General features: G+C 37.7%; 2 protein-coding genes across 2 annotated transcripts in view; both read left to right on the plus strand.

Annotated features, from left to right (window-relative positions):
- Positions 1–9,375: 9,375 nt before the first annotated feature.
- Positions 9,376–12,015, plus strand: LOC111915748 (protein SHI RELATED SEQUENCE 5). Its single transcript, XM_023911398.3, has 2 exons — positions 9,376–10,910; positions 11,385–12,015. The coding sequence occupies exons 1-2, from the start codon at positions 10,061–10,063 to the stop codon at positions 11,765–11,767; spliced, it is 1,233 nt and encodes a 410-aa protein (XP_023767166.1). The 5' UTR covers positions 9,376–10,060; the 3' UTR covers positions 11,768–12,015.
- A 58,237-nt stretch (positions 12,016–70,252) lies between these two features.
- Positions 70,253–72,089, plus strand: part of LOC111915749 (V-type proton ATPase subunit a3) — a 5,098-nt gene continuing 3,261 nt past the window's right edge. Inside the window, exons 1-6 of the mRNA XM_023911399.3 lie at positions 70,253–70,601; positions 71,071–71,115; positions 71,251–71,373; positions 71,452–71,559; positions 71,650–71,757; positions 71,863–72,036. Of these exons, the coding sequence (XP_023767167.1) occupies positions 70,461–70,601; positions 71,071–71,115; positions 71,251–71,373; positions 71,452–71,559; positions 71,650–71,757; positions 71,863–72,036 (699 nt within the window). The 5' untranslated portion in view covers positions 70,253–70,460. The remainder of the gene's footprint in view (positions 70,602–71,070; positions 71,116–71,250; positions 71,374–71,451; positions 71,560–71,649; positions 71,758–71,862; positions 72,037–72,089) is intronic.

Raw genomic sequence — 72,089 nt, forward strand, 5'->3', positions numbered from 1 at the left:
AGGGATGTGCTTCGGGTCGGAACCGACCCGAACCAACCCGAAACCCAAATTAGATGAAAAGTGGGAACCGAAACCCAAACCGATTTTACCAATACGGGACCGGTTCGATTCGGGTAATATGAGTTTCGGTTCGGTTATTAAACTGAAAGGACTGAAATAACCCAAATAAACATTTACACTATGCTTTTGAACCGAATAACCCAAATAAACCAAAATGACCCGAATAACCCAAATAAACCGAAATGGCCCGAATAACCCAAATAAGGAAATTCTATATCTAGTTTAAGAAAAAAATATTAATTTAATATTTTTTTCTTGAACTAGATATAGAATTTCCTTATTTGGGTTATTCAGGCCATTTCGGTTTATTTGGGTTATTCGGTTCCAGTGACTATTCATTTTCCGGGTTGGTCTTTTTGGCCCGATTAAACCTTTATTCGGGTAACCCGGACCGAATAAACCAAAACCCGAATTGGGCAAAAATAGATACCCGAGAACCGACTCAAATAACTTATTCGGTCCTAATTCGGGTCGGGTCAGTCCGGGTTTCGGTTTCGGTTCGGGTATTTGTTCCAAACGCACATCCGTAGCTAGTGTTGACAAAATTTTGGGTTAATATTTCTGAAGATTTAGCGTACAAAAATGCACAAGAGCATGAACATTTATGGCTATGCATTCTTGAAAGATTTCACAAGAAGTTGGGTGAAGATGATAACTACCGTACCATAAACTAACTTGATTTAAAGTTACGAGAAATAGCAAAAGGTCTTTCGAATATGAACGGGTGGTACAACAACCTAAAAAACCAAAGGAGAAGCGATCAAGGAGATGAAGAAATTATTTAAGACGCTTTGCATTTGTTTCGCTCGGAAACGATAAAGATGTGCAACTTTAATGGGCCTTGGAATTTGTTAGCTTCCAGTCTAAGATGGAGAAAATGTGAAACCTACTTCCTTCTATGAGGAGCACAATCAAAAAGAACAAAAACATGCTTCAGAGGATACACAAATTCTTTTAATGCTCGTATAGGACTAGATTTAAATGACGAAGATGAGCTCGAGGTAGAAGAAATCGTCCGACCGATGGGTAGGGACAAAGCAAAAAGGATGGAGATGGGGTATTCTTCCAATGCATCGAATTTCAACAGCGAAGCAGACAAAATACGCAAAATGACAGAGACATTTGATAGATACCATCTGAATTTCACTAAACATTTGACATTCGACGGTGAAAAACATACCCACAAAAAAGAGCGCGAGGAAAGGAACGAAATTGAATATATGAAATTTTTGATGCAAAAAACTGATCATCTTTCGGAACCGACTCTAAAGCTAGTTTTGAAGACAAATGAGACGATCATAAAAAATATTTCCCCTAGATTGTTTCGGTTTTTTTTAATCTTGGTTGTTTTTTATTCTAGGTTGTTTTTAGGTAATTTTTATTTTTAAGTAATGAAATATTTCTATTTTAATTAATTTTTGTGTTATTAATCATTTTAATTAATTCTATTTATTTTTGAATTATAAACATTAAAATTAAATTATTCTTATTTAAAAAAAAAAAGTGAAAGGTGACAATTTCCTGCCTTGGTGAATGAAATGTGGGTATGTGGAAAACTGACGTGGCATTGAAAAAGTGGTTGATGAGGTGTGGGCATGGTTGCAGAAATCGGGATTAATCGTGGATTAATCGTTTGGCGTTCTCCAACCGTCGAGGATTAAGACATTAATCGGAAATTTAGGATTAATCGGTCAACAAAAGTTAGAAAAGTCAAAAAATTCGAAAAAAGAAGTCAAAAAAAGGTAAAAAAAATTATTATTTTTTTAAAAAAATTAATTTTTTTTAAAAAAATTGAAAAAAACCAATTTTCTTTTTTTACTCCAAAATTTTCAAATTTTCAAATATTATACCAAAATGTTCATATTTTCGTATTTCCAAATTTCCAAATATAACTTTTCTTATTTTCTAATTTTGAAGTATTTGTTTTTCTTAAGATATATTAATATTTAATTAATTTTAATATTTTATTAATAATTTATGGTCCCTGATTAATCCTCGATTAATCCCCGCCAAGACCGATTAATCGCTTAACACCAGTCGACCGTCGAAATACCGTCAAACGATTTTTACAACCTTGGGTGTGGGTACACCTTCCGGTCTAACCGTGTTACTAGAAAACACAAATAGACACGAACAACGGGGTCGGTCATGAGGAATTAAATATATTCAAAGAATCAGGTCGAGCTAGAAAAAATGGCACTTATCGTTATTATAAGTTTTTATTTATAAATAAAAATATATAGAATATATAATAAAAAAAATTGGGCCCTATATAGTTGTCCACTTTTCCCCCCTCAACGCTCCCCATGACGAACAAACATGCTTCTAATACTATTTTAAGCTAGGAAAACATGCAAAATAGTCATAAAACAATCTGATTATATATATATATATATATATATATATATATATATATATATATATATATATATATATATATATATATATATATATATATATATGTGTGTGTGTGTGTGTGTGTGTGTTTATGCACGTCGAGTTACACGAATTTAATCAATATATTATACATGTTAAAATATGTAAATTCATGTTTTACACATGTAAGACACGACACTCAAATTCAAAGTTTGTGTCAACATGAATCGATACAAAACACAAATTTCTCAATCTCATATACAAAAAAAAAAAAAAAAACTCTTGACGTGTTAGTCGCGTCATTTATTAAATTTTCTGGTATAGTTGTTTATAGATAAAAATTATTATATACAAATCACTTCCCAAAATCTTATCGTAACTTTCCAAAATTTAAGCAACATTTAAGAGATTACCAATATAACCATATTTATCTTAAATGGTATCTTTAACATATGTACTTCACCCACAAATCACCAAAACGACATTGTTTTGGTGATTTAGAAAATAGGATATTTATTTTGCACATGTCATGCAAAAATGGTGGGGGTCAGGAATTAGAAAGATGATATCTTCAATTCTATAATGAAACTTTCTTTTAGAAATGTCATTTTTGCAGATAATATCTACAAATATTTGCATTTTTAGTGAGTATTTCAACTAATAAATTCCATTTATGCATATGTTTTATGTGGAAATATCATTTCTCAATTAAAATTTTGCTGTAAAAAGCTACACTTTCTTAGATACCATATACGAAAATATCACCCCATAAAATGTCATTTACAAATTTGCTATCAATTTTTTTGCAAGTTTAAATTTGTGTTCTTAGCAAACAATATATATATATATATATATATATATATATATATATATATATATATATATATATATATATATATGTTTCTAAAAGGTCTAACAAATATTTGGATATCATAGTTTAATCTTACGTATACAAAGCTCTAATACATGTCATCGAACAAATTGTAACATCCCGGATTCCCAGGTATTATTTTATCCTTTTATTTTGGGTAAATTGTGAGGAGACTCGGTGGGTTGGAGTCCAAACTCGCCGAGTAGGATCGTGGTTTTGGGCGCGGGTTCGCGTCTGGACTCGGCGAGTCCACGCTGTGTAATAAAACCCTAATTTTCAGGGTTTGAGACCTATTTAAAGGGGATTATAGCCGTCATTTGCGGCCACCAGCCCCTAGAGAGAAATCCTAAAGAGATTTGAGCGTTTTGGGAGAGAGAAGAGGCCATTGTTGACCTTTGAAGCTTTGTTTGGCAAGGGAAAGGAGATCCTAGCTAAGAGAAGGCAAGGGAGGTGGACATCCTTCGATTTTGGAGCTCAGAGCATCATCTTGGAGGTATATTTTGGGTCCCTTTTCTGTTGTTATGATGAACATGGGGGTTTAGGGTTTCTTGACCCCTTTGTTGGTTAGATTTGAAGTCCATTCCGTCCCTATTTGTGATGAGGCTTGAGATGAGATCCATAGAGGTCCAGAGAAGCTTTATTCCTTAAGCTTTATGAGGGTTCATGAGAGTATTGGCCTAGAGTTATGAGATATGGGGCTAAAACATCATTTATGAGAAAATAGTTGTTGTTTGAGCACCAAGGTTTGGACTTTACGTGATTATCATGCCTCAGAAGTGAGTTTGAGTTTATGCATGGCATGGACTCGCCGAGTCTGAAGAACAGACTCGGCGAGTAGCATGAAGTTTGCCCGTAACCACTTATCGAGTGGTCTTGCCAAGTTGAGGGGTCGACTTGGTGAGTCAGGGAGAGTCAGGGGGGGGGCTGAGTCAAGCCGGAACTCGTCGAGTTGTTCTTGATACTCGGCGAGTTGAGTCGTGGTGGCCCCGCGATTCATGCCAGGTGGAACTCGTCGAGTTAGGGAAGTACTCGATGTGTCAAGAGAGGATCCAAGGGAGTCAGTGGACACGTATAGACTCGTCGAGTCACCCTAGTGCACTCGCCGAGTCCGGTCAAAGTTGACCGTTGACCTGGTTGACCTTTAGGGTTGAGTTCAGTTGTATTTATGGGTGTATTACTTTGTGTGATTAGGCGGAGGCTAGATCACATTTATTCCGAGACAGATATTTACCGAGACACCCGAGGTGAGTCTTCTCACTATACTTTACCTAGTGAGGTAATAGAGTTCAGAGACAGAGTGTTATAGAGTTATATGCCAGTGTGATTGCATGTTATTATGTGTTGTGATTTGTTGTGATATGTGATATGCATGATTATAGAGTTACAGAGTTGGGACTTTCGGGTCCCTAGAGTTAGGGCCAGAGGGCCCACAGAGAGTTGGGGCTGGAGGGCCCCACTGAGACACATTGACCAGAGGGTCAACAGAGTTACAGCTTCGAGTGGCTATTATGTGATTAGTGTGGTATTTTGGGGAAACTCACTAAGCTTATGCTTACAGTGTTCAGTGTTATGTGTTTCAGGTACCAGTGATGACCGCGGGAAGGCGCCGGTTTGATTCGTACACACATATGGGATTGGATGTATTTTGATCTTCGGAGACATTGTGATTTGAAAACTTGATGTTATGACATTTTGTGAATGAATGGTTTAATTAAAAATGTATTTTTCAAAAGTGAAAAATTGTTTTAATTTTTACGGTGTTACACAAATTTTTTTTACGGTGTTACACAAAAATTGTAAGTCAAAAATTATCTCACAAGCTACATGAGTTTAGACATAGTACAACATCAAAACATTTAAGAATATAATGACATTTCATGCAAATTATAATGTATGTATTGTATGATCACATTCGAATGTAAAATATATCGGGTCATTCTGATCCATTAGTGCATATGTACTTCTATCTAGTGTTTATACACCACACCGTGGCTACTTATGGCTACCAATCATCATTACTATAGTTGTTGTAACGTCCCAAAAATGCCAATAAATTTTTTTATTAATTGAACCATCGATTCATACAACCATTTTTTCCAAACCAAACAAATTGAAATGTAATTTCAAACATCAAAGTATATCAAAAGTAATCAATGCGAGAAAAGCCATCAGGGGATGCGTTGCAGTCAAATCGGACCCTTACCTTTGCAACTACAAGTACCTAAAAATGTTTAAACCACAAAATAGTAAGCATAAAGCTTACTGAGTTCCCCAAAAAACCACATACCATACATAACATCGGGCCCACCCAAATATCGTTCCCCGCCCATCAGAACAGGCCCCGCCCACATACCGCGTCCTACCCACCTAACGGGCCCCTCCTACAATACCAGGCCCCACCCACATAACGGGACCCACCCACATAACAAGTCCTACCTACATAACAAACCCCACCCATAATACAAATGGTCCCAACCCATCAAACCAACAAGCCCAACCCAACACACAATGTAAGAGTCACAAAGATAGCTCGCATCCCGCACAATATAGTGAGAAGAATCACCTGACTCATGAAGTCAGCCAAACCACCACTCAAAGCCATGCAATCCATGCTACAACATACCTATCAAATCATATCAGGTCCAACCTTAGTCTACACACTAAATCCAACAAATCTTGACCAAAATTCAACCCAGGTCAAGAGGTCAAAGTCAATGGTCCAAAGTCAAGCAACCAAAAGCGCTCCAACAATTCTCCACGTTGTGGCCTCCCATTGGCTACGTTGTGGAAACAAGATGACAAAACAATGGGGCTCTCTCTAGTTGCCACGTCGTGGCGGTAAAGTGCCAAGTTGTGGGAACTGGTTCTACTGCAACTTAACGCATTAAGACACTTCCCCACTACACCAAGGGTTCCAAATCTCATATCTACTTTTTCTTAAGGTCTTTATGGATAAAGTTTCCAACTTTATCCCTTAGGACATCCCCATACATCAAGATCTCAAAACCTAGGTTCTAATGGAAACTTTAAAGTATGATTCAACCATTAAGCACTTAATCATAAAAGTCATTTCCCCAAAGTTTCCAGAAGGGTATTTTACACCTACTAAACCATAAAAATCACAGCGTTATGGACATGCATGTCCAATGCATGTCTCCTCTATTTTTAGGTTAAAACATGGGAAAACGAACTTAAACTTTTGTATGGGACAAAATACTCCAAGATACTCTAGATCTACAACATATGACCTCAAAGACACCTAATGGGTCCACCAAGTTATCAACTTTACGAAATCCACTCCTTCAAACATTCACAATCATGAAGAAAAGGGACAAAAAAATCTATATCTAGAAGCATATCACCAAAAAGTTAGGATCCTGAATACTTACAAAGGTCCAAAGAATGCACAATAAAATGATGATGATGCTTCCTTGTTGGATTAACGCACTTGAACACTTTCTTCTTCTTCTTCAAGCCACCCAAAGTACAAAAATGAGCCAAGAATCACCAAGAGGGATTAGGGTTAGGGTTACTGGGACAAGGAGTGATGGAAGCTGAGAAAGATGATCTAGAATGGGAGGTAAGGTGTTTATATACGAGAGAAACCCTAAAATCTCGGGTTTAGGGCTGCAGTGGCTGCCACACTGTGGCCAACCTTTGCCACGTCGTGGAGCCCACCAAAAACATGCGTTACAAAATAACTTTTCCACGTCTTGGGCTTCGATACGCCACATTGTGGCATGGAGTTTTTACCAAAAACTCCATATTTGATTTTGCTAAACTTTAAGCTACACCAATCTGGAAAACGGGCGTTACAACTCTCCTCCACTTAAACTACATTTCATCCTCGAAATCATTCCTTACAACTTACTCGATTACACCAGCCAACCCTGACTGAACTTCCTTGCAACAAAAGCGGATTGAGAAATCATCTCACACAGACGACCACCTACCAACACTGCTATCGAAGCCCAAACTTAGCAGAATTCACATGCCTTGACAAAGAATGAACCTTAATACGCTGCCCTTAACCAACAAAGAGAAAATCCAATTACTTTGCCGAAATCTAAAAACTCTATACCATGACTGACTTCCAGACATACTGAACCATCCCAACCACATCCATGATGACTCTAATTTGTAACCCGAACCGAACAAATCCCTCCAACCCTAAATTATCATGCTAATAACTAGAAAACATATACCCTGAGCATTCACCGATGCCGATAACCTTGAACCTTAAAACAAAGGTGAATACTACCACAAGTCTCAACCATTTGTTCCAAACCAATATATAACTCACATCCTGATAACCAAAAACTCACATATTCAAGATCCCATGATTCCACGTTGGCCTTCTAATAAACTGGGATGCAAAATCTTTACCTTTTGTTGCGACTGACAATCACACACATGGTCGCAGAACAAGACTCTACCCAATAGTCTAACTAATAAAGGCTACCCCAATGTATCTTCCACATGGATCCAAACCACTAATCACTACTCTTCCCTAATCCAAAATTGCTCTAACGCGCTAACCATACCAGACACTACTGGGTCCCACCCTCATGAGTCATATAAAACTGATTCACGATACATTGTGACATCATTTTATCCACTTGAACATTAAGATCATAGAGCACGTTGCATATAACTGATTCAAAATTGTTATACTTGTAAAATACACGAATACTATATACTGTGACAAATAATAGATGACATAGATCGCCAAAAAACTTGTTGTGGTAATTGAATGTATTCATCGTCATAAACATTTGAAATGAAAGAAAAAAAGTATCAAAAGAAACATATGAAATGAATTCGTCACCATAAACACTTCTAAAAGGTTCCTTGGTCAATCATGTACAAAACAAAATTGTGTAAATGAGAACTTCGTTTTAGTTTACCACATAGATGCTAAGTAGGCAAGTAAAAATGTTCGGAATGGGAATCAGACCACTTTCACAAAAGCCAAAAACCGAATAAGTCGCAAACTGAGAACAAAAAACCACGCCGAATACCACAAACTGGTTCTGGTTCTAGTTCGATTCTAGCAAGAAATATGTTATTTAAGAAGTTCTTTAGCATCGGAATCGACCTAAAACCGAAAAACAGAAAAACTAAACAAGCTATATACTAAGAACCAAAATCCGTACCAAATACCATAAACTGATTTCAGTTCGGTTTTCGGTTATAAATTTATCCCTAATGTCAGATATACGTCAAGTAAGTTGTAAACTAATCGATCATATTTGTAATATTTGAATATTTGTAATAAGTTTGTTGATCTAAGTATGCATCAAAAATTATATAAAGAAACGAATACATAATTACCTTTTTACTCATTTTCCATATTCTATATTTCCATACCATATGGTTCGATATGTCCAACCAAGTTTTATAATATTTAATGGATATGCATTTTAACAATTTTAACTGGCACACAATGTTTCATTTAAATTATTAAATTTGCTCTATAAATGTATTTTTTTTAGTATAATCAATGTAATATGAGACCATCTGGTGTACATATAATAGAGAAATTTGTGGTTGATATGGCCATGAACCACGGCCGGGCATACTATTCTGTTGGTTCGTGGTGACTCGTTGTCGTTGTCATCGTCGATTGTGGTGGGTAGGACGGAAAAGAACAACCCATCGCATGCGATGACTATTCGATCTCTCTCAGCTTTTTTTTTTTTTTTTTTCTCTTTTCGTTCTTCTCTTTTTCAACGTAGAGAGTACTATATGGTTTGTGTGTGGCTGATCTAAAAGCTCTTCCCCCTTATTATCGGGGAGAGTACTCCTGATGCCATGATATGGCAGGTGTGGTAATCAAATTTGGATGATTCCGACAAGTATTTGTATTTGCATTGATTAAAAGGTAAAAATAACATAAATAAAATATTTTTCACTATATTGTTATGTTTCTATTAATTACTATATTTGAAGTATATTTTGAAAAGATTTATTAAAAAGTTGAGATGAATAGTAACTAGTAAGAGAAAAAAAATGGAAAAGAAACGAAAAGAAAAAAAAGCAGAGCGTGTTTTCCGGTGCAAGGACGAATAAGAAAAAGCTGGTGGATGTGCCACGTGGGCAGGATAATGGACGTCAGATCGGAATGTGACGGATGAGATTAAATCGGACTTTTATTTGCAACTGCCAGACAACTGTAGAGTAAATATTGGGAGATCATATAGATTTTCTGAAGTTTTTTAGAGAGAGAAAGAGAGAAAGAGGAGAGAGAGTATGGGTTGTATTAAATTGAGGTAGCAGGAGGAGAGGGGGTTTGCAGTGGCTATGGCGGCGTTGCAGGGGGCGTGATTTTAATGCATCCAAATAACAAAAAGACAGAATTCAAAACAAAGAAGAAAAGAAAAAAAAAAAGAGAATGAACAATCCAAAACCCTTTCTTTTTTCTTCCATAAAAATTGTTTCATTCTAATTTTTTTTCTCTGCGAAAACACAAATCCACTTGCTTGATTTTTAAATTATGATATTGATTATTGGAATGGTTTAGTTTATCCCTGTTTCACTTTCTCTCTCTTTCTCTCTCTCTCTCACACACAAGACACCATTTTCCTTCACACATAAAAAATTTAGATTTTTTAAAACCCTAGATCTTTCAGTAGGTGGCACACTCACAACCCCTAGCGGTTTCCGTGATCAGGGAGATTAAAACCCTTTTTAATTTCTTCATTTTCTGGATATGGATTTGGGTTTGATTTTGGAGAATTTGGGTGTGGAAAGATGTCGGGTTTGTTCTCACTAGGTGGAGGGTTTGGAATTGGTAAAGACGAGGAAGAACAGCAACATGATCATCACAATCAAGAGCAGGAAGATAGTATAATCACACCTAATAGTTTGTATTTGTTCAAGAACGAAGACATCTACAGCAAAGGATTCGAACTATGGCAACAATATTACCAGCTTCACCAGCACCGCCAGCAGAACCACCATCAGCAACCACCGCATTATGATTTGTCTGTCGGTGGTGGTTGTACAGGTAGGAGAAGAAGTAGCACGGCGAGTGGTGGTGTGGATGATCTTTGTCTTAACAGTAACAGCAGCAACAACAACAACAACAATCATCATCATCTTTACGCGTCTTCGTGGAATTTCGTTGATAGATCAAGTGGAAGTGGTGACGAGACGAAAGTGATGAGGCAAACTGGGTATAGCATCGGTGGCGGAGATCATGGTGGTGGTGGCAGTGGCAGTGGTGGTGGTGGGATGAATTGTCAAGATTGTGGCAACCAAGCAAAGAAAGATTGTCAGCACATGCGGTGTAGAACTTGCTGCAAAAGCCGTGGGTTTCAATGTCAAACCCATGTCAAGAGCACCTGGGTTCCCGCAGCCAAACGCCGGGAACGTCAACAACAGCTCTCTTCGTTAACGCAACAACAGCAGCAACAGCAACAGCATCACCATAATTTAGGGAATCAGCAGCTGAGTTTGATGATGAGAGGTGGTGGTATTGATCAGAATCCCAAGAGACTACGTGAAGATCATCAGCTAATGACCACCGGTGGTAGTGGTGGTGGTGGTGGTGGTGTGACTTTAAATTTGCCTTCTACGCATCATCACACCACTTCTTCAGGTAAAGATCGTCTCTTTGGGTTTACCCATTTTTCAAGAAACAAACAAAACCCACAAATTATTCCTTTCTTCCAATTATTGGTTTTGGAGAAGAAAATCTCTTTTTTCTCTTTACCAATATTGATTCATGATTTGATGGGGTTTATTTCATATATATATATATATACACTCACACTCACCCATAGATTAGCTTCATATTTCAAGACTCGTTTAGGCTTTGAAATCAGGGCTACTACGGTGTGTGCGTGTATATACATACATGTATATATATTTATAAGTATATAACCTCGCCTATATCTAGATGAAATCTATGGAGTATGGATACACGTAGTGTTTGTCACTGTGTGCAACTGTGCGTGCTATGACATATTGACATATCACTTTTGCGTGTTGTAGGCGAAGGGTATAGTAGACTCCATTATACCTAACCCAAGAAAAAGGTTATAAATTGTATGCATTTGCTTTTAAAATTTAGGGTTCGAAGTGGGTCATTTCCCGGCGGAAGTGAGTTCTCCGGCGATATTCCGGTGCGTTAGAGTGAGTGCAATGGACGAAGCGGAGGAGCAGCTAGCATATCAAACGGCAGTCAACATCGGAGGACATCTTTTCAAGGGAATTCTCTACGATCATGGTCCGGAAGGTCGATACAACCACCCAGCAGGTGGTGGTGATAGTTCCTCCGCAGGTGGCGCTCAGCATCATCAACAACTTAACCTCATTACTTCCGCCACGATGGGGATTCCCGCCGCCACCTCCGTCAATCCACATGTCACATCTATTGATCCTTCCTCCATATATCCAGCTCCTCTCAACGCTTTCATGGCGGGTACGCAATTCTTCCCACCACCAAGATCTTGAAAACAAAAAGCAAGAAAACAATAAAAAAAATTGCTAATCGTTAGGGGAACTTTTAGAGATGCAATGGCATGCTTTGATCTTGATTATACCACATTGGTTATGTAGCTGCTAGCATTCAACTAGGAGAAATCAGAGAAACATAGTGCATGTATGCAAAATTCATAAATCTGTGTAATCAAGATTATGTCTACAACCACGAACTCCATTGCAACAAATGTTAATTAATTTAATTACCTGTTTCTATGATCGATCGATCGTGTGATGTTATCCTTGCCTTTTCTTATTGTGGTGTAGATAAAAGATTTAATTACCTGTTTCTATACTCGTAATTAATTAAGGTTTTAAGATAACGTTTCAACCTCTAATTAAAATAAAATACTATTGTTTAAAGAATGATTAAAAAAAGGGTATATATATAATATATTGGGTGAACGTTGAATTTTCTCTTTTAGGTTCTCTTAGTACTGAGCTACATTTGGATTTGTGCTCAAGGAATAAGATGTCATTAAGACGTTGAGTATTGGAGAGTGTTATTTTGCTTGAGTAATAATAATTTCATTTCATTTGTTTAACATCATTATTCTAAAATGGGATTACTTTTTGCTTGGTTTTTGAACTCGAGGTGGCTTTTTGCTGCGTTCACCTGTTTACATGCCGGTTTATAATGGCACAAAGCTTTTCATGGTGCCTTCTTTTATCTTCAAAAGTTCATAATTCATGATTTACCCCATGGTTTTTGGGAAATATGCAATCAATCTTGGTGTTTAACATTGCATATTGTTACTTTGTTGTTGATTAATTGTGGCTTTGTATATGTTTAATGGTGTTTAATTATACGTCTATGCATGCAATATAGGTGTACACATTGAGGTGTATATGTCATGTTTGGATAAAAAAAACTAGTAAAATATATATTTCTTTGTAATAATGTCATCCAGATACAAACAAATCCTATTTCTATAATTAGAAAAAGTTGGAAATACAATGTTGTGTCCATGTAGTTTTTTAAAGTACAATAATTTAATAAGAAGTAATATTGAAATTATAATGATGTAACATAATGATATATGATCGTATAATAACACAAATGTACGAAATTATAATGAAAAAAATGTGCATTTGGTGATTTGGCATTTAGGCTTCAATATTATTTGGTAATAAATATAGGCTTGAAAGGGACATTTATAAGTGGAAGTGAGACCAAAAAGGGAAGAATGAAAGCTGTTTCTGCTACAATATTATGGTATTATAAATGCAACTCCAGCCAAGTAAATAAATGCATGTGATGCGATGAGTTGTAACTTTTAACTTGCAATGAGTTAATATGTTCATTTATCTATACATGCATGCCTATGGCTACATAAATAACATATAGCACATATACATACACGTTGCTGTATCTATAAATCTATGTCCAAACTCACGGCTTCTATGGCAGGGGTACTGTCCGTGACATATACCCTAATTTGTGTATGTAATGGAATGGCGCTTTATTGTTTGTACAATATGCATTAAATGTAGGTACCTTTGTAGAGGGAATGTAGGAAGTCAACTCTTACAGCTACGTAATTATGTTCACATAAATGGTAATAATTACCATTTCCACGTTTGAACTTACCGAATCCAAAAAAGCTCATGCATGCCAACTTGTACATCATGCATGAAGACTTGTATGTAATATAGGTAGGGATGATATGGGGTAGAAGGGTAGGGGAGTCCTAGATTTGGAGGGTATGTGTAAGAAAGAGTAGTTGTTGATCAAGGTTACCTGAGTTGATGAAAGTTCTGATTCAAAACAAGTACCTTCTTTGATCAAGACATTACATTCTTTTAGGGTAAACATACTTTCTGACCACCCTTCTCTTACAACACTTTTTTAGCAGTTGTAGTAGGTTTTTTTTAAACATTTTTTTTCTATATATTGCCATTTTGTAGACAAGTTATGGGCACATATCAATCTTAAATATATATCTTACATATGTTTTAGAAATAAAATTTAATTTGAACATGTTATTCTAAGTTGAAAGATTTTGTTGCATACACTTGTTTCTTAATGAGTAAATTACAACTAAAATGTGTTCACATTGTAAAATTAAATTGCAACATGAAGTTGGTGTCAATGTTTTGATGAATGATGACGATAAGCCTAGATTTGCAAAGTTTTAGAAGTGAGGGTAGAAGAATTACACCACAATTTTGAAGTAATTATATATTTTAAGTTAAATTATAACAAGACTATTTTTAGATATTTTCTGTTTAGACTTTTTTTTTTTATCAAAAAAGCCCCTCACAATTTTTTCTTTTTGATTTTTTTCGTTTTGACCTTTTTACCATGTTTAGTGGTAGGCAATCTTTTATGGCAACTAACATTTAAAAAAAAAATACTATTTTTTTTCAATAAAACTCTTATTACATTTGACAAACTTTTTTATTTGGACAACTTTTCCGTTTTAACTCTTAATTTATATGTTATTAGGTGTGAGACCACTGTATTACATGAGTTTAATTAAAAAAAATTAAATATGAAATTTTAACAATTTGAAAAGTTTGAATTTATAAGAAAAATGACAAAAAAATTGAATTATTGGAATTAATAAGGTTTTAATGTATTGAATACATTATATATATAAACCATTTCTAATAAATACCTTACATATATATATATATATATTACCTTACATATTAAATGTGGAATTTTAATTTAATAAAATGAAAAATACAATAAAATTACAAGTGAAAAATAGAAAATCTAAAAATTATAGAAAATGTCATGTATTCAAATGAAAAAGAAGAGGACATGTGACAAAAACCCTTCATTTATTAGAGTAGCTTGTTTTTGTTATTGCTTACAGGGTTCTTGGTGAAAGAAGATGGTGGTTTTATTGTACATATATATTTGTGAATTTGGAAATTGAAGATTTTGTATCAATTAATTTTAATGGTATTGTATCACAAATAGTTTACTATCTATTAATTTGGATGAAATATTGGTTTCATGTCTACTAATTTGGAGAATGAAAGTTGTATATTTGCTAACTAGGTCTTAGACCCATTATTACATGGGTTTATTTTAAAAAAATTAAATATGAAATTTTAATAATTTGAAAAGTTTGAATTTATATAAAAAATTAGAATTTTTTTGAATTATTAAAATTAATGAGACTTTAATGTACTGAATAATACATTACATATATAAATCATTTCTAATAAATAATTTACATATATATTACCTTAAATATTAAATGTGAAATTTTAATTTAATAAAATGAAAAATACAATAAAATAACAAGTGGAAAATAGAAATTTTAAAAATTATAGAAAATGTCATGTGTCCAAATGAAGGAGAAAATGACATGTGACAAAAAATCTTCATTTATTAGAATAGATTAAATGTTGTGTCTACTAATTTGAAAATAAATAACAATATACTATTTAAAGAATCTGTTGACTATGCTATTAATAAAAAAAATTAGTTTTAAAATAATTTAACGAAATTATTATAGATCATCTCACATGAAAACTAAAGTTAGATTTCAAAACATATATTAGTGTTCGTTAGTAAGCCGTCTTTTGTCTTATATTAATATATTTTTTTCATTAAGAATTAGACTTAATAGCTATCCTTCTTCCAGAAATAATCTAATGTTTCCTTTAAATTTTTAATTTTGAAAACAAGAACACCATAAATAGCAACAAATTAACATACTCTTAAATAACAGTCTCCACTGAGACTTGAACCCATGACCTCTTATATGAGAGGATCACTCATTGCCGCTAGATCATCAGCCTAGCGGTAGTAGCAAAATAAAAACACTAGAAGTATGAGCCAAAACAGAAAATATAATACAAATAAAAAAGTTTGTCAACTATAACTATTTTTTTAAAATATATTTTTTTTTTTTTCGAAATAGAAGTTATCAATCACACGTAAACATATTAAAAAGAGCAAGAAGAAAAATTGAAAAAACCATGAGTTTTTTTTTTTTTTTTTTTTTTTTTTTTTTTTTTTTTTTAATGAAATGTTTAACTTTAAAAAATAAAAAATACAAGACCTATTTAATACTAACCGGTATATTTTTTTACATCCGGCTCTATTTTTTTTAAACATCTATTTCTCAAGCATTTTGAAGAGATGAAATCCACTAAATTTTACTATTTGAGATTGAGCAAACAGTAGAAACACTAGTAATATGTAATTGATAGAAAGTGATAAATAATTGACAATTGATAGAAAGTGATAAATAAAAATAAATATTATATTTTAGTACTCAAAGACACTTGAAAATTTATAGAAAGTGATAAATAAAAAAGTCTTACAATAAATACTATTTACAAGTGGGTATTTATGAAATGAATTGACCCTGGTAGTTTGTAAGAGTATCTTCGACTTATTCTTAAATCTTATATTTTCTTTATTCTTTTTTATTTTTGTTGGTGACTTGAATAATATTCCTTCAAAAATGGAGAAAAACTAATCACATTTTGTAAAATGGAGTTGAAGTTTCAAATTATCAGTTTTATTCCCTCTCTGTTTTATTTTATATATTTACAATTTATTTTTATCTATTGGTTATAATTTAAATATAATATTTTATATTTTATATATTAAATTATATTAATTAATTATAAATATAACGTTTAATATTTATGTATCGAATTCATATAAAAAATTAAATACATACTAAAAATTTGAAACACAATAACATATTTTATAAAAACGCTTATAATTGAATAAGATTTATCATATATATACAACTTTTCATATTTAGTTCATACTGATAAAAAAATAATAAATTAATAATTAATTCAAATTCATTATACATATAAACATTTTAGTTTGTTATAATTTTATGATAATATAATTAATAATATTATTGACAATATATGTAAGTTTAAAAAATACTATGACTATACTTTTTGGATTGAAAATAAAATTAAAAATAGAACAAGGTGAAAATCTTTATTTCTTTAGAAAAAAATAAAAATAAATTAGAGGTGGTCTAATATTCAAATCAATAGATTATTAACACCAGTGATCGAATGGAACATTTTAGGGGAACATGGCCGCTTACTTTTAGGACATGCAGGAAGACTTATATATTAAATTATAAATAAATGTAACTTCTTTTTAATTATATATATATATATATATATATATATATATATATATATATATATATATATATATATATATATATATATATATATATATATATATATATATATATATATGACTTTAAAGAAAATAATAATTTATGGTGATGGATAATCATTTACCTTTTAAACCAGCTATCTCATTGTTATACCATTTTTTTTAAACTCAATGCTTAAATATAAATAATTTTAAAGTATAATAGTTTGTATATTCTTTTTATTAAACAATACAAAAAATTTAAAGATACAATTACATTTCTTTCTATTTAGATTTTAGCCCAAATTAATTATGACGTCATTATATCTGATTTTTTTTAATCCATGATAAAAACTGCCATCAAACCTAGATTTAGATTTTACAAGAAGGATCGAAAAGTTAGAATGTCATATTTTGGATATCTTCCTTTCATCCCCTCCCTTTTCTTCCATGTTAAATCCTAAAAATATCAGTCTAAAATTAATTACCTTACAAAATGCAACCATCTTTTAACTCAAATACAGTTAATCTATGAAACAATTGTTTATTTCAAAATTGAAATCTTGTTTTTATCTCTTTCACCCATGTAACACTCATTGATTATGTTTCTCTCCATAAATATTTCATCTCACTTCTCCTTCTCTCTATCCTAAAAATCATCTGGCTCTCACCACCCCTAGACGACTGGACCTCCATCACCACCAGGCGCCAACCACCATCGTACCACTACCCATATACCACCAGTCACCAACCACCATCGCACCGCTACCTATATACCACCAGTCACCATCACTCCCCTTCTTATCTCTTGATCCATTTTCTGACAAAAGATTTTATACCTATACTCTTTTATTAACTTGATTTTTCTGTTTTCCCGCTAAACATGTATTTGGAAGATATTGGGCCATGCAAACATTAAGACCTTTATTAAACTCTTTTTGAGCTTTTGAGTCCCTTTAAGCCATTCATGAGTGTAAAGTTGACAACTTTACGTGATAAGTTCCCCTTTAGGATCAGATATGAGAGTTTGGCTTAAGGTCTCAACCGATTAAGTGCCTATTGGAATGAAAAGGTGGTATGGGGAGTATGTTGGGCGCCCAGCTGATACGCTACGCGTACTGACCCCGGACGGAGTACGCTTAGTGTACGAGCTGAGTATGCCCCGCGTACTCAGTAGATGGACGTTTGAGTTTGGTATTCTCGATTTGAGCCTTGTTGGGCCATTAGACTGCTACGTTTGATCGTATTGGGAAGGTTGTTGTGAGTTCAAGTTGGGAAGGTGCCCCTCAGGATGTCGGGCATGCCAATGACGGTAAGGGATGATTTTGAGGACGAAATCGAATTTAAATGAGGGAGAGTTGTAACGTCCCAATTTTCAAGAATGAATTTTAAGCTTCATATGTATTTTCTCAGGGTAACTCGACGAGTTAGGAGGCGCCAACTCGTCATGTTGAGTTTTCATGGCCGCATATTTTAATACCTACTCGACGAGTTGAAGGCTGAACATGAAAACACTAATTTTCAGGGTCTTGCACCCTATTTAAAGAACTTATGACCCATTGTTAGCCTCCCTCATCGTCCCCTCAGTCCAGCAGAAACCCTAATCGTGCATCATTCCCCATTTTGAGTGTTTGTGAGCTTAAAGAGTGTTCTTTGGTGCTTTTCTTGAAGAAACTTGAAGTTGGTGGTGCAAGGTTGAAGGGAGAAGCTTTAGATCCGGGATTCTTAGTGTTCTTGCAACCATTTAGAGGTAAAAAGTCTTTACCTTGACCTCTTGTTTCTTAGATCTCCTTCTATGGAAGTTTAGTGCCTTTTTAGACCATTTTGGAACCATTTTTGGAGTTGAGTATGATTTGAAGATGTGACTTCAGATTTGGACACCTCAAGGCCTCCGTGGGCCTAAAGATTCAAGCTTTGGCCATCCTCCAAGCCCTAAACCCCTTATTAAGATTCATATGACTGTTTTAACCCCTTTGATGCCATGCATGAACGTAAAGTTAGAAACTTTACATGGTATCTTAACCCTAGGGGACTAGATCTGTAGTTTGGGGTTTTGGATTCGACTAGAAAGGACTGAATGTGAAAAGGATGAAGGAACTTGACGAGTTGCTTAGCCAACTCGCCAAGTTGAGTCGGGTTTTCTCGTTTTCTAGATTCTGAATAATCTCGGTGAGTTAATGGGATAACTCGATGAGTTAGTTAGGGGTTTTCCCGTTTTTTTTGAGTTCTGAAGGAACTCGACAAGTTGCTAGCTGCACTCGACTAGTTGGGTCAAATGACTTTGACCTTGACCAAGTTTGACTTCTGAGGGTATTTTGGTAATTTGGGATTTTAATGGAATTAGTCATATGGTGGTTACAGGCAGTTGAGTTCGGAGTTGTGAGTTGGGATTCAATTTTATTGGTTCAACACTACTTGTGAGGTGAGTTTTCCTCACTGTACTAACAGGGTCGAAGGCACCAAGGCTGGCCCTTTGGATTGTTATCCTGCTTTATTATTAGTATGATTTATTAGATCGGTATCCTGGTAGATAGGATGTTTCTATGTGGTTATGATTAGTTAGATCGGTATCCTGGTAGATAGGATGTTGCTATGCTTAGTGATCTGTAAATGGGTTCGTCTGTCTGTAGACTGTTATGTGATTATCTGATATATGTGCACATGATTGATTGGTGGTTGAGGCATTTCTGTTTTGTGCAAGAGCCAACAGACGGGGGCATTCCAACCTGATGGTTGTGGGCCGATAGTATTTCATCCTGAGGATAATTGGACTCATAGTATGTGGGCATTCCAACATGATGGTTGTTTGCAGAGAGTATTCCATCCCGAGGATGATTGGACTTATAGTATGTGGGCATTCCAACCCGATGGTTATGGGCCAAGAGTATTCCATCCCGATGATGATTGGACTCATTGTATGTTGGCATTCCAACCCGATGGTTGAGGGCCTGCGGCATTCCAACCTGATGGTTGTGGGCCAAGAGTATTCCATCACGAGGATGATTGGACTCATAGTATGTTGACATTCCAACCCGATGGTTGATTGGGCCCATAGTATGTTGTTATTTATATGTGTGCTACTGTTTGTGTGTTGCTACTTTGAGGGAACCCACTAAGCTTTGTGCTTACGATTTCAGTTTAATGTTTTAGGTGCGTCACATGTTTTGGCAAGGCGAAGGCATGACCATACACATCCTCATATTTTGGACTTATGGTTTCTGGGATATTGTGATGATGTCAATCTTTTGAAAACTATGTGTAAACGGTTCCAACTTTTAATTAAATGTTTTGGAAACAACGTTTTTGTAAACACTTCATTAATAAAGGGTCGTTTTGAATAGTTTAAATTTTATTGAATTTTTTATGGATGTTACAAGTTGGTATTAGAGCCATGGTTTGAGTGAATCGGAGGAACACTCGTATGAATCTAGTCTCCAACTAAGAAAAAGATTTTCAAATGGTATTCAAAATGCAAAGGAGGATGCAATGTGTACGATCATTCGGAGCCAGTAAATAGACCCCAAATTACCACATAATTATTTGAGCTTATGATATGTTAGAACATCATGCTAGCGATAGGCTAGGGATCTTCAGGAATTGCATTGTAAAATTGCCTGATTTTGTGGTGCCTTAGTTCATATAGAGTTTCTTGTTTGGATGATATGTGACTCTTTCGTGTGTGGACTAGCTATTGAGTGGATACATTAAGCAACATGCCGCATGGTTTAAAGGATATTAGGCTGAGAGGTTTGGTCCTGATGCACAACTCTCGTATGAGTCCAACCGTTGTGGGATTGAATCTTTTAGCCTTAGATTATTTAAATGGTGGGTTATGTGATTGTATTCATGAAATATTCATCTGGCACCAGTGGATGGTCGTGTGGTGAGTGTGGTATGGATGAGTCGTATGGGGTCAGCTAGCCAGTTGCATTATTGGATGAGGTAGCGGTGGTTTCCCTGGTTTGGACACGGTTCATAGCGGGTCGACATGAAGAAGGATTAGTCACTCTTGAGAGATTGAGGTCATGACGAAGATGCACGCAAGGTACTGGAAGTATGAGATCGGGGATTTCATAGGAGGAGGGTATTTTAGGACCCAAAATGATGGGCAAGCAATGTAATACCGACAAGGTCAGTATGAGATAAAGAGCATTCCAACCATGGACTGAGGACCTGGTAGGGGTATTCCAGTCATGGGTTGTGGGCTTAATGGTCATGATTGTTCATTTAATCTCTTTATAATACTCTCGATATTGACTCGTTGATGGGGATCGGAAGACCCCTTAATCAATTGGTTTGGATAGAGAGCGGTCAAGGGTTGTTGGGAGTATCAGTCATGTATCAGAATGAATCTGTGGAATGTTTGCTGTGTATTTCTGTTTGTTAGAGATCGGATGAAATGCGGAAGTTCTTATTTTGATTATCTTCTTTTGTCGGCTCGGAGGTGGTTAATGGCATGGCAGAGAGTCAAAGGGTATACGAAGGTTTTAGTGTATCGTATGGATTCAGATTGGGATAGGTTCTCTATCAACCTGTTTGAAGACCTTTTTTGCACTATTTATGGTATCTTCATTCAGAAACTTGGGGTGGATTCATGGATGGCCATTTCGGGATAGCTTATAGTGGAAACTTGCGTTGGGAATCACAAGTGTATCCATGTAAGGCATGCATTCTGGAGGTCAGTGAGGTAAGTGGGGGAATCTTTTGGTTTGTGGTGCGAGTTGCGAGTTTCAGGCGAAAGGTGTGATGTCATCGATGGTGAAATCGAGGGTTGTTAGGGTTAGAATGTCCCTGTCTTTCAGGTTTTGGGAACCGGGTTAGATCTTTCTCCTGATTTTCTATGGCGACACACTATATTTGGGTGGGTTGAGGTAGTCCTGCTCTATGCAGTAGGCTAAGATACCCGGTGCGAGCCAACTATAAGTCGTAGGCACGGAGACTCAGGAGGAGTGGTAGGGTTAAGGCAGTAGGCCAAGATAACCGATGCGGGCCGACTGTAAGTCGTAGGCATGGAGGCTCCGGGGGGAGCGGTGGGGTTGAGGCATTAGGTCAACAAACCCTGAGAATTTCAAACTGATGGTTGATTTCGACATGTTGATATTCCCGCCCGAGGTTGATCAGGCCAGTCATGAGTGTTTGTGGTTATGAGCTAGTAGTGATGTGTATATGGGTTCGGGAGTTAAGGGAAGCATTATCGGTCGGCACGAAAAGGTTCATCCCCTAATTGTCTCCCATTATCGAATCTCTTTTGTTCTGTAAAGAGTTGTCGCCAACAGAGTATGATTCGTGGTTCCATTTTCTGGTAGGAACCTCAAGTTTCCAGGCTTGATTAGTCCGTCTAGGGAATAAAGGGAATGGAATTAAGCAATGGTTGGCATGGGAGCCCTGACGGGGAGTCAAACCAAATTCAAGTTTCCAAATTGCAGATCTTCAAGTAAAGTGGGATTGTTCGCTACGTGAAATTATGTATTGGGTTTCTCCGAGGTGGAAATTTTATGCTAGGTTTGATCGTCATGGAAAGGTCGTTGTGAGTTCAATTTGGGAAGGTTCCCCTCAGGATGTCAGGCATGCCAAGGATGGTAAAGGATGATTTCGAGGACAAAATCGAATTTAAGTGGGGGAGAGTTGTAACATCCCAATTTTCAAGAATGAATTTTAAGCTTCATATGTATTTTCCCTGGGCAACTTGACGAGTTGGTAGTCGCCAACTCGTCGTGTTGAGTTTTCATGGCCGCTTTTTTTAATGCCTACTCGACGAGTTAGAAGGCCCCAACTCGACGAGTTGAAGGTTGAACATGAAAACCCCAATTTTCAGGGTTTTGGTATACTACAACATCCTATGGTGCACATACAACCCTAAATACCTTGGATCTATGTTTTCACTAATTATACATGCAAATGGTTTCCAAGGTATTAATCTTACAACTAGCATGCATTTAACATAAACCATATAAGATACTAGTTAGCATAACATACCTTTTGATGGAGCTTAAACTCTTGGTGTATTTGGCCTTAAAGAGCTTAGCCGCAATAGTGTGGAAGCCTCAAATGGAATCACAACACACCATGGACAAAGGATGAACTTGAGAGAGAATTCCATGCACACAAAAGACACCATGAACTCCAAGAAGATAAAAGCGGCGACTTTGGGCAATGAAGTATCTATTTATATGTGGGATTTCTAGGATCATGGATATAACCCAAATCCATACCCATGGGTTTTATGATCCATGGTTCATGTGGCCCAACTCTTTATGTATCCATACATAAACTTGGTCCAACATAGATCATAAGCCCAACACATATAAATATAACTAATTATCATAATTAGTCATTAATTAGTCTCTTTTGACCACTAAATTAATTCCAAATTAATTCTTGATCAATACTAATTAAAACATATGATTTCATATTAATATATTATAACTTATAATATATTAATAAACCATAAAAACCTTCTCTCAAAAGTCCATCCTAACAAATTGTCCTGATGATATGCAAGCCAAATGGACCATACTACTCTTGGGTCGAATACATACCAATAATAGTTATGGGCTTAGACACTTAATCCAACAGTCTCTCACATGGATAGGTCTAAAACTATTATTCAAGTATGACTCCAAGATCCCGACTAGCAATCGTAGCTCTTAAAAGCCACTGTCGAACTCTGAACAAATCAACGACATGTCCATTAGATAAGGGATCATATATTCCTCCATTCTAGATATCATATGGATTGAGTCATGGATTATAATCATTCTCTCTATCCATTTGTTGTTTCCCAATTTCCGATTTATGACGACTGACTAATTGAACAAATCAAATCAGTCCAGGCCCGGCCGAGCACTTATGTCTGTCATCACCAAATCATCGAGGGGCCCACAGATATCGATTTTATCCCTCCAAGGGTAAAAGGAATGGATAAACTTCTACTCATATGCTTGTTCTACTACTTGTTGAATCATACACAAAGGCACGTTTTATAACATCGAGTTACCAAATGCGTTTCCGTGCAATCAATGTATAACCAACTCATAGGCAACAAGTCATATCTCTAGGTTTGAAGAATATAAGATATTATCGTCTCATGATCACTCGTGATAAAATCCATGAAGTGATTCAAATGAGCGTGGGTTGAATCGAATACTCGAATCCCTATTCTAGGAGTGATCATGAATGTTGTAGTAACTTTACTTTGTCCACTACCTTGGACATCTACAAACCCGATTCATGACAGTGTTGCCTTAATACCTACTTCCAATGTATTATCGACTGTGGATGGTTTGAATAACTTAGTCATTCAGAAAGGATAACCTAGTTATTCCGGAAGTCAAAACATGCAAAGTGAAACACAAGAATAATACTAATCCTCTATGGTCCCAAGCACCTTTGAGAGCAAAGAGAACACCTTTTATTTAAACACCATATTGATTACTCATTATTCATTGTATAATGTTTCAAATAATCAACTTTATACTTGAATTACAACAATAGTTGTCCCATGCTCCAAGCATGTAAACTATGTTTCCTAAACACTAGTCATGCCATACACCAAGTATGCACACTATGTTTATCTATGATCTTTACTTTGTGAAATAGATCAATTGAACATGATTCCAATGATGCTCATTTCACAATCCCAAATCTTTATCGTAAATGTAAGAATTCCAAATTCCTACCATTTAACGAAATTTTTTAGATTCTAAACTTATATGCATTGATCCTCTCGTAATGATTACGCACAAAGTCATAAAGAATTGTCAACAGACATTACAGATCATTCCAATGGAGATCAATTCCATGGAAACGAAGTCTCAAATTCAAAGTACATTACTTTGAACATCTTTCTTACATTAAGCTTTCTAATCTTACACAGATTTGAAAGAACAACTTCCACCTATGGAAACCTTTCCAGATTCCCATTTTGACTATCACTTCGAACAAGAGTTACCTCTTTTCAAAATATGTCAATATGGTCCTTCTAAAATTAACACTTATACTTCCAACTGTCCATGAGGAACCAATCTTTAGTAAACCTCAGATTGTCCTCGACAATTGCTTAATCATTTGAGTCATAACCAATTCTAGATCTTTTCTCCTCTCAATGCCTTAGGCATTCGGAAAATTTAGAAAGGATAAATATTACAGCACATGCAATCCATCCTATATCTGAAGCATACGGGTCACGTTTCGTTATGTCTCACATAAAGACGTGATCATAGACCAGTCTTTTGCTACAATATTTTTTATTTTCCATGTTTTCAAATTTTTACTATGAAGAGGGATGTCGTAATCATAATCGAATTTTTAGAACGCAATATATATAGAATTTCCTTATGTTCAACCATTCCAACACAAAATTCTTATATATATATATATATATATATATATATATATATATATATATATATATATGACTAAAGAATATCAAAATCTCAATCTAAGCTTTTAGAATTGAAATGAAGTATACTTTCCTCTCCCTTAATTATAGCAAAACAACTTTTCCCAATTGAAACCATTTTGTTTTCTATAATTAACACTTAAAATAATAATCATGCTCCCACTAACATGATAATTATTAGCATAACACTAATGCTTCCACTAGCTTTGACATGTATCCAGAAATTAGTTGGACTTCCAGAAATCAATACCTTATTAACTCTCTTACCAAAGTTCAGATTTTTGGTACTAGATGTTTTTATAAAACTTTATCAAAAGCATACACCTTTCCTTAGATAGCTCACATGTGTGTCTAAACAATTTTATAGAACTATGAAAAGGGATGTCGTAATCATAGTCTCAATTGTTTAGACCTTTGCCATATCTCACAAGTCTATGTTAGTGTGTCGGTTAACCACACACGCTCCACTAACGAATTTGAGAATGCAAATGTCACAATTTCTATCTACTAAAAATCTACTTAGTGAAAGCGTTTCCTCACCATTATTTTCATGAATCGGAGAGAAACCTTATGACACTTAGATTTTATGGTGTATGAGTTCCTATCCATATGAATTTTTCAAAACCATAATCACAAGACAAGGTTAGTGACAAATCCAAACTCATATGGACTAAACTTGTGCAACCTTAATTTCTTGCCACTTGGCAGCACAAAGGCCTAGCATTGCTTCCAGGTTGTTATCCAAACAATTGAGAACACATAGAACTCACATGCATGGTTAATTTTAATTGGAATGAGCATAGAAATAAGAATATGTCAACACGATGGTTTACAAACCTCAAGTCGTGTGCTAGTGATAAACAAATAGGTTTCACCCTTGATTGGTTTTTGAAACTTTCAAGACCTTTAAGACTCCCACTGTCCTCTTGACATATAAAATTCTCTTATCAAGAACCATCCCTTGACAAAAAAATATTCAAGAATTAGTGCGGATTCTTATCAAGAAAAAACACTTCACACAATTGGTCTTAGTTGGTCTTTGTCTTATCCAAGACATCACAATTTGCCAATTTCAAATGTACAATTATAAGAAACATATCATTCTACATTTGACAAGTGTTTTAAACCTTCTTAAGATTTTTTCAATCAAATTACAATTTTGGAGTATGACTCTAAGACTTGTTATGGAACGAAGTATGATTCATCTTTTTGATTTTAACCATTTCAACAATCCACGATTTCTCTTCTTAGCCAAACAAATGCACTAAGATGTCCTTTAAAGAATCAATTGTGATATGGTTTCATAATCACTAAGATAATCATAAAACAAGATACTCAAGCACTCTCCCATCTTTTCAGACTGGAGAAACTTTTATCTTTCTGCCTTATTTGATTCTTCTTATTCGTTCTGCCCAACATTGATACTTTTCCAATCTTTCAGAATTATACTTAAACTTATAAGTATAATCATATTTATTAAGCTTTAGTAAAAATGATGAATAGTCTCATCATTCTTTGTGGTGAACCTGATCAGTGTACACTCAAGTGTACCCGATCTCCTAGCCCTTCACTTGACTCACATATAGATGTGAACAATGAATTAGTCTTAATTTCCCAAAGATGAAAATTCTCATTCATCATACAATACAAGTCACATGATTCCAAGTTTCTATCCAACTGAAACTTGGGTGATGAGAATCTTTCCTTATTTGGTAAATTATGACACTTCCACAAACGAAAGAATCAAATCCATTTTTCCAATATTGCTATCAATGGAACCATATAAATAATAATTTTTCACAAATGCCATTGTAATGATATTTAAAATAAATAAAATTAAAATTTTCTTTTATTTTAAAACTTGCAGAAAAACTTATCCTTACAGTGCAAATACATATGAAAATTATGTTATTATGCATTCCTAAGCAATCTGTCGTAACTCTTAAGCAATAGCTTAAAATTCTGATCAACGAACCATGCGATCAGAATCAGCATATACTTTAAGATTCCTCTCTTTCTTTGATTCTTAAAACATCAACATGTGATTTAGTCACATCATGTAATAAGAATCTCGGAATAGGAACTTAATAGAGTTAGATAGTGGATTTTACCCGAAGTAGAGTCAAACCTTTTTGACTTTACCATCCTTATGATCTTTCAGGTAAATTGGCAGCTTTGCAACCAATGCTCTTCCTTTGGCAACAGAAACATATGGACTCCTTGGGAATGGTACACAAGTCTATCTCATAATTAGCCTTTCTCTTTACCGTTTGGTCAACCGAGTTGCCTATGGCGGATCCCTTTCTATTGGGAAGAGAAAGCTTTTCTGAATTTCCAATGTTACCATTGTCAATGTCCATGAAAGTTTGGGAAGTCGATCTTCCATTCAAATTTGCTTCACCAGTGCTCAAAATCATTGCTGACTCAGCAGCACCAAGCAAATAGGTAAGATCATTAAGGGTCAAGTCATGGTCTGTCACATAGTAGTCCTAAAAGAACTCACTATGTGACTTAGAAAGTGATTGAACATCCAACTTTCTCAAGACTTTGACGCCCAACTCTCCTTGCTTGTCAATATGTGACTTCATCTCCAAGATGTGACCACACATACATCTTGATTGACAACAGGGCTTGAGTGACCTTGAACTTGTGGGTTAAGGGGAATAATTGGAGGGGGTGGAGGAAGTGAAATTCCAAGAGATTTGGGAAGATCATAGATGTCTAAACTAGACATCTACAATGGGCGATATTCAAGTTAGTTGATTTTTAAGTCCTTAATATAACACCCAATATGAAATATTAAGGCTAGGACCCAACACAATATTTTATAACTTGGAAGAGGGATGCCATAATCCAAACTATAAGATATTTGAAGGTAGGCGAATGACGATTCACCAATTTCCACCATGAAAAATGAAATAATTTAATAAGTTTTAATTGGATTTGAAACTCCTACATCTTTTGAGATTTATTGAACTTTTCAATGGCATGTTTCAATCTCGATTGTGCCCTCTCAAATTTTGTGACTGGGATGCCGAGGATCACAAAACAAGGTGTGAATAACCATGCAAATTGACTTGGTACCCTTAATATTTATCACCTAATCGATGTGCAGGTTACCCACAGGCGCTCCACCGATCTATGATAAACATTAAGTCACCCTTTGCCACTCTTACTAGTCCATGTTAGTGTGTCGGTTACCCACACACGCTCCACCAACGACTTGGTAAGGTACAAAGTGTAATTTCATGGGTTAGCACCAAATTCACATTTTTCTAAGTAACTAAGATTAGGAATTTAATAAGTGTTTAGTTACTTAGTATTTATCATTATACTTTTAATGAAGGGATAATTATAGCCCTGTCAAACTCGTTCGGCTAACGACCCTCCACCAGTCAAGGAAGCGGTGGGTGAGAGTGGACACCCATTAAACTGTCATTTTATATGCAGTAACCTTACACTCCCTTATAGACCGACTTCGTGAATGAGGCCTACTAATGGTAAGACCGACTTTGTTCTTATACCTATATATAAGTATTAACTATTAATATTATAATAGTATAAGGGTTGGATTTTAACTTTTAAAACTCTAAGGGCTAACTTGAAACTAAAGTATTCAGGGGGGGGGGGACTTTACAGATTCCAAAACTTGAGGACAAATTTTGAACAATTCAAAAACTTATGGTTTCCATAACATATGAGTTTTATAGTAGTTTAATGGAAAAACTCTTCATGTTCCATAACTTGTAGACAAGTTATGGAAGACTTTAAAAGCATTTAAAAAATGTGACTTCATTTTTCATAACTTATGGAAATTTTATGAGTTTTAAAATTCATAAATGTGACTTTTCATGTAACTTGAGGACAAGTTACAAAAACACATATTATGAACATCTTCTAGATTAATTTGGATTGAAAACAACTATCACATAATTTTTTCTATTAAATCTAAACTAGCTCATAAACAAAACCAGTTCATATCAACAATTTTCAAGAACTTAGCTAATCACATAAATTAACATAAATCTTGAAACTTTGACAATTATCCTTTATTTGGATGAGAATAAACCTTAACATAGTATCAAAATCAAATTTTATGAACAAAAACACTTTGTGGTAATGATTCTAATCCAAAACAGGCAAAAAAAACTCGAAGATATGCTGTCAGGGGGTCCAACTCGTCGAGTGCATGAACCAACTAGACGAGTTAGATGAATTTGTTCATGGACTCGTCGATTCTGCTGTCCAGACAGCAAAAATTTCGATTTTTCCAGTTTTTTTCTAGCAACTTGCATCAAGTATAATTGAAAACAACCCATGGCTCTGATACCTATGTTGGGTTTTGGTATACTACAACATCCTATGGTGCACATACAACCGTAAATACCTTGGATCTATGTTTTCACTAATTATACATGCAAATGGTTTCCAAGGTATTAATCTTACAACTAGCATGCATTTAACATAAACCATATAAGATACTAGTTAACATAACATACCTTTTGATGGAGCTTGAAGTCTTGGTGTATTTGGCCTTAAAGAGCTTAGCCACAATAGTGTGGAAGCCTCAAATGGAATCACAACACACCATGGACAAAGGATGAACTTGAGAGAGAATTCCATGCACACAAAAGACACCATGAACTCCAAGAAGATACAAGTGGCGATTTTGGGCAATGAAGTATCTATTTATATGTGGGATTTCTAGGGTCATGGATATAACCCAAATCCATACCATGGGTTTTATGATCCATGGTTCATGTGGCCCAACTCTTTATGTATCCATACATAAACTTGGTCCGACATGGATCATAAGCCCAACACATATAAATATAACTAATTATCATAATTAGTCCCCATAGATTTAATTAGTCTCTTTTGACCACTAAATTAATTCTTGATCAATACCAATTAAAACATATGATTTCATATTAATATATTATAACTTATAATATATTAATAAACCATAAATAACCTTCTCTCAAAAGTCCATCCTAACAAATTGTCCTGATGATATGCAACCCAAATGGACCATGCTACTCTCGGGTCGAATACATACTAATAATAGTTATGTGCTTAGACACCTAATCCAACACTTGCACCCTATTTAAAGAACTTGTGACCCATTGTTAGTCTTCCTCGTCGTCCCTTCAGTCCAGAAGAAACCCTAATCGCGCCTTTTTCCCTATTTTGAGTGTTTGTGAGCTTAAAGAGTGTTCTTTGGTGCTTTTCTTGAAGAAGCTTGAAGTTGGTGGTGCAAGGTTGAAGTGAGAAGCTTTAGATCCGGGATTCTTAGTGTTCTTGCAACCGTTTAGAGGTAAAAAGTCTTTACCTTGATCTGTTGTTTCTTAGATCTCCTCCTATGGAAGTGTAGTGCCTTTTTAGCCCATTTTGGAACCATTTTTGGAGTTGAGCATGATTTGAAGTTGTGACTTCAGATCTGGACATCTCAAGGCCTCCTTGGGCCCAAAGATTCAAGCTTTATCAAGCTTTGGCCATCCTCCAAGCCTTAAACCCCTTATTAAGCTTCATATGAGTGTTTTAACCCCTTTGATGCCATGCATGGACGTAAAGTTAGCAACTTTATGTGGTATCTTAACCCTAGGGGACTAGATATGTAGTTTGGGGTTTTGGATTCGACTGGAAAGGACTGAATGTGAAAACGCTGAAGGAACTCGACAAGTTGCTTAGCCAACTCGACGAGTTCAGTCAGGTTTTCCCGCTTTCTGGATTCTGAATAAACTCGACGAGTTAGTTAGGGTTTTTCTGAGTTTTGAAGGAACTCGACGAGTTGCTGGCTGCACTCGATGTTTATTATTAGTTTGATCTGTTAGATCGGTATCTTGGTAGTTAGGATGTTTATTTGTGGTTATGATCGGTTAGATCGGTATTCCTGGTAGATAGGATGTTGCTATGCTTAGTGATCTGTATCGGTTTGTCTGTCTGTAGACTGTTATGTGATTATTTGATATATGTGTACATGATTGATCGGTGGTTGAGGACTTTCTACTTTGTGCGAGAGCCAACAGACCGGGGCATTCCAACCCGATGGTTGTGGGCCGAGAGTATTCCATCCTAAGGATGATTGGACTCATAGTATGTGGGCATTCCAACCCGATGGTTGTGCGCTGAGAGTATTCCATCCCGGGGATGGTTGGTGTAACACCCATTAAAATCAAGCCAATTTAAAACTTTTTAAGTCATTCAAAAACCAGTAGTTATTACAACATGTTCTCAAAATAGTTTCATATTAGAGTTTCCCATAAATCTTAAGTCCAAAACGCGAGGATGTGTACAGTCACGCCTTTGCCTTGCCAAAACATCTAGAGCACCTGAAACAATAAACTGAAACCGTAAGTACAAAGCTTAGTGAGTTCCCCCAAAATACCCATATGCACAATAATACATATATAATCACAAACAACATACTATGGGTCGAATCAACCATCGGGTTGGAATGCCAACATATTATGGGTCCAATCAACCATCGGGTTGGAATGCCAACATAAAATGGGTTCAATCAACCATCGGGTTGGAATACCCCAAGCCCTCAACCATCGGGTTGGAATGACAACATACTATGGGTCCAATCAACCATCGGGTTGGAATACCCCAGACCCTCAACCATCGGGTTGGAATGCCAACATACTATGAGTCCAATAAACCATCGGGTTGGAATACCTCAGGCCCTCAACCATTGGGTTGGAATGCCAACATACTATGGGTCCAGTCATCCTCAGGATGTAATAATCATGGCCCACAACCATCGGGTTGGAATGCCCAGGCCTGTTGGCTCTCGCACAAAGCAAATAATCCTCAACCATCAGTCAAACATGTACACATATAACAGATAATTACACAACAGTCTATAGACAAACAAAACGATCTAACAGATCATAATATCATAATTGTTGGATTTAATATCTAACCCATAACTATAATTGGTATGTACTTGACCCAAGAGTAGCATGGTCCATTTGGGTTGCATGGCACCGGAACAATTTGTAAGGATGGACTTATGTGAAGAGGATATTCATGATTTGTTAATATATTATAAGTTCTAATATATTAATATGAAATCATATTATTTAATTAGTATTGATCAAGAATTAATTTGGAATTAACTTTGTGATCAAAAGAGACTAATTAAATATAAGGGGTTGATTTGGTAAATCATTCATTGTTATGGTGTGGGCCAATGATCCATGACTCCTTATGTTGGGCTAAACCCATGTGACAACCCATGAAGGTTTATACCCATGGAGCATGAGGAATATAGAAGGTCATGCACATTAGGGTTTACATGGTGTAACCCTAGTTTTGCCACACTATATAAGAGACCCTAAGGCTATCAAAACCGGCACCTAAGTGAGCTTAGAAGAGTGCTAACCAAATTTGTGAAGCAAGGAATCCTCTCTCAAGTCCTCCATTGTTGGTGGTGTTGTGTGAAGCATTTGAGGCATCACATTTGGGGTGCTAGGCTCTTAAAGGTCTAAGGAATCAAGCTACAAGAAAAAGGTATGTGTTCTAACTAGATTTTTATTATACAAGTACCCAAGTTTGTATGCAAGATAGGGCAATGCTTTGGAAAATCATTTTGCATGTATAATTAGAGAACACATAGATCCAAAGCATTTAGGGTTCTATGTGCACCTTAAGGTTGTTAGGATGCTCAAAACCATTCAATAATAACATGCTATCTACCAGGATACTGAATCTAACAGATCATACGATACTCGAGCATATAACATATCTGGATAACAACCCAAAAAGGGTCGACCTTGGTGCCTTAGACCCTTGAGTATCGTGAGGAAAACTCACCTGACATTACTGAAGTCCCGCAGGCAAAAACCCTAGCTGCTGGATGACAGATTCCTGAATCGGTAACATCAAACAACACCCAATTAATAATTGGGCTCCAATATATAAACATAAGTCCATGCTTGGGGTAGAAGACTACTTTACCCCCAACCTAGCTTGATTCAAGCCCAAGGCCTGAACTCACACTCCAAAGGCCCAAAAGTCAACCAAGTGATGAAAGCCCAACATATGGCCCAATTTTCCAAATTGGGCCCAAACCCTTCACATGGGCCTTACCTTAAGGCCTAACCATCTATTCCGGTCCAAACACTTGGCATTCCAATGGTCCAATATCTCATAATCATCAAGGACCAATTTTGGCCCATTTATGACCTAATTTTCTAAATTGGGCCCAGGTCCCTCACATGGGCCTTACCCTAAAGCCCATCCAAATATTTTAGTCCATTTACTTGCTATTGGATGACCCATTAATAGCCCAATCACCAAAGCCCAATAAAAAGACCCAACTCAAGGTCGTAGCAAAATTAGGGTTTTTACATAAAATAACGATTAGGGTTAAGTGTTTCTTACTTAATCCATTAAGTTCATCACTCTACTAGGTCAAACATATAACATGGTCAGGATTAAATCATGATTCCAATCCAATGGTCCAAACTAGAGAGTCTCGACAATTCCAAATTAACAAATCCCAAAATTAGGGTTTTCTAAACCCTAATTAGGGTTTCCGACCCAATCGCGTGCCCGTTAATCAAATGGTTAGTTTTTAGGTCAATTTGGGCTTCATTAGGTCAATTAGGGTTAAATAAGTCGGGCACTACCAACTACCACCTTGGGTAGTGGCGGTCAACGGCGGATATCGGCGGCAGTTGACGTTAGGACGCATCAATAGGAGAGATGGGAGAAGGGAACGAACAAGAACCGTGGCGAACAACAACGTCATAAGCAACCCCACACCTCTGATCTTCCCGGCTGACTCACGTCGGCAGTATAACAGCGTGAAAAGTCGACTTTAGGTTTCCATCTTCGTCGGCGATCTTCCGTTTACCCACGACATCCGACAGTAAGTTTGTAGTGGTAGGGCTCGAACTCGATTAGGGGGCGACAGCCAGTGACGAGGGATACAAGGTTGGCGGCGTCGGAGGGAGGGAGGCATAAGGGTGGCGGCTGGTGTATGATATTAGGGTTAGGGTTAGGGATGCATGTGGGCTATGATGTGTATATGGAGGCTAATAAGAGTGACGGGTTCAACCCTTGTCCAGCTTCAAACATTTGCATATATTACACGTTTGGTACCTCTACATAAGAAATCTTTTCAACTTAAGTCCCAAAAATTACCATGCAGCCCCTTCTTGACAAATTATTTTCAACTTAGGTACATAATTTACCCTTTTAGCCTCAGCCATCCAAAATCCTTTCATATTAAGTCTAAATGATACCAAAAACCCCCTGACTACTGAAAATCTTTACAAAATAAGTCCCAAAATTACACGTTAACCCCCGAAAGTCTAAATCATGTTATTTCACTCCCCAAAACCAACACCCCCGATAAACATTATGGATTTTAGGGATACAATTAATTTACCAATTTTATCTATTTATTTATTTAACAAACAGGATGTTACTGTTGGATTAGGTGTCTAAGTTCATAACTATTTATGGGATGTACTTGACCCGGTTGGCATAGTCCATTTGGGTTGCATGACATTGCAACACTTGGATAGACTAAATCAGAGAAAGGACACTTAAGAATTATTAATATATTATAAGTTCTAATATATTAATAATATTATTTAATTAGTATTGATCAAGAATTAATTTAGAATTAATTTGGTGATCAAAAGGAGACTAATTAAATATATGAGGTTGATTGTGTAAATCATCTTTTCTTTTATAGTGGGTTGATGATCCATGGTTTATTGAATTGGGCTAAAACCCATAAGGTGCTCCATGGATAGACCATGGAGGTTATAAACCCATGGATCATGGAATATGGAAAGCCATTTCAATTAGGGTTTACATGTGATAAACCAACTTGTGACACAACTATAAAAGGACCCTATGGCTAGCAAAATCGGCACCAAAAAGAAAGAACAAGAGGGCTAGCCGATTTTGAGTGTTAGTGAACTTTTCTCAAGGTTATTCCAAGAGTTGTGGTGTTGTGTGAAACATTTGAGGCATCACACTTGAGGTGCTAGGCTCACAAGGTTCTCAAGGAATCCAAGCAACAAGAAAGGTATGTTCTCCTACTAGCTTTTATGATTGAATGTTCCCCATATGCTAGTTAGGTTAAGAACCTTGGAAAATCAAATTTGCATGTATCTTACTAAAACATAGATCCAAAGTTTGTACGGTTGCATGTACACCTTAGGAGTGTTAGAATGCTCAAAACCCTTTAGTGGTATCACAACCAAGTTTGTTTTCTTGATACTTGATGCAAATTGTTGAAAAAACTCAAGATTTCTGCATTCTGCTGAGTGAACTCGCCGAGTCCATGGGGGGACTCAACGAGTCCATGTGTAAATTCATCCTACTCGTCGAGTAGGTTCTTGCACTCGACGAGTAGGAGGCCCTGAATGCAGATTTTCAAGTTTTGCTGTTGGAAATGGACTAGAAACATTACCTTAAATTGTTTTGGTCTTATAAAACTTATTTTAGATGGTGTAAAGGTTATGTTAATCCATTTTCAGTAGCTATTATCAAAATTTAAGTCTTATATGTGTTTTTTATGATTCTTGAAATTGTTGATATGAATGTTCATGAACTTATGAGTATGGTAGATCATAGGAATTATTTTATTAGTTTAATTCTTGATCTTGATGTGTTTTAATGGAATCCATAATTTGTCTTCAAGTTATGGATTACCAAAAGTCTTTCTTTTAAATTCCATTAATAAACACATATGTTACATCAAATGAAAAACCTCTCATTTTAATAAACCATTAACTCATAAGTTATGAAAGATGAAAAGTTTTGAAAGTTACAAAACTTGCCCTCAAGTTTTGGAACATGTAAAGTAACTTTAAAAACTTTAGTTCCAACCCCTAGAATTTTAAAAGTAAAAATTCAACCCTTATACTTTATAATATTATATATATATATATATATATATATATATATATATATATATATATATATATATATATATATATATATATATATATACAAGTTGTTTTACCGTTAGTAGGCATCATTCACGTAGTCGATCTATAAGGGTGGTATAAGGTTGTTGCCTATAAAATGGCAGCTTAATGGGTGTCCACTCTCACCCACCGCTTCCTTGACTGGTGGAGGGTCGTTATCCGAACGGGTAGGAAAATGACTTTAATCCTCATTAAAAGTATGATGATTATAAAGTAACTAGATGTTTTTATAAATTCCCAATCTTAGTTACTTTAGGAAAATGTGAATATGGTGCTAACCCATGAAATTACACTTTGCACTTTGCTTAAGTCGTTAGTGGAGCGTGTGTGGTTAACCGTCACACTAACCTGGACTTAACAAGGTAGGAAAAGGGTGGCTTAATGTTTAGCATAGATCGGTGGAGCGTGTGTGGTTAACCAACACATCAGTTAGGTGATAAACATTAAGAGTACCAAGTAATTTGCATGGTTAATTCACACCTTGTTTTGTGATCCTCAGCATCCCAGTCACAAAACATGAAGGGCACCATCGAGATTGAAACATCTCATTGAAAAGTTCAATGAATCTCAAAAGAATCTAGGAGTTTCAAAACTAATTAAAACCTCATAATTTATTTCGTTTTTCATGGTGGAAATTGGTGAATCATCATTCACCTACCTTCAAATATTTTATAGCTTGGATTATGCCATCCCTCTTCTAAGTTATGAAAATATTTTGATTGGTCCTAGCCTTAGTATTACATTTGGGTGTCTTATTAAGGACTATCTTTATATCTAATCTAAACTTGTCCTTCTTTCTTTTCAGTTGTCTTCCAACAATGCTGCTTCTGGCTCAAACCCTATCGGCTCCTTCTCTCTCATGAACCTTTATGGGAGAGTCATCTTCGATGGATCCAACTTTATGGATTGAATCAAGAACATCGGGATGGTCACCTGGTATGAGGACAAGGAATATGTCCTCGACAAGGAGCTTAAGGAACTTGATGAGTCGTCTGCTACTCATGAGGAGATCGCTGAATACTGGACTCATGAGTGATATCCCACCAGAGTGGCATGTATCATGTTGGCCACGAAGATAGTCGAGCTCCAAAAGTCCTATGAGGACTATTACCCTTTTGAGATGCACCGGGACTTGATGGACCGCTACCATCAGAGTGCTCGTCAAGAGCGGTATGAAATCATCTCCTCCATGATAACAACCCGAATGAAGGATGGTGAACCCATCACGGGCCGCATGTAGAAAATGCAAAGATTCGTGGACCATTTGCTGAAATTGAATGTGAACTTCCCCGAGGAGTTGGAAATTGACATCATTTTGCACTCCTTACCTTCATGTTATGATCAATTCCGAATGACATATCACATGAATAAGGAGGAAGTTACACTCAACAAAATTCAAGGGCTTTTTGAATACCTCCGAAAGTGGTCTTAAAAGTAAATCGGTTGTTATTACTCTTACTCCTACCGCCGCCCCTATTATGGCTATCGAGTAAGGTAAAAGGAAGAAGAGGAAGAGCCCTTCGAAGGGTACCAAGGGAAATTCCCTTGATGGCTCCTCTTCAAGTAGAACCAAAAGAGGTTATGTCACTGTTGGGTCTGAAAGGTGTTGCGTCTTGGGCTCGTTCTTTAGTCCATTTTGTCTCCAGATTGGGCCTGTCCATCAGTGAGTTATTTCTAGGGTTTAGTATTTATAGATGCTTGCATGTATCTTAGTACGTAAGATTTAGAAGTCGATTATTTTCAAAGATATTATCTTTATCGTTTGTAACCCTGATAGCCTCTACAGCGGAAGTTCTTTATCGAGCTCTGCTGAGGCTTGAATCTATTGAATCATTCGACATATTTTGATTCATTCTTGTGATTGATATTACTGTTTATCGTTTCTGTGATTAACCTGTTCAAAGATCTAAACGATCAAAGAGTTTCTTAACTCTTCAATTGGTATCAGAGCAGGAGACTGTGTAATTCATACACATCTCTTCTGTAAAAGAAGTGATTAGGGTTTATTCCGCATTTAATGATATTTATTGAGCCGTCACTCCATAATTGACGTATCTCATTATTTATTCATCTTTCCCTAATATTACGTATTACAAAGTCTGATCTTACAACAGGTTATACGATCTAGCATGGACGATTCTTAATCTAATCCCATCAACATCTCAAACAATATAGGATCTACAACCAAGATTCCAATTCTCTACACTCAAGATTACGAGGTTTGGACGCACCAATTTGAAGACTACGTCATTGGATCTGAAGATAATGGGTATCTGATATGGGAAGCTATTATATCTGGCCCATTTGCTCATTCGGGAACATCCAGAATCATTAAAACTCAAAAGGAGTATAATGATTTGTTGAAATATGTGAAAGATGTTGCTCAGGACGAAAAGGAGAAGTTTCAGTTTAACATTAAGGCATTAAGACTAATTCGATTCGCTCTTCAATCTGACACATTTAGATTGGTGAGTTCTTGCAGTACAGCAAAGGAAATATGGGATCGGCTGCGAGAGCTGTATTCCACAGACGAAGATCTGGAGCACTCAATTCAGACCTTACTTCTATCTGAATTTGGAGAGTTCAAGCAGAATCCTGATGAGTCTGTTACACAGACATTTGATCGCTTCAATCATCTTCTCAGCAAGATGATCAAACATGATATTGAAAGGAAGCCCATCGAAGAAAAGGTCACTTTTCTAAACGTTCTAAGATCCGAATGGAGAGCTGTTGTGTCAACGGTTAAAGCACATGAGCAGTTTAAATCGTACTCGCTGGCGAAACTGGTGGGGATTCTGAAATCCCAAGAAAAGACAGTGTTGCAAGAGAAAAGTGTGGTTTCAAATCTGGGGTCTCTGGCGCTTCTATCCAAGGGTAAAAGTGTAGAAGAAGATGAAGAGGATCTAAATTTGGGAGATCATGATCTGACAGCCGAAGACTATGCTATGATGGTGTCAAATCCTAGAAGGTTTATCAAGAAAAAGTTCCCTTCCAACAAAAATCGTAATTGGCAGGGAAGCTATAGTTTTGAAAAGGTGAAAGATGAACCGAAGGTTGAGGAATCGAAAAAGGAAGCGAAAGGTGAAGCTGACACTGGTGTCAGTTGCTTCTATTGTGGTGGGAAGAATCACTACGCAAAAGATTGCGTGCTGAAGAAGATGGCAGAGAAAGATGAGGAGAAAGATGAAGAAGCAAGTCTGATGAAAAGACAGGAAGAGATAAAAAGGAAGAAAGCTGCTACTAATCCCTCTATGAATGCTCTTATTATGCAGGGTTCGGTAGATGATGATGAGTTCGGTGGCGTGCAGGTGTGGTTGACTGACTCAGAAGACGATGAAGTGAGAAAGCCTTCTCATGGAAAGGCTTATGTTGCGAAAGGTGGTGAAACTGATGGAAGATGTCTTATGGTGACCGATGTATCTCAGATGAGGGGATACAACACTGATGGTGGAAATGAAGAGGCCAAGGAACGAGAGGACTTATGCTTTACAACAAAACCTCTCAGTGTGCAGATCAGTGAACTTGATGAACTGATCAAAAAGGTACAATCTGTTTTTGTTTCGTTTAAAATTCCACCAAAATCATATGAAAAGGAATAAAATAACTTGAATTCAAGAATTTCAAATCTAGATAGTTGTTTAACGCAAAAACGGGTCACAAATTCTAATCTAAGTGACCAAATAAGCAGGGTGTCATCCAAGAGTGAGGAGCGAAGGATGTGGATAGAGCAGAAAGAGTTGGAGCTGATTAAGTCTAGGGATGAAAACATTTATTTGCAAAGAGACAATCTCAAATTGTTAAAACAAAGGAATGTTTTATGTTTGATTGCCAAAAGGCTTTATGCTAACATTACTCAACTGCATCTAAATTGTGAAATAGGGCAGAAGATACATCGCATGATTCTACCCTTCCTTGAGTTTAAGGAGGATGAAATTGATACCGAAGCATACAACTGTGAAAGTGTTGTATCTTCAAATGATGTTAATCCTACTTACATGTATGGTCTGGACAAAATAGAATCTTTTATAAAGTCCAAAGACCATAAGGACATGCTTAAAAACCTATTGGATGAAAATGATAAGTTGAAACTCAGGACCGAAACCATACAAAAATTCGACTCATTGAGTACCAATTTGAGTTCAGAAAACAAAATTGATGTTGAAAACGCATCTGAACTTAATGAGGACGATGATATGAGTGAAATTTCTGTAGAGGACGAAGTTGACTGTTCCGAGTTCGTCAGGAGCGAACCCGAAAACCACAAAAACCTGATTTCTGAAAATTTTGTGGAATTCGCTCGTTTGTCCAAAACTAAGTCCCCAATCCTTAAAGAAAAGGCCGTCGTGTTTCAGAAGGTTAGTACAACTCCTAATCAGGTGTATAAGGTCATAGGAGTAACCGAACATCAGACAACCGAACTCACTGCCATAGTGAACGAAGATAATGCAGATGGTTGTGATGAGTTTTTCTGGTCAGCACCGATAGACATCGCAGACGAAACAGTTGGTCTGTCGGAGCGAACATCCTGGAAGGCCAAAGGTAGATATGTGCCCGAACCTCTGAATAAGCCTACTAACTTTGACATACCAAGTACCAGTGGCACAAAAGAGATTCCAGTGGAAGAAGTCACCTCCACAAGCGAAACCTCATCCATGAAGAGCGAACTGGTTGCTAAGGAGCTGAAACAAAAGGCAAATATTCATAGACAAACGAAATAGGTGAAAAATCAAAAGCAGCAGAGAAACTTGAGATACAAGAAAAATCTCTCAGAGCAAAAGCAGTTTTGGCGCTCCCGAAATCCTCACTACACTTACCATGACAAAGATTCTAAGTGAAAAGGAGAAGAAAACAAAAATCAGAAGAACCAGAGAAAAACTTTCGATCCACGCAGAGAACACAACCAAAAGGATACGGTCAGTCCCAAAAGCAACAACATCCGAAAAGCTAGTTTCGGACCACCAACCAACAACACCCAAAAATCCAACTTCGGTTCATCATCAAACGGCTACTAAAGGTCCAGGTTCGGTCTCCCAAATGACCACAACCGAAAGGGTCATTCCGAACCTCATGTCAGGAAAGATTCTCATTCTAATTTCTTTTCCTCTAATTCTTCTCGTTCTCAATCTCCTTCTAAGCCCAATTCTGTTCCTACACAAAATTCAAGATCGTCAAAGGATTTGAAAGGAAAAAGGGTGATTTCCTCAGCTAAGGAAGACCGAAAGCAGGCTAAAGTCCAAACGCCAAAATCTGAATCCAAAACGCCTGCAACCAATTCTAATAAAATCAAAGTGTTTACTATTAAAAGAAAAGATGAAACAACCTTAATAAAACGAACATATCTAGTTGATGTTTCTCTTACTATTCCTATTTCTATGAAAGGCTCACGTGGACCCAAGAAACTTTGGGTTCCTAAATCTGCTTAATTTTTGCAGGTTATTAGTGACGAGCAGTTTGACGAAGAATGGTACATTGACAGTGGCTGCTCACGTCACATGATAAGAAGGAAAGAAGAGCTAAGGGAGTTTCGATCACTTCAAAATGGTGGCAATGTCAAGGTTGGTAACAACTCCTATGGAACAATAAAGGGTTATGGGATGATAACCAATGGAGACTTCACAATAAGGAAGGTGGCGTATGTAGAAGGGTTGCAGCATAATCTCATCAGTGTATCTCAATTGGTGGGAGGTACCGGTCTCAAAGTTTCATTCGACGACGAAGGTTCAAAAATTATAGAGAAGAAATCCAACAAGGTTATTCTCAAATCAGATCAAAAAGGCGAAATGTTTCCTCTGAATCTCAGACCAATCAAAGGAAATCCAGCCATATGTCTTTTTTCCAAAGCTCATTCAGACGAAAGTTGGTTGTGGCACCGAAGGCTTTCACATCTCAACTTCAAAGACATTAACAAGCTTGTCACCGACGGTCATGTTCGGGGTCTTCCATTGCTTAAGTTTGATCGTGAACACTTGTGCGCTGCATGTGAAATGGGGAAACAGACTCGTCAAAGTTACCCATCAATTATAAACACAAAAGTTGTTGAACCACTTGAGTTGCTTCACATTGACTTATGTGGTCCATCATCAATCGAGAGCATTGGCGGTAACAAGTATATTCTTGTTGTCGTTGATGACTTCTCACGTTTTACTTGGGTATTCTTTCTAAAGCACAAATATGAAGCGACTCCAAACTGAAAATCTTAACAAGCAGGTCGAAGTGCAACTGAGGAAAGTCGTTCGAAACATTAGGAGCGACAATGGACTGGAATTCAAAAACAAAGAATTCAAAGACTTCTTGGCAGAAAAAGGGACCAGTCACAACTTCTCAGCCCTTATACACCTCAACAGAATGGAATCGTCGAAAGGCGAAACCGATCCTTGTGTGAGGCGACCCGAACCATGCTAAGTTTTGCTTCTCTTCCTTTATATTTCTGGGCTGATGCTATTGCTGCAGCATGTTCTATGCAGAATAGGTCTTATCTCAACAAGCGTTTCTCTCTCACTCCTTATGAGATCATCAACAACAGGAAGCCGAATATCAAATTCTTCCATGTGTTCGGTTCCAGGTGCTTCATTTTCAACTCTAAAGAGCATCGCATCAAGTTTAATGTTAAAGCTGATGAAGGAATCTTTCTAGGAGATTCTCTAACTTCAAAGGCATTCATGGTTTTAAATAAACGTTCTAGAAGAATTGAAGAAACCTATTATGTGACATTCGATGACAATTACGTCAAGAAACTAAAGACTACCGAAGAAGCAATTGGAGAGCTTTTCTCTTAAACAGGTCAAGTCACAGCCTCAACTGCTAATTTATTTGATCAGTTCGTAGACTTATTTGATGAACCTGAGAAAGCCACTCTCTCGGAAGCCAAGGCAGCAGACAACAAAATCGATCATCTGAAGCAGATTGTTGAAGATGCAACCAAACAAATGGGAGAAGAAGAACCTCAGCACGACACTTCAGTTGAGGGGGAGAATCAATTCTCTTCAAAACAATAGGACTCACAAATTCAGGGGGAGAATCCAAGTCCTGTAGCACCCGAAAGCCCGGCTACACCCGAAAGCCCAAATCAACCTGAAGGTCCAAATGATTCATCATCTGTCGAGGGGGAGAATTCCGATATGTTCTATGATGATGATATTCAATCAGAGTTGGAAGAAATGGTCAATGCTGAATTGGATCCATCCTATGATCCAAACTTTCCTCCACTCACCAAATGGACCTGAGATCATCTTGGATCTCAGATAGTGGGTAATATATCTGAAAAGGTCCTTACTCGATCTCAAGTGAAGGCAAAGCAAACTTCCTTATTCTCCAAAGTAGAATTCTGCATGTTTAATTCTTTCGTGTCCAAAATTGAGCCGAAGACCGTCAATATTGCTCTTGATCATTCTGATTGGGTTCAAGCAATGCAGGATGAAATCAATGAGTTTGAAAGAAATAAGGTCTGGCGTCTCATTCCAACACCGAAAGATGCCTCAGTCGTTGGTCTCAAATGGGTATTCAGAAACAAAATGGATAAGGAGGGTAATGTGATTCGAAATAAAGCTCGTCTTGTGGTAAAAGGATACTGCCAGGAAGAAGGGATTGATTACGAAGAAACATTTGCTCCGGTAGCAAGGCTGGAATCTGTTAGAATATTTCTTGCCTATGCTGCACACAAGAACTTCGAGGTCTACCAAATGGATGTGAAGTGCGCTTTTCTGAATGGGGAACGTGAATAAACGGTTTACGTGGAGCAACCTCCTGGTTTCGTGAATGAAAAACATCCAAATCACTGCTACATTCTAGATAAGGTGGTTTATGGTCTGAAACAAGCACCTAGGGCATGGTATGAAACACTAACTAAGTTCTTAAAGATGTCTAAATTCAAACAAGGTTCGGTTGACCCAACCTTCTTTCGTAAAAAGGAAGGTAACCACCTTATGATAGTTCAGATCTATGTCGATGATATCATCTTTGGCTCAACGAATCCTAGCTTCACAGCTAAATTCAGAAAGTTGATGGAGACAAAATTTGAAATGAGCTCAATGGGTCCGATTAACTATTTCCTTGGTTTAAACATTAGACAGGGACCCGAAGGCATCTTTATCAACCAGGAAGCATATACCAAGACTCTTCTTGCTAAATTCGGCATGATGGGAGATTCAAAGGTCAAAGTCCCTATGGCGTTCGACACCAAGCTAACACCATCCTTGGAAAAACCGGCAGTCGACATAACGCTATACCGCCAAATGATTGGTTCCCTGATGTACCTCACAGCTAGCAGGCCTGATATAATGTTCTCTGTGTGCTATTGTGCTAGGTTTCAAGCGAATCCTCGTGAACCACACATGCTAGCGGTGAAAAACATACTCCGATATCTGAAGCGAACCACCTCTCTCGGTCTCTGGTATCCCTCAAACTCAGGTTTCTTTGTTCAAGCCTACTCAGATGCAGATCTTGGAGGATGTGGTTTAGACAGGAAAAGCACTACAGGAGGCTGTCAATTCCTCGACGGGAAGCTGGTGAGTTGGCAATCTAAGAAACAAACATGTGTTTCTCTGTCAACAGCCGAAGCAGAGTATATTGCAGCCGCTTCTTGCACATCTCAAGTGATTTGGATCCAAAGCCAACTCCGGGATTATGGACTCAATATGAAAAAGATCCCACTATATTGTGACTCTGAAAGTGCAATTAGGATCTGTCATAACCCCGTGCAACATTCCAAAACCAAAGACATTGCATTGAGGTATCACTTCATTAAAGATCACGTGGAAGACGGAAACGTAGAGATTCACTTTGTTCGAACCACTGATCAATTGGCTGACATCTTCACCAAAGCTCTTCCTAAAGCAAATTTTAATAAAATTCTACAAGGACTAGGTATGATGGAATCGGAGTCAGTACCAAAAACTCCTTCTCAAAACTAAAAGTTGGAAGCGAAATGAACCGAACGTTCGGTCTATTTCGGGTTCGGTTCGCATAGGTACCGAAATGAACCGAGCGCTCGGGTTCGGTCCTATTGTACTTGTCTTTGCTTATCTCTAAAAGGTAGTTTCTTTGGTTGTAAACTTTTTGTACACTTATTTCCCAATTATTTCCCAATTATTTTTCTTTTTCAAACAATTTTTTTTAGAACCGAAATGAACCGAGCGTTCGGTCTATTTCGGGTTAGGTTCCAAATTTTTTTTTGTTTGTTTTATTTTTGTTTTTCTCTTTGAATCAAAATTTCATAAACTCCAAAAATATTTTTTTACTTCTGTTCGTTTTTATCATTTGTGGATGATCGATGGGGCAGGTATTGTTCTCACACTTTTTAATAGTTAAGTGTCCCTAGAAGCATGTTGCTGCATATTGTCCAAAGCCTCAATTGATTCTGAATAAAGCCTTACTGACTTGGTATATACAAACCTTATCTTCCCAATCAGGCTATTACATTTATTCTAATCATGAGCTACCTTACTCTCTTCTCATATGAGATAAGAGTTTTCTACTTCGTCCTTATTTTAATAGCAGAGGTACTTTGGTTTCTTTAGACCATCTCCAATATTTTTCTCCATCCTATTCGCTTCATACACGTAACCCTTAAGACTCTCAGAAATTACCACTGAGGTTTATGGTTACACAATTTCTATGTTTATGATCTTAGCTTTGTGCCACTACGTGCTAAGTGAAACCCACAATTCAATACCTACTATGCATTGACGGTGAACAATTAAATTTTCTCTAGTTTTCACTCATGAATTAACGAATTCACCCAAGTGGTTGTACCATGAAATCTCTTATTTTTCTTTTTGTGTGATTCTTATGAAATTGTTAAATACCATAACATTTCTTCCCTTAGAATCCAGTTTTATTTTTTTGAGATTTCACCTAAAAGTATTTTCAACATGTCACTTAAATTCTCTTCACACCTACTTGTTCAACAGACCGCATTGGTCTCACAAGTACTTCAGTCGATTTTTGTCTTATGTCAAGATCAGGAATTATGAACTAAAGCGAAAGCCTCCCAAATTAGCCTTATTAAAAGATGTCTTTCAACACTTCTTAATTAGTGTCTGATCGTAATTCAACGGGAAACCACACAAACACTTTAAAGTCTTTCTTGACTTTGAAGGAAGAGATTCGTGCCCGGGATCCACTGTTTCGTGTCTTTATTGACATCACAATTCCCCACATACGTGTTGCTTTATTTCTTTTTCTTTGACACTCTATGCACGAAAATCTTTTTGATTTTCCATAAATCTGGTTTCATTAATTATAAGCTATTTTTGGCTATGGGATTTAATGTTATAAACGAGATGTGGTTAGTAATGTTACACGTGCTTCTCTTGATCTATGAAGATAGCTCGTACCAAAAGGATAAGTTGCTGACTCAGCCGAAAGTCTAATCGCTTTATCATTTCAAACGGCGCTTGATGGGAAGGCGTGTGAAGTGGAATCGTTTTTGGTATTTCAAACGGCGCTTGATGGGAAGGCGTGTGAAACGGAACAGTCATTCTCTCTCCTGCGTAATCATCAGGGCTCTAAACTGTCACGCGTCAATCACCTAAGGAAACGCTTCATTTTTTTTTGAAGATTTGGGAACAGATTCTTCTCTCTCTTCTAACCACAGTATAAAAGGTAAATTCTACAGTCCTTTACCTCTTTACTGCACCAAATATTCAGAGAGCAAGAAACAATCACTTTCTCCTACTGTTCATCATCTTCCCCAAAACTTCTTTTCAATGGCGGACTCCTCTTCAGTTCATGCTACCTCCCACATTCTGCCCATCCGTCCTCAACAAAGCCTGATAATTGATCTCACCCCACAAGTCTACGATGCTTTCATGTTCCCAATCGTGGAGTGCCTCAAGTACTCTCCACTGGTTCCAACACTAACCAAGGTCGAACTCGTTCCAATGGAGTGTTTGTCACAAATCTTCTCAAGAGCCCACTATGACAAGTCTGTCGATCGAATCTTCTTCGACATTCTTGATAACAAGACCTCCATCTCCAAACAACGATTTTGTTCGCTTTTAGAGTTTGAACCTGATGAGTCTAGGGTTAACCCTGAATCTATTCCCGTGGGACAGCTGTTCTCCATGTTTTACAAATGGGTTACACTGAAATTTTGACCACCGTTACAAAGTTCAAGAAATCATGCTTACCTCCTCAGTGGAATGGCTTCTTCACTGTATTGTTCAAAGGGTTATCGAAATGAAGTGCAGGTTCAGATGGGGCAAGCCGACTGTTTATGACAATTCTCTATGGGTTGTACCACAACATCAATCTCGATTATGGATCGGTTTTATGGCAGCAGCTGATTCAGAGCCTTGCGTCCACTTCTCGTCATTCTGAAATCTCTTATGCCAAATTCTGGACGCTGGTCACAAAGTGGGTAATGGACAAGTATCATGTCCCTAATGTTGCTGATTCTCCACTCTCATTGATAGGAACTTTCCACACTACGAAGATCATAGTGTCTGATTCCTCCAAATTTCAGTTCGTTGGCTCAATCCCTGAGTCAATGTATGCGTGTGTTCCAAAAGGCAGTCGCATCGTCAGAACTTACAAGGAGTTTCGTCGCTCAATTCCCAGAGAGCTCACTCCTGAAATGATCCAATCCATTCATGACGCTGACAGGCCTGCTCCCAGGGGAAAGAAACAAGACAAGGGAAAAGACAAGAAAGTTGTCAAAGAAGCAAAATGTCCTTTTCCAAACAAGCGCAAACCTTCCAAGGCAGCTCAATCCCCTCCACCAAAGAAGAGGAAGACTTAACCCAGGCGTAAACTTATTCTTGCCTCCTCCTCCAGTGAATCTGAGGAAGAGAGTTCAGACTCAGATGAGTCACTTCGAGGTAATACTCCTCCTCGTTTGCCTTCCCCTGAGGTACCTATTTCCTCTAAACCTGTCTCTCCTCCACCAATCTGCATCTCTATTTCCATTCCCCCCATAACCTCCACTACTCAAATACCACCCACATCTATCCCTGTACCACCTCCTATTTTCACCGAAGCTAACAGAACAACCACCGCTGGGGTTCGAACCAACGTATCTGATACGGGGGCTCCTACTTCAGCACCCGAACCTACTCCCACTACCGAACATACATTCACATCCGAACCCACTACCACAACCGAACCTCCAGCCTCGCCTTCATCTCCCGCTCACTCAGTAGAAAATGAAGAACCTTTTCTTGGAGGAGAGGATATGACGTTTGACTCGGTCTACTACAGTCCGTATCAAGTGCAAAGTGATGATGACGATGATGCTCCAGTCACCAAGAAGCATCTCAAGGAGCTTCATGAGAAAATCGATAATCTCATTGCTTCCTCCTCCTCTTCCTCTCGGTCCACTATCTCAGAGGCTGTTATTCAGGGGCTCATTGATTCGTTCACCAAGGCTGATGAAGCCTCCATCAACTCTGCCACTGCCACTATCGACGTTTCTACCAAGGCGTGTGCTGCTGCGACTGAAAAAGTCGAAAAACTATTTGTTGATGCTAATTCTCTTTTGCAGTCTTTACAGGGAGCCGATGACTCCAATGCAGAGAAGCTTGACTCTCTTGTCAACAAGCTGGCCACTTCAGTTACCTCAGAACTGCAGTCTTTTGCCAGTCTTCGTCAGTCTCTCAACGATGACAACAAATCATTCCAGGCGACTGTTGAGGAGCGCCTGACCAAGCTGCAAGAAGATCTCGCTTCAGAGAACTCAGTGATGGATGCTCTTGCTCGCAAGATCACTGCTTTCAAGGTCAAGAGTCTTCATCTTTTCCAATCTGAAAAGGAAGTTTCATCTCTTCGATCTGAGCGTGCGGTTACTTCATCGTGTTTTTCGGATGTCCACGCTGCCCTTTCCAACATCATTGAAGCACATGATCCTATCCTGAACTACTCAGTGAGGCGCACTCTAGCAGAGAAGCTTGCTCCTTCCCTTGCCCTACTAAGCAAACTTGAAGGGCTTCTTCAGTTCGTGGCCTATCCGAAACAAGGGGGAGAAGATGTGTCTCAACCGCCTCCCACTTCCACAACAACTAAAGCAACCGAACCTCCTCCAGCAGGTCAAGCCTCAGGTTCGGGTGTCAAAGACAAAGGAAAGAATATTGCTGAAGACAATGATGATGATAAAGAGACCATCGCTGATCTCTTGAAGAAACAAGGCCGTGAAAAAGATGCTGACATGAGCGCTCGCGTTTCCAGAGAGTTCGAGGCGAACGAACAAAAAATGAAGGAGGCTCATGATCTTCTTGAGAGTCGAAAAACTCTTTTTCCTCTGTGGACTCTTGAGAAGCTTATAAAAGAAGCAATTGAAACTCCCAACATCTTGTGGCTCGAACCAGTGATTTCCTTGGATCGGATTAATTCTGTCGACTCTCAGTTCAATATGCCACTGACCCGAAAGGCCTTCATCTTCCATGCTTTTGATAATGTTGTTGATGTCCCTCATCCTCACCCAAAGGTTGATAGGGAGCTTATTGAATTTTATCTAAGGTTTGCTCAACCTCAGTATCAGACATGGAGTGCTCAAAAAATTATCAACGTTCGGGTCCTCAAACCGTTTCGTGAGGGGAACTTCACGAAAGTTCGGTTCAAAGTGCTGAGGGGTTCTGCTAAAACTGAACACGCTATATCAATTGCTGATCTTCCCAACCTGAATCCACATGATTGGATTATTTTACATAACATCCTCCTCACCAATGAAGCTGAGTATGAGCCTATCATCGATCACTTCAAAAGGATGCTTGTATGATACATCATGAAAGTTGCCAAGATGGATCAGGAGATCGCAAGTATCTTCAAAAAGAAGCCTACTATCTCTCCTGTTGGCTCTGCTAGTGATTTGAACATGATGCGGATGGGAAGAATCGACCCGAAGCGGAATTTTGTTATGTTCACAAGGAACGAAGGCCAAAAATGTCTGTTCGCTTTGGCAGATAAGCACCTATACACCACTGCGTGCTTGGAACATGTTCTGGAGATCATTCATCGATGCAAGCAAAATTCAGCAGATGACAAGAAGTATTTTGACGACATGATCCAGTGGTATATTCGCTTGAGACAAACCATCCTTGCCCTCATTCCACGTTTGTTTGAAACCACAAAGAAAGTTCATGCAGCTGGTCCCAACAAGCCGAAGTAATAGTCTCGCTCCAATTGACGCAAAGGGGGAGATTGTTGGGTCTGAAAGGTGTTGCGTCTTGGGCTCGTTCTTTAGTCCATTTTGTCTCCGGATTGGGCCTGTCCATCCGTGAGTTATTTCTAGGGTTTAGTATTTATAGATGCTTCCATGCATCTTAGTACGTAAGATTTAGAAGTCGATTATTTTCAAAGATATTATCTTTATTGTTTGTAACCCTAATAGCCTCTACAACGGAAGTTCTTTACCGAGCTCTGTTGAGGCTTGAATCTATTGAATCATTCGACATATTTTGATTCATTATTGTGCTTGGTATTACTGTTTATTGTTTATGTGATTAACCTGTTCAAAGATCTAAACGATCAAAGAGTTTCTTAACTCTTCAGTCACTCCTTCTGCCAACCCTAAAGAGGATGAATGCTTCTATTTCCATGAAAAGGTGCACTAGAAGCGAAACTGCCCAAAGTACCTGCAAGATGTTAAGGATGGGAAAGTAAAAACCAACCATGCAGGTATATACACTATATTGTCTAATAACTCACCCCATTCTAATTCTTGGCTCCTTGATACCGGTTGTGCTATTCACATATGTTCTAATTTGCAGGGACTCAGAAGAAGTAAGAATGTAGAGCATGGGAAGATAAACTTAATCATGGGGAATAGGAAAGCTTCACTTGTCACCAAGATTGGAGTTTATTCTTTGTTTCTAAGTAGTGGATTAACATTAGATTTGAATAAATGTTGTTACTCGTCTAAAATGGCGAGAAATATTATTTCCTTTCATGGTTTGTACAAACAAGGGTTTACCTTTTCGTTTGATAATGATTGTGGTGGTATTAATGCTTTCTTTAATAAAGTTCTTTATTTTAATGCATTACCTTGTGATGGTGTATATGAAACTGTGTCGGTTGTTGATAACCTAGGAAATAATGTGTTGTGTATTGATTCTTCCACTAGCTTGGATAAAACATCATTATGGCATTGTCGTCTTGAACATGTAAGCAAGAAACGTATAGGCTAACTCCAAAAGGATGGAGTCTTGGAGTCATTTGACCTAAATTCGGATGATAGTTGTGAATCTTGTTTACTTGGGAAAAATACAAAGTCACCCTTCACTTGTACTTGTGCTAGGGGTGAGGGTTTGTTGGACCTCATACATACTGATGTGTGTGGACCCTTCAGAACCGCCACAAGGAATGCTAACCACTTCTATGTGACTTTTACTGATGGTTATAGTAGATATGTATATGTCTACTTAATCAAGCATGAATCAGAAACCTTTGAAAAGTTCAAAGAGTTTAAACATGAAGTGGAGAATCAGTTGGGCAGGAACAATAAGATGCTTTGATCCGAATTAGGTGGTGAGTATCTTAGTACAGAGTTCCTCGACTATCTTAAGGAATGTGGGAGTGTCTCACAATTGACACCTCCCAGAACACCACAACTTAATGGTGTGGCTGAGAGGTGCAACCGAACCTTGTTGGATATGGTTCGTTCCATGATGAGTCGAGCTTCGCTACCCATCTCATTTTGGGGGTATGCCTTAGAGAATGTCGCCCATATTCTTAATCTAGTCCCTACCAAAAAGGTTGCCAACATACCTCATGAGATGTGGACTGGAAAAGTTCCCAATCTGGACCACATCAAGATTTGGGGTTGCAAGGCTTTCGTGAGGCGCGAAACCTATGATCAGCTCGAACCTCGAAGTGAGAGGTGTATTTTCATCGGCTACCCACAGAAATCCTTTGGTTACCTCTTCTACAGACCCAATGATAATGTGGTCTTTGTAGCAAGAAGAGGAGTCTTTAGAGAGAGATAGAGTTCTTAAACCAAGGAAACACTGGGAGGCAAATTGACCTTGAAGAAATTCAAGAGTCAAGTGGTGAAGGAACCTCAAACACTAGCAATCAACCTGAGGAAGAAACTCCTGTTGATCCGACTGACGAGTCCGTACCTCTGAGGCATTCCACGAGAGTTAGGAATGCACCTAAGCATTACTATGGTTTCCATATTACTGCGGAATGTGATACACTTATCAGTGATAATACACTGGTAAGTCTGGATGAACCTAACAGCTACACGGAAGCCATGACAGGCTGAGGCGGTCAAATGGAAAGAGGCTCTGGACAGCGAGATACAGTCCATGTATGACAAGCAAGTTTGGAACTTGGTTGCCAATGTACCAGTTCGTAAGACAGTCGGGTGCAAATGGATCTTCAAGAAAAAGACCGACATGGATGGTAATGTACACACTTATAAGGCGCGACTGGTTGCAAAGGGCTTTTCTCAAACTCCGGGAGTTGATTATGATGAGACCTTTTCACCAGTAGCGAAGATTAAGTCAATTAGGGTTATGCTAGCCATTGGTGCATTTCATGACTATGAAATATGACAAATAGATGTCAAAACTGCTTTCCTTAATGGAAAGTTGGCTGAGGATGTTTACATGAGTCAGCTAGAGGGTTTTGTCAGCACAAAGTACCCTAATAGAGTGTGTAAGCTTGAGAAATCCATCTATGGATTGAAACAAGAACCTCGCAGATGGAATCTTTGTTTCGATGAGAAAGTCAAATAGTTTGGCTTTTCAAGAGCGAAAATGAATCTTGTGTATATGTCAAGGCTAGTGGGAGTATAGTTAGCTTTTTGGTATTGTATTTGGATGACATAATACTCATAGAAAATGACATCCCAACTCTGTAGGAAGTGAAATCCTAGCTTGGGAAATGTTTCGCTACGAATGACCTTGGAGAAGCTGCCTATATCCTAGGGATAAGGATTTTGAGAGACAGGAGTAAAAGACTAATTTGACTTAGTTAGAGTACCTACATGGATAAGGTACTGAATAGGTTCAACATGCAGAATTCAAAGAAAGGAGAGTTACCGATCCAGAGTAACGCCAGATTGAGTATGTGACTGATGTGCACAAAAGTACCCACTAATTTTAATATTTATAACCTAACAAACTTAGACTGTGACATCCCCAAAATCACGGCCAGAAAAGACCGATTTTCATTTATGCTTTTAAATAATTTCAGAGTAAATCCTTTTGATTTGAAAGAGTTGCGGAATTTGTTCCCAAAACAAAACATGATAAAATAATATTTATCAAAGCATTTCATCAAGAGATGCATTTTCATTATATAATCAAAACTCGGGATGTCATGTTCCGATACAGACCATGAAGCATAAACGATAACATTACAAGTCATGCAACAAATATATACATATACAGACTTGTAAATAAAACAACTTGATGATTCAACCATCTTATGCCCTCGCGCCACTACCTGTAATAAAAATAAAACTGAGTGGGTCAGGCTTGGGATCCAGGTGAGCATATAGGGTTTCAACCCACAATAAATAAGTTATATTTAATTTCACCAACCAATCACTATCCCGATTACCCATTCCCGTTATCCTCACTTTACGTCCCTAAAATAACATCTATCTCAACGGACCTAATCTAGGATTTTCATCGGGACGGACATCATTGCGAAGGGGTTTCCTCAACAATAGATATCCTAAAGGCAACCATGAGGGGGGATAGAGTACACCGGTGAACACATCGTTTACAACACCTACAGGTTATGAACCTGCTAGCGTTCCACTGGACTGTCTAGAAAAAGTCCGTGGTCATTATCCATACTCCGCTGAATAACTAGATCAACAACAACAACAACATCGAGGCCTCTCATCTGTTTATTACACACCAACTATGTACCCATGTTCTACCAAACATATTAGTAGATAAAAAATATATATTTTCATACATAGTTTAAAACTTGTATATCATTTTCATTCAATATATATTCCATATAACAGATAAGGCATACTCACATAACACGTATTTCATAGAAAGCAATTCAGATCTATGAGATAGAAGAGAATGAATATACATTCACACATATAACAACAAAATTATACACATAAACAACAATATACTTAATACACTCTAACCATACTTGTATTATTATCGTGTTTATGAAAGGTAGTATACACTCACTTGATCAGAAGATGATCGGACAGCACTACGACTTGCAGAAGTAGTAATCCTCAGCATATCTAGAAGATCTCCACAAAAATCGAACTTCTCGCAGGCAGAGCTTCGGCTCGGGAACCGCACTTCTCGGGATCTTCGGGATCTCGAGACTTGCCTCGGGGCTTGAGAATAATATCGGGGCTTCGAGGTATTTTTGGCACGCAAAACGATGCAAAACGGGAGAGAGAAGAGAAGAAATTGGCAAAAGACTCGGCTGCCTTCACATCCTATTTATAGGAGGCTGGAGCCTCGGCGTACGCGGGGCGTACTGGCCTCCGAAATCGTCACTGCATGCGTCATCCGAAGTGTCGACACTCTTCGGAGTACGCGGGGCATACGTCGGATCTGACTGGTGACTCCCCCTTCGGATAATGCCGGATTTTTCAATTAAAAATAAATACAATTTATTTATCAAATTTCGGAAATTCATATCTTCTTCATACGAACTCCGTTTTCGACGTTCTTTATATCCACGCGAAGGTGAGACTACGCTCTACAACTTTCGTTTAGACTCCATCGGCTAATTTTAACTTTATTTTTATTATTTATTTTTAATAGGCCGCGACAGAAACTTTCGTTATAAATTCATAACTTCTTCGTTTGACGTCCGTTCTCGCCTAACTTTTTATCGCTTCGATACCAACAACGAGACCTTCGATCCTCGTTTAGAATGCTTCGGCTAAAAACTGCTCGATCTCAAATCGAGTATTTCAGGCTGCATACTGCTAAGTCGAAACTTCGATAAATCATAACTTCCTCATACGATGTCAGATTTGGGCGTTCTATATATATTCGGAAACCTCATTTCAACTACTACAACATTATCCAAAGATATTAAGTTTATTTTACACTTAAATTTTGACGCTTATTTTTATTCTTAATTAATCAGACCACATAATTAAGCAATTAAGCACAAAACACATAATACTCAAAATAATACATTCTTATTATTTCAAAACGGGTTACAAAGGTTAACCTAGACTATTACATTGCTAAAAATGGCAAGCCCGGAAACACAGGCGTTACAATTCTCTCCACCTTAGAATGATTCCGTCCCCGGAATCACACATCAACAAACAAATGCGGATAGCGACCCATCATGTCACTCCTTGTCTCCCAGGTGAGATTCGGCCCATTCGTGTGTTTCCATCGGACAAGCACTAACCCAACCATCTTGCGTCGCAATTTCTTAGTCTTTCGGTCAACAATTGCCTCTGGTTCCTCAATCAACCTTTTGTTCTCATCAATTCTCAATTCAGAAATCGGAATTATGTCGGGAACTTCTCCCGTGAACTTCCTCAAATAACACACATGAAAAGTGTTATGAATTCCATTCAGTTCTTCTGGTAGTTCGAGCTTGTAAGCTTGGTTCCCAATCCTCTGAAGAACTTTAAACGGTCCAATAAACCTTGGACTCAACTTTCCCCTTTTACCAAATCTTATAAGTCCCTTCCATGGCGAGTTTTTAAGCAAAACCGAATCCCCAACCTCAAAAGTTATCGGTCTTTGCTTCTTGTCAGCATAGCTCTTTTGACGATCCTGAGCTGCTAACATTCTTTCCCTAATTATTTTCAACTTTTCAGCAGTTTGATGAACTAACTCTGGTCCCATAAACTGCTTTTCCCCAGCCTTAAGCCAACAAGACGGCATACGACACTTCTGTCCATACAATGCTTGATAAGGTGCCATCTTAATGCTCGAGTGGAAACTATTATTATAGGAAAATTCTACCAAAGGTAAATGTTCATCCCAATTACCTAGGAATTCCAAGGTACATGCTCTCAGCATATCTTTAAGCGTTTGTATCGTTCTTTCGCTCTGACCATCAGTCTGCGGATGGTAAGCTGTACTTAAACATAACTTGGTACCCAATTCCTCTTGTAGACTTTTCCAAAACCTCGAGGTGAAACGGCTATCACGATCCGATACAATCGTTAACGGAACACCGTGAAGCCTCACAATCTCCTTCACGTAAGAATTTGCAAGCTTTTCCATAGACAATCTCTCCTTGGCTGCTATGAAATGCGCACTCTTAGTGAATCGATCAACGACCACCCAAATCTTGTCGTGACCATTCTTTGTTCTGGGCAGTTTAGTGACAAAATCCATTGCAATGTCTTCCCATTTACCCATAGGCACAGGCAAAGGTTCTAAACTCCCGTACAGTTTCTGATGTTGTGTCTTTACTCTCGCACAAGTCACACACTCAGCCACATACTTTGCAACATCAAGCTTCATCGTCGGCCACCAGTAGTAGAGTTTTAGGTCCCTATACATTTTAGTGCTACCGGGATGAATCGAGTACATGGTCTTGTGAGCTTCTTCCATCAGAAGACCTCTAATTCCTCCGGACTTAGGTACCCAAATCCGATCTTGGAACACCTTCAGTCCGTGACTGCTTACACCGAACACCAACGTTTTGCCCAAACGTTCCTCCTTTCGGTCATTCTTTTCAGAAGCTTCGCTTTGAGCTTTCTTTATACTTTCCAAAACGGTCGAGACAACTTCAATTCTCAACGCTCTTGGCCTTTTCCTTTCAAGATTGACTTTCCGACTGAGAGCATCAGCAACAACATTAGCATTACCGGGATGGTAAAGTATCTCACAGTCGTAGTCCTTGAGTAATTCTAGCCAGCGTCGTTGCCTCATATTCAATTCCTTCTAATTAAAGAGATATTGGAGACTCTTATGATCAGTGAAAAGTTTGCACTTCGTGCCATAGAGGTAATGCCTCCATATTTTCAGAGCGAAAACTACCGCTGCCAACTCCAAATCATGAGTCGGGTAATTCTTTTCATGCTCTTTCAGCTGTCGAGACGCATATGCTATCACCTTTTCTCTTTGGGTCAAAACACAACCCAATCCAACCCCAGACGCATCGCTATAAACAGCGAAGTCTTCAACTCCATCGGGTAGAGAAAGTATCGGTGCCTCGCATAGCTTCTTCTTTAGCTTCTCGAATGCTTCTTTATGCTTATCACTCCAAGCATAAGTAGCTCCTTTGTGGGTCAAAGCTGACAATGGACTAGCAATCGAAGAAAAGCCTTGGATAAACCTTCGGTAATATCCATCTAATCCCAAAAAGCTTCGAATCTCCGTGGGACTTTTCGGTTGTTCCCACTTCATCACAGCTTCAATCTTTGCTGGATCAACCATTATCCCTTCTTGGTTGACCACGTGACCCAAGAATTGGACTTCACGAATCCAAAAATCACATTTGGAGAACTTAGCATACAACTTCTCCTTCTTCAAGACTTCTAACACTTCTCACAAGTGTCTGCCATGCTCCTCTTGGCTTTTCGAGTATATCAGAATGTCATCTATGAACACTATCACAGATTTATCAAGGATCAGATTACAAACCCTATTCATTAAATCCATGAATGCTGCAGGAGCATTGGTTAGTCCAAACGACATAACCAAGAACTCGTAGTGCCCATATCTAGTTCTGAATGCAGTCTTCTCTATATCCTGCTCTCTTACTTTCAGCTGATGGTATCCTGACCTTAGATCGATCTTCGAGAAATAGCTCGAACCTTGCAATTGATCAAACAGGTCATCAATCCTTGGCAACGGGTATCTATTCTTTATTGTTGCCTTATTCAGCTCTCGGTAATCAATGCACATTCTCATACTTCCATCTTTTTTCTTCACAAATAACACCGGAGCTCCCCAGGGTGATGAACTAGGTCTAATGAAACCTTTGTCCAATAACTCCTGAAGTTGCATCATTAGCTCTTTCATCTCCGTCGGTGCTAATCGATAAGGTGCTTTTGCAATTGGCGTTGTTCCTGGAAACAAGTCAATACGGAATTCCACTTGTCGATCAGGCGGTAATCCAGGAAGATCTTCGGGAAATACTTCCGGATAATCACACACAACTTGAATATTCTGCATCACCTTCTTTTCCTTCTTAGCATCAATCACGAATGCTAGATATGATGTACACCCCTTGGTCAAACATTTTCTGGCTTTCATCAATGAAATGATTCTAGAATTCACTCTGCGTTTGTCCCCATACACCATAAACGAATCTTTCCCAGGCGGGTTTACTTTGACTATTTTCTTCTTGCATAAAATTTCGGCGTCGTTGGCGCTAAGCCAATCCATTCCCAATACGATGTCGAAACCATTTAGTTCTATAGACAATAATTCCTCGTGGAACTTATTCCCATTCAGATCAATTAAGATGTTTTTCATACGATGGCTAACAGGTACAAACTTGCCACTAGCAACTTCGACTAATAAGGCATCATCTAGTCTAACAACAGGCAAAGCTAGCTTTCTACCAAATTCATGCGATATAAAGGAGTAATTGGCTCCAGAATCAAATAAAATTTGGGCAGGCAATTCGTTAACGAGAAAGGTACCTGAAGCGACATCAGCTTCATCTTTAGCAGCTTCCAGTGTCATCTGGAATGCTCTCGCCTTTGGCTTTGGTGGAATGTTGGGTCTAGCTGCCTCCTTCTTCTTCGGGCAGTCCCTCGACATGTGTCCCTCCTCACCACAACCATAGCAAACTTTCTTAATGAGGGTACATTCATTGGCATAGTGCCCTGGCTTTCCACACTTGTAGCATGTGTTCGCCACCTCACATCTTCCATGATGCTTCTACTTACATTTGTTGCACCACTTCGCTTCACCTCCACTTCCCCTCGAGCCAGACTTTGAGAACTTGTTTTTCTTGTTGGACCCTGAAGTTCCATCGAACTTCCTCTTTTCACCAACATCTATCCTTTCCAGACCCTTTTCCTTCTGCTGGGCCTCCACATTCTTAGCTGCACGAACAACCGTTTTCAGAGTAGTTGCCATCTTGACTGTCGGACCAAAGTCGGCAGGCAGTCCATTAGCAAACCTCTCTATCTTGGAGAGTTCCGTTGGCACTAGGTACGGAAACAACTTCATTTTCTCAGTAAATGCAGTAGCATAGTCGTCTATGCTCATCTTCCCCTTCTTCAAGTTTTGGAACTCATTGTTCAGATCAATCAGATCTATCTCTGAACAATACTGCACCCTTAGTTGCTCTAAGAACTCCTCCCATGACATTTTCAGGGCTTTTCCTCGTGGCATAGTATCTGCCAACAACTTCCACCAACTCAAGACTCCAGTCTTCAGTTGTCTAACTGCAAAGACGGTCTTCTGTTTGTTGCTATAGTCGCAACTTTCAAATACCATCTCCATTTCGGAGATCCAATCCATTATCTCAACAGGCTTTGGGCTTCCAGAAAGACTTGGCGGCTTGGCGCCCAAGAAGTTCTTGTACATTCGCCCATCCTTGTTGTTTCTCCTTTCCGGATCGTTCCTTCGTTCTCCTTGAGTCCCAACTTGACTCATAATGCGACTATTGTTCCCTTCCTCCGATTGCTCGGGGATCAATTCGGGTTCCTCAATAGGTATGATAGGTTCATCCCTATTATCACGCAACATCTATCGCATCTCCTCCCTTTGTTCGGCTAGCATAGCCCGAATCATGGCTTGCACCGCAGCCATTGTTATTGGTTCTGGTGCTGCTGCTACAACAGGTATTTGCTCAATCACTGGCGGTTGATTCCTGTTTTCATCCGCGTTTCCAACGCCACTTCTCGTTCTCACCATATTTGATCTACACACCGAATAAGGTGAAATTTAGATCTTCATTCACGATAGATATTCAAATCATCCTTATTACTCCGAAACGTTTACATGCTAGTTCTAATACCGTAAACATACGCTTAGAATCCTACACACATAAGGTTTCCAGATCCGGTCGGCAATAGACCGTAGATCCGAACATTTGATATCATATATGGCAACATATAACATTTAGCACATAAAAGCATTTTAGGCAACTTTCCTAAAATAACTAGTGCTCGTGTCTAAAATTCAACAGACACACAACTCACAATTCCACTTAGCATTCTAAGTTTAAGTCTAGAAATACCAACAAATTCCTAGTTCGCTTAAACTAATGCTCTGATACCAACCGTGACATCCCCAAAATCACGGCCAGAAAAGACCGATTTTCATTTATGCTTTTAAATAATTTCAGAGTAAATCCTTTTGATTTGAAAGAGTTGCGGAATTTTTTCCCAAAACAAAACATGATAAAATAATATTTATCAAAGCATTTCATCAAGAGATGCATTTTCATTATATAATCAAAACTCGGGATGTCATGTTCCGATACAGACCATAAAGCATAAACGATAACATTACAAGTCATTCAACAAATATATACATATACAGACTTGTAAACAAAACAACTTGATGATTCAACCATCTTATGCCCTCGCGCCACTACCTGTAATACAAATAAAACTGAGTGGGTCAGGCTTGGGATCCAGGTGAGCATATAGGGTTTTCAACCCACAATAAATAAGTTATATTTAATTTCACCAACCAATCACTATCCCGATTACCCATTCTCGTTATCCTCACTTTACGTCCCTAAAATAACATCTATCTCAAGGGACCTAATCTAGGATTTTCATCGGGACGGACATCACTGCGAAGGGGTTTCCTCAACAATAGATATCCTAAAGGCAACCATGAGGGGGATAGAGTACACCGGTGAACACATCGTTCACAACACCTACAGGTTATGAACCTGCTAGCGTTCCACTAGACTGTCTAGAAAGAGTCCGTGGTCGTTATCCATACTCCGCTGAATAACTAGATCAACAACAACAACAACATCGAGGCCTCTCATCTATTTATTACACACCAACTATGTACCCATGTTCTACCAAACATATTAGTAGATAAAAAATATATATTTTCATACATAGTTTAAAACCTGTATATCATTTTCATTCAATATATATTCCACATAACAGATGAGGCATACTCACATAACACGTATTTCATAGAAAGCAATTCAGATCTATGAGATAGAAGAGAATGAATATACATTCACACATATAACAACAAAATTATACACATAAACAACAATATACTTAATACACTCTAACCATACTTGTATTATTATCGTGTTTATGAAAGGTAGTATACACTCACTTGATCAGAAGATGATCGGACAGCACTACGACTTGCAGAAGTAGTAATCCTCAGCAGATCTGGAAGATCTCCACAAAAATCGAACTTCTCGCGGGCAGAGCTTCGGCTCGGGAACCGTACTTCTCGGGATCTTCGGGATCTCGGGACTTGCCTCGGGGCTTGAGAATAATATCGGGGCTTCGGGGTATTTCTGGCACGCAAAACGATGCAAAACGGGAGAGAGAAGAGAAGAAATTGGCAAAAGACTCGGCTGCCTTCGCATCCTATTTATAGGAGGCTGGAGCCTCGGCATATGCGGGGCGTACTGGCCTCCGAAATCGTCACTGCATGCGTCATCCGAAGTGTCGACACTCTTCGGAGTACGCGGGGCGTACGTTGGATCTGACTGGTGACTCCCCCTTCGGATAATGCCGGATTTTTCAATTAAAAATAAATACAATTTATTTATCAAATTTCGGAAATTCATATCTTCTTCATACGAACTCCGTTTTTGACGTTCTTTATATCCACGCGAAGGTGAGACTACGCTCTACAACTTTCGTTTAGACTCCGTCGGCTAATTTTAACTTTATTTTTATTATTTATTTTTAATAGGCCGCGACAGAAACTTTCGTTATAAATTCATAACTTCTTTGTTTGACGTCCGTTCTCGCCTAACTTTTGATCGCTTCGATACCAACAACGAGACCTTCGATCCTCGTTTAGAATGCTTCGGCTAAAAACTGCTCGATCTCAAATCAAGTATTTCAGGCTGCATACTGCTAAGTCGAAACTTCGATAAATCATAACTTCCTCATACGAAGTCAGATTTGGGCGTTCTATATATATATTCGGAAACCTCGTTTCAACTACTACAACATTATCCAAAGATATTAAGTTTATTTTACACTTAAATTTTGACGCTTATTTTTATTCTTAATTAATCAGACCACATAATTAAGCAATTAAGCACAAAACACATAATACTCAAAATAATACATTCTTATTATTTCAAAACGGGTTACAAAGGTTAACTTAGACTATTACATTGCTAAAAATGGCAAGCCCGGAAACACAGGCGTTACATAGATTAACTATGCACTTATAGGCAGTGTACCTAGTCAGATTACAGTATAGCTTAGGTAAGTCGGGTGTCGATCACAGGGAACGATGGTGAATTAATTTAAAATATTTGATTATAGGTTACACGAAAAGAAAAAGAAATAGTTTAATAAATCTCAAACGAACAATTAATTAACAGCTTTCGATAAACTAACAGGAAAGCAAATCTCTTCAGGTACTTTGGTTTAGATAAATTACACCTTAAAAACATAGACAATTGCATACACAAATTCATTTATTCATGTTCAACGATTCCTAAAATGATTAGATTCGCGTTCACTATAACTAATCCTTTAGCAAACAAGTCAATTCAAATAGTGATCAGTTGATTAAAGTAACATGTTTCCTAGTGTTCAGCTCGTATCAAGCAAGACTTGTAAATATAGTTAATCAAATTACTAATTCAATTTAACCTCTTGTTGATGGTCATCAAACAAAGCTCACAGATTAACTTCCTTATTCTCAAGTTAATCCTAGTTTCACATTCGTTATTCCTAGACTTATAATATCGATGGTCATCAAAATCATAAGCAACAAGCAATCAAGCAGATGTTCATGCAACTTAATTTACTTAATAATTAACAGCAAATAATTATCATTAACACGTAAGGATCTTTTAACAAGCTTGGCAAGATAAATTAAACATAAACAAACAATTCAATATAGCAATTAGTCTAATAATCAAGGTTTCATTCAATCATAAACGCAAAGTAAAAGGTTTTTACACCTAAATCAGAAACTAAATACAAAATAGTAACACAATGGAATTCTAAACATGGTCACGTTAACAACCCATATGATTACCGACATGTATCCGCTCTCCAATCCTTCCGATCTTAGCTCCCGTTAGCTTAACGGCCTTCCGGCCGCCTTCTAGACCCTCAAAACGGCTTAACAAAAGTTTAATATCGACTAAATTAGGTTGGAAGTCGAATCCCCCCTTCTGGTTAGTTGATAATCGACTTTTATAACCCTTGTAACCGACTTACGTACGCTGGGCGTAAGTCGGATTACGCTGGGCGTACTGAAGATTTATACGCGATTGGAGTTATCTGATTCTAGTCATTACGCGGGGCGTAAAGGCTCCTCCAACATTTTCCTTTTCTTTTAGCTTCTAAGTCCGATTTCCGCTTCAGTCTTTTCTTTCGTGCTTTATTGACAACGAATAGCTGCAAATCATAATTCAAAGCATTATGAGTACTTTTTAGTTCTAAAAGAGAGTAATAAAGGCCAAAATATTAAGATATAATGTATAAAAATATATATAAAAATACACATATCAGTGACATCCCCAATTTCACGGCCAGAAAAGAACGATTTGTTTATGCTTTGTTTTTTAAAATCAGAGTAATCTTTTAAAGAAAGCAGTTGCAGAATTTGTTCCCAAAACAGAATATGATAAAATTTATCCAAACATTTCTTAAAGAGAATGTATTTTCATTAAATAATAAAATCTCAGGATGTCATGTTCCGATACATACCAAAAGCATAAACAATACAATACATACCTTACAACAGTTATTTATAACTACTGGTCTATAATCCAAAATCTCTCGTCAAGTCATCCAACTTATACTCTTGTGTCATTACCTATAATACAAAGAAAACTGAGTGGGTCAGGCTTGGAAGCCTGGTGAGCATATTGGGTTTTCAACCCATAATAATATAATTATTATATTTAATCATCAAACAATCAACCCAATTACCCATCCCCATTATCTTCTTTATTTCTTAAGGTTTTACCCTAAGAATCAACTATCCTTTATTCATTTTTTCCTAAGGATTTACCTAAGGAATTGGCACGAAGTCCATTGCTGCTAAAGTTTATCTATCAGATACTAAATCCATAGCTATCAGGCGCTAACTCCATAGTCACCAAGGTTCACTTAACAGGCGCTAACTCCATAGTCACCAAGGTTCACTAGCAGGCGCTAACTCCATAGCCGTTGGGGTTTATCTCGTTGACAATATTGGTTCCAAGACTCCTATAGCAATACATATCAATGGGTTTTTAGAGTACACCAGTGAACATCAAGTCCACAACACCTACAAGTTGCGAGCTTGCTAGTGTTCCACAGGACTGTCTAGAATAGTCCGTGGTTGTCATCTCTACTCTGCTGAATGACGGGGGCCATCGTTTGGGTAAAGGTTTCACTTATTTTTCACCTGTCACCTCACCTCAAGATGTATATCTTCTTTCGTTTCATCCTCAAACTCCTCTTTCATCACACACCAACTATTTCATCTACCCATGTTCTACCCAACATATTTGTGGATATAAATTACATATATCGTTTAAATCATTTAAAAACCTGTATAAAACATTCATTCAACAACCATCTCAAGTAAACAAACAACATATAAACACATAACACGTATTTCATAGAAAATACTTCATATCTATGTGGTAGAAGAAAGTAACTACACACTCACACCAAACATATACTTAATAGATTCAAACAATACTTGTATTAAAATCGTGTTTATGAAAGGGACTATAGACTCACTTGCTAAGAAGATGATCGGACAGCACCTCGTCTCTTAAAATAATCTTTTCCAATAAAACCGGGACGTTTTCCCAAAAACCAGGCTTCACGCGGGCAGAGTTTCGGCTCAAAAACTTTACTTCTTGGGATCCTTGGGGCTTCGGGACTTGCTTCGGGTCTCGGGATGATACCGGGGCTTCGAGAGTACAGCTTGCACGTAAAACAAGGTAATACAGAGGAAAGGAAAGGAATTGAGCAACAAAACCCGAAGGCCTTGAATTCCTTTTATAGGGCTGGAAGACGCCCGAACGCGGGGCATTCCCTAGGGAAACGCAGGGTGTTCCCACATACGCCATGGCTTACGATCTTCAGACTCGACAGGTGATGGGATAGGGTCTGGTGCTCCGAACGCGGTGCGTTCCCTGAATGAACGCATGCCGTTCCCCTCCAGCTCAGCCTCGAAGTTTGTGCCTCAATCTTTGAACTTCCGTAACTTTCGCGTACGAGCTCCGTTTTCGTCGTTCTTTATATCCACGCGTAGGTGAGATTATGCTCTACAACTATCGTTTAGAGTTTGTCGGAAAATTTTGATTTTATTTTTATTATATTATTTTTAACAGTCCAGGACTGGAAAAGTCCGTTAAAAATCCATAATTTCTTCATCCGACGTCCGTTTTTGTCTGTCTTTTTACCGTTGCACTACTATCTGTCTTTTGGACATTCTTTTTATGCATACTATCGGTTTAACGTATTCTACGACTTTTGTTTAGATCACTATGGCCAAATATCGCACCATCGTAAATTCACTATTTACGTCGCGCTGTGTCGTGCCGGTTCTGTCGCGAAACTTCGACATGTCATAACTTCTTCGTTATAACTCGGATTTCGGCGTTCTTTATATGTACGAAATCCTTATAACATATACTACAACTTAGTTAAGATTACTCCTTCTAAATAATCTTCCATCAAAAAGTCATTTTTGACGCTCATTGTCTCTAAGTTGACTAGCCCTAATCTACGGGCGTTACAGAGTAAGACTTAGAGCCCGAGTATAGAGGCTGAGATAGCAGAGATGAGTCGAGTACCGTATGCTTCCGCTGTAGGCTCGATCATGTATGCTATAACTTATACTCTTCCTAATGTGAACTTTGCGTTGAGCATGGTCAGCAGATATCAGGGGAACCCTGGAAAGGCTCACTGGACTGCGGTAAAGAACATTCTCAAGTACATGCGGAGGACTAAGGATTGGGTCCTTACCCTCGTTGGGAGTGATGAATTGAGAGTAGTGGGGTATAGTGATGCTAGCTTCCAGACTGATAGGGATAATTTCCGCTCTCAGTCAAGGCTTTGTCTTTACCTTAAACGGAGGAGCTATTACTTGGAAAAGTTCCAAGCAGGATACAGTGGCTGATTTAACTTGCGAATCAGAGTATATAGCGGCAAGCGAGGCAGCAAAGGAGGCTATATGTCTAAAGAACTTCATTAAAGACCTTGGAGTTGTACCAACTATAAAGGAGCCTATGGGGATTTTCTGTGATAGTGAAAGTGCAGTTGCCTTAGCCAAGGAACCAAGGGATCATAGAAGATCTAGACACATCGATAGAAAATACCATTTCATCAAACATTGAATACAATAAGGACTCCTCGTGGCAAAAAGGGTATCATCGGATGAGAACCCAACAGACCCCCTCACAAAGGGATTGGGTAGGGTTAAGGATCTCCAGCATGCGAGGCGCATAGGGCTGAAGGATGATATTAGTTTTAGAAATTAGATAGCTTTGAAATTTGTAAAGTGTAATTGACATTTGATGATAAATAAAAGTTGTTGTTTATTTATAAGTAAAGTGTTGCTATCTTCTGCCAATCGTTTACTATCATTTCATTTTGCATGTTTTGACCCAGAATAATTATGTTATGATATATCATATTATTCAAATTCTCCATAGTCGGTCATATGTTGGAAGTAGATATGAATCAAGATTGTCATGAAGTTGGCTTGTAGATGTCTAAGATGTTGGACATAGCAAGAGTTGCTACAACACTCATGAGTGCTCATAAGTTCTGAGTATTGGATTCAACCCACACTCACATGTATCACTTCATGGAATTTATCTCGAGTGATCGTGATACGGTAATATCATATAAGTCTTCAAACCTAGAGATATGAGTTGTTGACTATGAGTTGGTTATACATTGATTGTATGAAAACGCATTGGTAACTCGATGTTATAAAACGTGCCTTTGTGTATAATTCAACAAGTAGTAGAACAAGCATATGAGTCGAATTTTATCTGTTCCTTCTTGGATTAGAAGCGATATTTGGGCCCCTCAATGATTTTTTGTTGACCTATGTATTAGGCCCGATCAGAACTAAATTGATGTGTTCGATTAAGTTCTATGTCAAACAAATTGGAAATCGAGAAACAAACTGCTGGACAATAAGTAAGACAATGTTCCATGTATTTGTATGGATGATATCTAGAACAGAGGATTATATAATCACTTATCTTAAATGACGTATCATCATCATCTTAGTTTCGTGAGACCTTGAAAGAGCTACGATTGCTAATTGGTTCCTGAAGTTATTCTTGCAGATATAGTTGTTAGACTTATGCAAGTGGGAGACTGTTGGATTAGGTGTCTAAGTTCATATCTATTTCTGGGATGTACTTGACCCGGTTGGCATGGCCCATTTGGGTTGCATGGCATTACAACACTTGGATAAACTAAATGAGAGAAAGGACACTTAAGATTTATTAGTATATTATAAGTTCTAATATATTAATAATATTATTTAATTAGTGGTCAAGAATTATTTTAGAATTAATTTGGTGATCAAAAGGAGACTAATTAAATATATGAGGTTGATTGTGTAAATCATCTATTCTTTTATAGTGGGATAATGATCCATGGTTTATTGAATTGGGCTAAAACCCATAAGGTGCTCCATCGATAGTCCATGGAGGTTATAAACCCATGGATCATGGAATATGGAAAGGCATGTCAATTAGGGTTTACATGTTGTAACCCTACTTGTGACACAACTATAAAAGGACTCCATGGCTAGCAAAATCGACACCAAAAAGAAAGAACAAGAGGGCTAGCCGATTTTGAGTGTTAGTGAACTTCTCTCAAGGTTATTCCAAGAGTTGTGGTGTTGTGTGAAATATTTTAGGCATCACACTTGAGGTGCTAGGCTCACAAGGTTCTCAAGGAATCCAAACAACAAGAAAGATATGTTCTCCTACTAGATTTTATGATTCAATGTTCCCCATGCCATGCTAGTTAGGTTAAGAACCTTGGAAAATCAAATTTGCATGTATCTTACTAAAACATAGATCCAAGGTTTCTAGGGTTGCATGTACACCTTAGGAGTGTTAGAATGCTCAAAACCCTTTAGTTACAACTGGACTCATAGTATGTGGGCATTCCAACCCGATGGTTGTAGGCCAAGAGTATTCCATCCTGAGGATGATTGGACTCATAATATGTTGGCACTCTAAACCGATGGTTGAGGCCCTGGGGAATTCCAACCCGATGGTTGTGGGCCAAGAGTATTCCATCCCGATGATGATTGAACTCATAATATGTTGACATTCCAACCTGATGGTTGAGGGCCTGGGGCATTCTAACCCGATGGTTGATTGGGCCCATAGTATGCTGTTATTTGTATATGTGCTACTGTTTGTGTGTTGGTACTTTGGGGGAACTCACTAAGCTTTGTGCTTACTGTTTCAATTTATTGTTTCAGGTGCTTCAGATGTTTTGACAAGGCAAAGGCGTGACCGTACACATCTTCGCGTTTTGGACTTATGGTTTCTAGGATACTCTGATGATGTCAATCTTTTGAAAACTATGTGTAAATGATTCCGGTTTTTAATTAAATGTTTTGGAAACAACGTTTTTGTAAACACTTCATTAGTAAAGGGTCATTTTGAAAAGTTTAAATTTTATTGAAATTTTTATGGATGTTACAACATTGTTGAAGGATGAATGTTTTTTGCTTGAGTACCCAATTTGGTTGTGGGTTCGATGATGGTAGTGGGATTGATTATTTCACTAAAACATAAACACAGTAAGAAAAACGTTTTTAGGGCCCAAGCATTAACTGTGTGTGTTCTTTTTAGGGTGGGGGGGGGGGGAGATAGATATGTTTTTTTTACTAATAAAACTTTAAATTAAATAGAAAAAAAACATACAAATTATACCAGAAGGGTATTTTAGTCTTTTTAGTTTTCAGAGGGACCAAAACCAGAAACAAACTAGCTCAAAAGGACCACCGATCTAAAAATGTCAGTGTTTTGACAAAAAAAAATACATACTATAGGGACCATTTTTGAAGTTTGGTCTTAATTAAATTATTGTTGCTTTGTTGGCATCTCAATGACATCTCCAATTAAATTTATGTTAGATTTCTAGGTTTAAGTTCGTCTAACATCCATATTTTGATTTTAATAATGTTTTATTTTTGTGTGTTTTCACTTTTAAATATTTCTGATGATGTTGTTATTTACCAAGGTTCTAAATAAAGTAAAGTGTGACTTGTCGGCTATGTCAATCCTCAAGCTTTTCCGAGCTTTGGTGAGCCACGTTGTTTGTAAGGTGTGACTTAAGGCGGCAATTTTGTATATAATTAATATTTTTATATGTATTTTCAACTATTATTCTATTTTATACACATATATGAGTTAAGACGGCGTTTTGATAAAGTTTGACGACAGGTACAAACTTTGGAGTCATGGCGCATGACGAAACCATGACAAGTTTTTAGAACCTTTTTATTTACAGATAGAAAAAGAGTGACATAACGACAAACTTGTATAGAAAAATGAGAGATGAAAAAAATAAAGTGGAAGTGGGGGTGAGTAATTTTATTTAAGAATTATGCAAAAATAGATGAAACAAAATTTAAACATAACATGAAAAATAGACATTTCAAGCGGTACCGGGTGTTACCCTTCCTTCTAGAGGTTGAGGGTTCAAGTCTAATTTGAGACATATGTGGTATTAGAAGTAGCGTAGATTTGTCGTTCTAAAAAAAAAAAAGAAAAAACAACTTTGAAAGGACCGTATCCGCAAGTTTTTCAAAGTTTGGACGTTAGTCAAAGAAAATGACAAACCCAAAGGAGCATTTTGCTATTTTATTTATTAACGTTTCTCATCAAACCATACTCACACATAGGCCCCTTTGCGTACCAAATGTGAAAACAAAAACAAGCAGTCAACGTCAAAGGAATATAAAGAAAAGTGGCAGCTTCAACACGGGATCAAAACGCTATCGTTTAGCACGTCTTACCAACATAAGGAAGAAGGTTCGTTAAGTTGCGTAAAAGCAGCCATTGATGAGGAATTAAGAAAGATCACCGAATCCACCGTGTCGGTGGAATTGCTCAATCAAATCATCACCGCCGGAGGGTAAAAGCTGATGGTAATCAAACGTTCTTAGGATTCGTTTAGCTTGAGACGACCAATCGATCGGAATGGGGGAAGGTGGAAGTCTGCCGACGATGGATCTGATGCGATCAGAACCAATGCAGTTAGCTCGGATCATAATCCCCATGGAATCTGCTCATCGAACCATTTCGTACCTCGGTGACCTGGGGCTTTTCCAGTTTAAAGATGTATGCCACTACACCTCTCATCGTTATACATGATTATAATTACGACGATAACAATTTGTCGATTTTACCTGTTTATCTATCAAATTAATCGGCATTATGATTATTTCAGTTTTCGGAAATCGTTTGGAGCTTAGGAACTCGTTTAGGTTTATATAATTAACCAGTCTGTGTTTTCTATCGACTGAAGCGATATGATCTCCTCCTCTCCTTTCTGATGTGGTGTTTACATCGTTGTAGACTGCTCGTTTTACTTAATAATTACTTTTACGAATACGTTGATGCATGATCCATTATGCTATATATGTCTCATTTAATGTATATTCGAGATTGTATTGCTAACAGTGTTTATGCATCAAAACCAACCAAAATTATGTACATTTCAGTTTTCTGAAAATCTTCTCTAGTTAAGATTCGTGTCTGGATCTTCCGTTTGATAATTTCCTTTTCTTTATTCTTGTTATGTGGATAGCTCAACACAGGAAAAAGCCCTTTCCAGAGGACATTCGCCACTCAGGTATGTTCATTGTCTGTCACCTCAATTATCAATGACCAGTCATTTTCACTATACCTGTATGATGTGATTTTCTCTTTTTGGCTCCTGATTGAGATGACTTTTGTTTGTTTCATTCTATAAACTTTCTTGATATAGATTAAAAGGTCTGGGGAGATGGCTCGCAAGCTACGTTTTTTCAAGGATCAGATGATGAAGGCTGGTCTTTTTGCCTCATCATGGCCTTCATATGGCTCAGAGTTTAGTCTAGACGAATTAGAGGTAAGTGAAATCACTAACATCCATTAATACTTATCAGGTTATAGCTCCATTTAACATATATTGGGGTGATTTTTGTAGGTGAAACTTGGAGAACTTGAAGCTGAACTGACAGAAATGAATGCCAACACTGAAAAATTGCAGCGTGCCTATAATGAACTTCTGGAATATAAGCTTGTCTTGCAGAAGGTGATCATACAAACTGATATTATCATCTATCCATTATTATTCTTATTATCAATGCTTTAAGACTAAAGAATGTTGCTTTCTTTATTTCAGGCTAGTGAGTTTTTCCATCGTGCTCAAAGCAGTGCTACATCTCAACAGAGAGAATTTGGAGATCGCCTTGTTGAAGGATCAATGGACAGTCCTCTCTTATTAGAACAAGTATTCATTTTTATTTCATGCTTCATGTTGGTTTCTGCTGCATTATATCTAAATTCTATTTCATTGTTTCATAACATCCCATCCCCCTATTTTTCATATTTGTAGGAAATGACTACTGATATTTCAAAGCAAGTTAAGCTAGGATTTGTAAGTGGTCTTGTCCCAAGAGATAAATCAATGGCCTTTGAAAGGATCCTATTTCGTGCAACCAGGGGTAACGTTTTCTTGAAGCAAGATGTTGTTCAAGAACCTGTTTGTGATCCTGTGCAAGGAGAGAAGGTTATCAATAAAATTTATATAACATTTTTGTAAACTTGAATCATCTGAATGGA

The sequence above is a fragment of the Lactuca sativa genome, chromosome 1, assembly GCF_002870075.4.
Source record: "Lactuca sativa cultivar Salinas chromosome 1, Lsat_Salinas_v11, whole genome shotgun sequence".
NCBI lineage: Eukaryota > Viridiplantae > Streptophyta > Magnoliopsida > Asterales > Asteraceae > Lactuca > Lactuca sativa.

Coding starts and splice junctions, on each gene's coding strand:
- LOC111915748 (XM_023911398.3), top strand. CDS start 10,061: ATGTCGGGTTTGTTCTCACTAGGTGGAGGGTTTGGAATTGGTAAAGAC. Junction 10,911..11,384: donor TCATCACACCACTTCTTCAG/GTAAAGATCGTC, acceptor TTTAAAATTTAG/GGTTCGAAGTGGGTCATTTC.